This window comes from Acomys minous (assembly GCF_964271855.1).
Source record: "Acomys minous genome assembly, chromosome: 2".
Lineage (NCBI taxonomy): Eukaryota > Metazoa > Chordata > Mammalia > Rodentia > Muridae > Acomys > Acomys minous.
This window is the reverse complement of record NC_140484.1, coordinates 82,916,686-82,977,633: the sequence shown is the minus strand read 5'-3', so window position 1 is coordinate 82,977,633 and position 60,948 is coordinate 82,916,686. Positions and strand designations below refer to the sequence as shown.

Sequence of the window (60,948 nt, the reverse complement as noted above, 5' to 3'; positions counted from 1 at the left end):
AAATGAAAGACTTGGTTGAAAAAATTCAAAACTCTGAAGAAAGAGATTGAGGATGACATCAGAAGATGAAATGTTCATCCTTGCTCATGGATTGGGATAATTAACATAGTAAAAATGGCCATATTAACAAAAGCAATTTACAGATTCAATGCAATCCCTATCAAAATACCTACACAATTTTAAAAGACATTGAAAGATCAGTTCTCAACTTCACATGGAAAAACAAAAAACGCAGAAACCTAAAACAATCTTGTACAATAAAAGATCCTCCAGAGGAATCTCCATACCTGATCCCAAACTGTACTATAAAGCAATAGTAATTAAAACAGCATGGTACTGGCACAGCAAAAGGCTAGTTAATCAGCTGAATCAACTTGAAGACCCAGATATTAATCCACACACATATGGTTACTTGATTTTTGACAAAGAAGCCAAATATATTCAGTAAAAAAGGATAGCATCTTCAACAAATGGTGCTGGTCTAACTGGATGTCTACATGCAAAAAATGCAATTGGACTTATATTTGTCTCCATGTACTAAACTCAAATCCAAGTGGATCAAAGACCTCAGGATAAAACCAGAGACACTAAGTCAGTTAAAAGAAAAATAGGGAAGTACCTGGTACAGGAGACAACTTCCTGAACAGAACACCAACAACCCAGGCCTTAAGGTCAACCATTAATAAATGGGACCTCATGAGGCTGAGAAGCTTCTGTAAGGCAGGAGACACTGTCAAGAGAACAAAGCGACAGCCTACAGAATGGAAAAAGATCTTCACCAACCCTACATCTGACAAAGGTCTAATATCCAAAATATATAAAGAACTCAAGAAATTAAACACCACTAAACCAAATAACCCAATTGAGAAATGGGGCTTGGAACTAAACAGAGAATTCTCAACAGAGGAATATCGAATGGCTGAGAAACACTTAAAGAAATTCTCAACCTCCTTAGTCATCAGGGAAATGCAAATCAAAACAACTCTGAGATTCCATCTTACACCCATCAGAATGGCTAAGATGAAAAACTCAAGTGACACCACATGCTGGCAACGACATGGAGAAAGAGGAACACTCCTTCATTGCTGGTGGGAATGCAAATCAGTACAGACACTTTGGAAATCTACTGGCGGTATATCAGAAAACTGAGAATAAGGCTTCCTCAAGACCCAGTTATTCCATTCCTTGGAATATACCCAGAAGATGCTCCAGCACACAACAAGGACTTATGCTCAACCATGTTCATAGCAGCCTTATTCATAATAGCCAGATCCTGGAAACAGCCTAAGTGTCCCTCAGTAGAAAAATGGATAAAGAAACTGTGGTACATTTACACTATGGAATACTACTCAGTTATTAAAAACAAGGAATTTCTGAAGTTTGTGGGCAAATGGATTGAAGTAGAAATGATCATAATGAGTGAGTTAATCCAGAAGCAGAAAGAGTCAAATGGTGTATACTCACTTATATCTGGACACTATCCCGAGGGGCATGTCCCATGAAAGTCTTCACTTACCAGGAAAGTAGAACAGAGGGGAGGACATCCTCTTGTGTCACTAGGTGAGAGAAACATGGGAAAATGGGGAAAGAGAAAGATCCAGAGTGTCCTAAAAATCTACAAGAAGAACATTATGATGGGCAGATCTTGGCTCAGTGGTCCTGCTCAAACCATGGCACCAGCTATGGACAGTGTGTGCAGTAAACTTTGAACCCATACCCAGGTCTAGCCAATGGACAGGACATTCTCCACAGTTGAGTGGAGAGTGGTGTCTGACTTTCACATTAACTCTCGTGCCCCATATTTGACCACGTCTCATTTCTGGGGAGGCCCGGTGGCACTCAGAGCAACGATAGCAGGCTACCAAAAGAGACCTTATTACCTATGAGCATATACATGGAGAGGAGGTCTCCCTCAGTCATAGTCATAGTGGAGGGGAGTAAGGGGAAAATGGGAAGGAGGAAGGAATGGGAGGATATAAGGCATGGGAAAACAATTGAGATGTAATAAGAAGAAATTAATAAAATATATTTTTTAAAAATGTAATAAGACAACATGCTTTCAATAAAGAAATAGAAAAAAAAGAATGGAGCCCCTGCACAGGTGGTGGTGGTGCATGCCTTTGATCCACTCACTCAGGAGATATAGGCAGGGGGATCACTGTGAGTTCAAGGCCAGCCTGGTCTACAAAGTGAGTCCTGCCCAGCCAAGGCTACACAGAGAAACCCTGTCTGGAAATCGAAAAACAAAACAAAACAAAACAAAACAAAACAAAACAAACAAAGAAGAGTGGCGCCCCGATCCATTTCACCCCATCCATTTCACATCCTCACTTTAGGGGCCTCATCAACATATGAAGGCTGTATTTTTGATACAACAGTCTCTGTGGGTTCATGTAAGCATATACTGTTGTGTCTGGAAGACAGTTTCCTTGGAGTCATGCATCACTGCTTTCTCTTATTATCTTTCCACTTCTATCTCATAGTTTTTTGAGCTTTGATGAAGACATTCCATTTAGAACACAGTGTTTCAATATCTTTCACACTACTTAGAATCCCGTTTTGAATCTGTTATCTCACATCTATTGCTCATTGTCCCTGAGCCTCATTGTCCACCATTCAAGATCCTCATAGAGAGATTCTGGCATCTTTATATGCAGCATATCCTCCATAGTGTAAGGAATACATTCAAGCCTTTCCAGAGTTGATGTCAGAGTCAGTCCCTACTCTTGACATAACTGTGGAGAATGTCTTGTCCATTGGGTAGATCTGAGTAAGGGTTCAATGTTTACTACTTGAACTGACCTTGGTTAGTGCAATAGTTTGAGCAGACTCCCGGGGGCCATGGTCCACCCATCACAATATTCTTATTGTAGGTCTAGGACCCTCTGGGTACTATTTCCACATCTCCTATATTTCTCTTACCTAGAATCTCAATAGGATGGCCTCATATCTATCCCAATCTCCTGGTAAGTGAAGACTTTCTTGGGTCATGCCTTTTGGGCTAGTGCCCAATTATAAATGAATATATACCATGTGAGTCTTTCTGCTTCTGGGTTAATTCACTTATTATGATCATTCTTAGTCCCATCCACATGAACTCTGGTGCTCCATATGTGACCACTTCCCCTTGATGGGGAGGCCAGATGGTACTCAAAGAAAGAAGAAGGAGACTATCAAGATGAGACTTGATAGCCTATGATCATGTAGTTGTGGAGAAGGTCCCCCTCAATCTTAGACCTAGGGGAGGAGAGTAGGATGAAAGCGGGAGGGAGGGAGGAACAGGAGGGTACAAGTGGTGGGATAACGATTGAGTTGTAATCTGAATAAATTAATAAAATTGTTATTAAAAAATAAAAAAGATATTTATATGAAAGCAAGATGAAGTATGCTCAGTATTTTGTTGAGGAAGTTTAAAATCAATACTACCTGGAAAATGCTTAAATGATCCATAGGAACTTTTCCATCAATTCAATATTTCCAAATTGTACACATAATGAAGGCCCACCCCTACCTCCCTAGCATTTCACCCATGAAGACCAAGAACAAAATTGAAAGACAGCACAAAAGGGATCTTACCATGTGGTTCAGGTTTGCTGGAATTTTCTTCAACAGTGCTATTGGCTGTATACATTTCACTGTTCCCTTTAGATATGGCTGTGCCAATGTTGTCTTACTAAAATGGTGGGTGTATGTTTCCCTCCAAGAGCAAAGGCTTTCATAGAATTTGGTAGACTTGAATAGATTTCCAATGAAGATATAATTTTACTCTTGTTGAACTGGTCATAAGTCTAGTTATCAACAATATTTTTGAGAAGCTATAGTTTGGGATATATGAATAATGGCAAAGAATGACAGCAGCTAACATAATATCACACAGTAATATTATAAGAATTTTATGGATGTTTTCTTACACATAATAATGGAAAGTTGAAAAGTTCTTTTTAAAATTATATTGTATATCATTTACAAAATAATTATAAATCATGGAGAAATGGGTAGTAATAAAATAGAAGGATGTAACCACTTTATTATTTTAATAGAGGAATGCATATCAAATTATTGAAAATTGGTGAAAAAATAAAATCAATAACATGGAAATGAACAGTTTATATAAAAAAGGATATAAAAATTAAACATGTTCCCAATGTGGTGCCAAAATTTTTTAAAATTTCAGAGCAGTTGAAGTAAAAGAGAGCAGATGACTACATAAAAGATATATAAATGTGTAGATTTAAATGGAAGTGAGATTAACCAGCTAGATTTAACATAGCTATTTATGTGAAGCACTTTGTAATGCTTTGAATATGGGCTGTGTGTAGTTACCTCAAAGTGGATTGGTCTGCTTGACTCGCATTTGACTTTGGGTAGGAAAATACATTTCTAAGTAATTCTACTAAGTTTTATGATGTCACATTAAATGTAAGTTAATGTTTAATTAAATATAAATTATGATATCTGCTGTTTTTCAATATAAGCACGTAATCCCAAAGAATAATAAGTTAATTAAATGTGTTGAGATATTTAGAAACACCATGTTATTCATTTTCAAGTCTGTTGTGTTGAAAATTGATTATATAATAAAATTAAAACATACTTATATAACAATTACATGTTAGTATTTTTATTAGAGGAAACTAGAAAATTTTATTCAGATGAACTTTCCAAACTACAACATATACATCTATGTTACCAAGTCAGACAGAGGAAAGAATATGCATTGAATTCATAAGGAAAATAAATCAACACAAAAATGAACAGTCTCTATCAAGGAAGGGTACAAAAATGCAACATAATCCAGATGTGATGCCATCAATTCTTACACTTAGAGGAGTTGAGGCACCAGAGAGTAGATGTTGTTTTCAAGCATGAAAAAATAGCTTTTATACTACAACATTGTAATACAATTAGATGAAGAAATACAATCTAACAGAAACAAAATTCTATTATAATTGTATAAAAACATGTTTATACTAATATAGTGTAAGAATCCAAACCTTCTATGAAGCTAAATTTATCTTTTGAACTATGTTTTGTAAGATTTATTTCTTCTAGAATGTGTCTTGTCCCAGATTTGATGTATTGAGTTCTTGTCTGGTCTCAGCAAAATAATGTAACACTTAGGGGCAAATATGAAGCCAAGGAGTGCTGCACTAGAAGCCAATATGGAGAAAACTTCCATAGCCACCATGACCTTCCCCTTAGTGCTGTGGTAGACAGGAAGAAAGGTGACCCAGACACAGAAGAACACCAGCATGCTGAATGACAGAAACTTGGCTTCATTGAATGTATCAGGCAGATTCCTTGACAAGAAGGCCATGGTATAACTCCCAAATGCCAAGAAGCAGAGGTATCCCAGGACACAGTGAAAGGCAACAGATGAACCCTTGTTACACAAAATGATAATGCGTCCATGTTCAGTATGAACATCCTGGTCAATGAATGGAGGAGATGTTGCCATCCATATACCACAAAGACCAAGTTGGATCAGGGTGCACATAGGAATGATGTAGTTTGGGGCCCTTGATATGATTAGCCACCTCACCATTCTTCCTGGAAAAGTGGCCTTGAAGGCAGTGACAACAGTGATAGCTTTGGCCAACACAGTGGCAAGAGCCACAGTAAATGCAATTCCAAATGTGGTCTGCTGCAGGATGCAGGTGGCTTTGTTGGGCTGGCCAATGAAGTTCAAAGAACAGAGGAAACAGACGGTGAGTGTGATGAGCAAAATATAACTGAGAGCCCTATTATTGGCCTTGACAATTGGAGTGTTTCTGTGTTTCACAAAGACTGCAATAACAATGACTGTGAGTGCAGAGAGGCAGAGAGCTAGGCTGGTGAGAGCCATTCCCAAGGGGTCTTTGTAGGCCAGAAAGCTCACCACTTTCAGGAGGCAGTGGTTTTTCTCATTATTTGCATAGTGACTGTCTGGACACTTCACACACTGATCCACATCTGGTCAAAAGTGAAGGTTATAATGAGCCCATGCTGAGATTATCCCTTTTATTCTGAGACATTACTTAGCACACACTCAATTGAAAGTCAAATAAGTTTTCTTCCTTAATTTTCTCAGGGACAAAAGATATGTACACTATTGGCAATTATTGAAGATTTATGTAGCCCACCTACTTCTTAGATATTTCATTTCGTAGTTAGGTAGACATATAATATTTGGATCTAATTTATCTCATTCATACCTTCACACTGCTTTCTTTCCCTGTTTTTATTATCAACTTAATATGTTCTATATCTCTTCTTTTAAATTTTAATAATCATGGAGTCCATTCAGTGCTGACAGTGTTTATATGGTTGGGAAGGGCTTCAGTTACTATGTAGGTGGACATTCCAACAGAAAATCATATATCTCCCTTCAGTTAGCCAGCAAGTGCCAGTAGCTTCTCAATCACACATTTTTGTTGTGTTTTTAATTTAACTAGTTTAATGTCGTTTCTCTCTTTAATTACAAAGGTTCTCTGCCTTTTATGAAGCTGTTGTATCTCCTTTGGAAATAATCAGAACTATAAGTTCCTTGTGTAACCCTACTTTGGCCCTAATATCACCATATAATTTATATATAATTTATAAATTGGATATGGCAATTTATAAAAGTGGGAGACTTTTCAGACAATTCTTTTTCTTATATGAGTCCTAAATTTTCTTATCTTCTTAAAATTTCTTGTGTTTTCAAATTCTGTTCATTCACTGCTGGGACTTTAGTGAATAGACATTATTACATGAGTAATACAAATATACAATAAAACATTTTCATAAAATTTGTAAGAACCATTCTATTTTTATATGGACAGTAGAATATTTGGAATCTTTAGAAAACAGTCTTATAATACTCTGATCTTTGAACTTTGTCAATTTATTTTTAACATAATATGCATGTGCCTTGAATTATGTATCTTATATTATCACTATGTTAAAATACCTCTATATTACTAAAAATATGAATTCAACAACATATTTTCAATTTTATTTCATTAAAATATTGAGTTAACATCTCCTGTTTTAAATGATAGTATTAGTTTATTGTTCAACTTTCAATCTGCAATATTTTAAAATTTGAAGTGTTTAGCACTTTCAAGCTGCATAGTGTTGTAAGGTACTGTTACTAAATGGAAGCCCTGTCATATTTATTTTGGTGAGTAATCTACAGGATGCATTCACAAATGCATTTTGTGATAAATGTGACTGAATATATACATACAAACAAATAAAGATAAAAATTTACATGTGGAAGTATTTCTTGGCACTGAACATTTGAAAGTAAAATAAATTGTAATAGAAGTGTGGTGCTCATAGAAGAGAGTGTGGAAACACCTTAAGAATCATGACTCATAAGACTGTAAAGAAACAGTGATTGCCAGACACATCATGACATTTGTAGAAATAAATTCATGGTAGTGAAAGCATGTACATGATATATGCAAGTTCAGGCTTGGGCAATTATCATTATGAAATGGATGTTGACATAATGTCATACCCTTAACTGAGGATCTATTTTAATTTCTTTTCTTATAAGAGAGGACGGTTCAATGCTCTGTAAGATTGTGACCACTTGAATGACAACCATTCTACAGTTCAGGCCTCATATTCAAGAGTACTTGCATAGCAAAATTGAAGTGAAGAAGAATTTTTAAAAGGGAGTAAAAAAATAGATAAGTAGAGAGGATGAAATAGATCTGGTAGGTTTGGGGCACATACACAAGGTCTAAATATATTGTATAGGATATTAAAAGATGAAAATAATTATTATTTAAAAATTACAAATTAATGCAACTATATATTAAACTTTAATGAGGACAAAATATTGAGCTCTAAAGTTTATTTGTAGTTGTGTAACTATACACAGTCATATATATATATGTTTCTATAAAATACATAAAGATACAATACGCACACCACATGGAGGAAATTAAGCAAAAATATCCAATATTCTGCTCTGTATAAAACATGAGATAAATTTGATGTAAATAAATTACAACTATTAAGACATGCATTTATTGATTAGTTTATCCAAATTAAATTAATATAAGAAACAATAGAATAGAATAAATGTGTCAATTTAAAATATAGATACCAACTTTATGCAAGATAGTTGACAGGTTTGAAATTTAGTATTATAATATTCTAATGATAAAGCAAACATTAGGGATACTATAACGATTGAATGTAAATGTGGATGCATTTTTCATATTGTCTTTGGATATTGTGTTTGAACATTAAGTTTTCCTAATGTTTATTGTTGTCAGCCAAGTGACAGTAAGAAATTTTGAAATTTTCAAAACTGATGCTTAGTAGGAGGTATTAGGGATAGAGAATACAGAAGATATGAGCCTGATGGGGATCATGAAACCACATAAACTCACTTTGTTTTATTAAAATAACACATATTTTAAAATCTCAAACATAGGAGAAACCAGCCATGTAAATGATAGATGGGTGTTGAGTGAACAGAGCTACTTCAGTAGAGAAAGAGTCTCTTTTTTCCTTTTTAAAAAATTTTACATATATATTTATATTATTACACATATATACAGTAGAAACCATGACACAATCAGGAATTAGATAAATGTTAAATTCGTAGTGTTTAGGCTATTTGTATTTGACAGCCTTGAAGAAGCCATCTTTCCTATCTTGGTTCATCTAAGTTTCTGAATGTATATCAATCTCCATCACATATTGTGATTATCAACTTAGAACACCTATCTAGACCTAAACACATCTTAACCTCTAAACAATTAAGCTTCATTGTAAAACTAAGGTACCTGGTCTTCAACTCCCTCAGAGACTTGAGAAGGAATAAACGCGATGAACTGAGTATTCCGGGAGTGTAGGTTAGTATCTTTCCAAATGAAAAGATGACACAGACACTTTTCACTCAAAACTCTCTGTAACATTGGACCATGTTCTTCAGCCTTCTGGTCCAATATATATGACAGACATATTTGTGAAGCAGGAATTATTGAGGGCTTGCTTACCCTGTCTTGGTAGTATTTGGCTGTCGACTCTGCCTACATCCAAGCTTGCTCCCTTTACAGGCAGAATTCTGTCTGTGGTAGGAATGATGACCTCATGGCCAGTGGCTAGTTTGCCACATTTGAAGCATCTCCCTAAAGAGGTTATTTTTTCTGATGCTCATCATCCTCTGTGAGGTAGGCTGAGTGTTGCCATAAGTTAACCTGCCTCATTGTCAATAAATCTTTAAAGTAATAAAAACTTCTTAAATGTTGCATTCTGCATGTCTCTGGGGGTTTTGAAGACCTTATATTTCTGTAGATTCATATCTATCTGTTGCACCTAATATGTATATACTTGTGATAAAGGTAGACTAGCAATTGACATGACCAAGATTTGATCTACTTATATTGAATTTGTGTAATTTATTTCTATTAAACATCTTGCTATAGCACTTTCAAAGCATTTGAATTAAACCTTGTATTATAATTGAGTTATATGGGCACAATAACTCAGAGTAGAAATATATATAATCTTAATTTCTAATTCTTTACCACTGTATCTAGAATTAAACTCATTTTCTATCTATATACACAATTATATACTGGTGAGTTAAAAATATCTTGTGAGTGACAATTGAGGTCTTAAGTTGAGGAGTAGAGTCACTACTTTTTGTTCTATCTTCCCTACAAGTTTTTATATTTTCCCTTTCTTTCTCTTCAACCTTTTCTCCAAACAGGGTGTCAATGTCAAGTATGCTGCAAGGTATGTATCCTCTCATATCTAAGCCAATGTCAGTGTCTGGTTTTTTTGTTCTGAAAGCATACAATTTTTCACAAACAATATACAGTCCTAAAATTATAAGTGTATAAGGAGTGCATGATGCACAGAACAATTAAGGCTGGATTTCTGCTCTTAGTATGAGCAGGTAAAAACGATCTCTGTAAATCTTCATTAATGACATATGAAGAATGGCTTCTAGTAGTAATACATAGGGGTTCTGTAGTCAACAAGAAGCATTGTCTATGCTTAGACAGTCACATTTCAACCAGTCTCAGAGCTAGTCCCATATAATGGGATTAGCCATATATGTTACCTGCTTGTTCTGCAGTTTAGATTCTTCACATTCTGATTGTAGCCCCCCTCCCTCATTTACTCCCTCCCTCATTTATTCTCTCCCTCATCTCCTCTCCCTCCTTCCCTTAGTACTCAGAGAGGGGAGCCCTCCTCCTCTAATATATGACTTCAGCCTATCAATTCTCATCCGTATTAGCTGTAACCTCTTCCTCTGTAGCCAGGGTGAAGTGAACTATGTTCAGAGGCCAGAATGCATGTCTGAAGCAGTCCCTACTCTCCACACTTGGGATCCACAAGGAGACTGTGCTACTACATCCAAGCAGTGGGTCTACGTCCACATCATATGACATTCTTGGTTGATGGAGTCTCTTTAAAGTGGTAAAATGACATATGAAATCTTTCCTTACACCTCCCTAGAATATTACATATGTGAAATACATTGTATGATTTTGAGCTATAAGAAAAAAATCTGGTAGTCCTTTTAAAAAATCAATGAAGAAACTATTAAATGTTTTTGTAATGCACTCATGGATATCAAGGATGTTCCCAGTCCTTTTTTATATGATTACATTTATGATCTCTGAGATCTTATGTTTAGAATTCTCTCATGTAAGTATTATTATAAAAATGCATGGTAAATTCTACAAATCCTAAGAATAACTGGAAACCAAGTGGGAATAGGTTTAACATGGTGATTTTTGACATGCCTGAAAGAGCCACTTATATGAATATCTCCTAGAAAAAGAGAATACCTCCTATTCTATAGCCAACCTTAAACTGAAATAGAAATCTTTCTTTTTATCTGTTTTAGTTTGCCATTTATTTATCTATTTATTTGGGTATTTTTGAGACAACATTTTTCTGTGTATCCTTGACTGTCCTGGACCTGCTCTGTAGACCAGGCTGGCTTCAAACTCACAGAGATCTGCCTGCCTCTGTCTTCCAAGTGCTGGGATTAATGGCGTGTGCCACCACACCCAGTTCTTTTCTTCATTCTATGGACAAAGGAAATTATGCAGAATTACCTTGGTTGTATTTTACGTCTTCTCTCTCAAAGAAAATAAATGACAGATTATGTAATTAAAACAGACATCTGTAGGTGTTGTATCTATGGATGTTGAGGTTCCTAGGTCAAAACTAGCAGTTCAGCAAGTATTCACTTGTTCTCATGGCTTTCTGGCCACTTTCATTTAAAAAAATGCTATATGAAATTTTTTTTGTGCCTAATGTAGCCACATTCATAAATTTACCACTAATTTGAAGGGCTTCTGTAGAAAAAAGTGGCATTCTATCATCAAAAATATTTTGATTATAAAATTCCTTTGTTTTTTGTTCTTTTTAATATCACTTTCTTTTTTAAAATATATTTTATTAATTTATTCACATTATATCTCAATTCTTATTCCATCCCTTTGGGCTGGAGAGATGGCTCAGCCCTTAAAGGCTAGGCTCACAACCATAAACATAAGAAATCTTTCATTTACTAAACACCCAAGTCTTTAGAATTCAGCAACAATCACAACACAAAGGAAGGTGAATATTAATCCTTCAAATGTAAGAAGTATCAGTTCAAGTTGATCACTTTTTACTTATTTAAATTGAGAGCTATTAAAAGTCTCATAATGGTCACATGAGAAACTTCTTTCAAGTAGGATTACTGGGTGAGAGCTCCCATACTAATCAGTGAAACCATTGCATACAATTTATGAGTTTATACCTGTGCATTCTCATGATACATAACTCTTTACCATGTTGAAGTTTATAGTAAATTTTCATTAATTCTCATAGAATGAAGCTTATCCTATAATTAACATAAAATTTCCTTTTCTTTTTACAATGGATTAAATAGTAAGATAATAAAGTCCATTCTGATTGTTATAATTCGATTCCCATAAAATTCAGCTTATTTAAAATAGTATACATTTGGAATTTAGCTATGATAGTTTTAAATAACTGATATAACTTTTGTTTAGTTGCAATGTAACCACTGAAAGAGGCAAAGCCAGGCATATCTCTATGAGTCTGAGGCCACTCTTATCTACAAAGAGAGTCCAGGACAGCCAAGACCACACAGAAAAACCCTGTCTGAAAATGTCTTCCTGCTTGATGCCTATAACACATACCCTCTCTCTCTCTCTCTCTCTCTCTCTCTCTCTCTCTCTGTATACATATATGTGTATACATACACACAGCCATATCGTATGTATATGTACATGTGCGTCACATCTATAACTTTAATGCATGTGCTAGATATTAGATAAACCAACAATATTGAAAAGGTGGCCTAATAACAGAGAATTGGCACAGGATTTCATATACTTCATCAATTTATGCAGTAATCTTGGAAGTGCATCACAACACTCAAAGGCAAAGTTCCTGGCAATTGTGTGACTGTCATAGACATTTATTATGATCTGACCCAGAACAAAAACCTCACTCCACAGATTTTAGCACAGTATTTATTCTGAAATTCAGATTTTTGGGACAAATGGATTTCTTCTATTTAAAAATCATAATTTTAGTGCCTATATATAGCAATAGAAAATAGAAAACATCTAACTTTTAATCCCCACAATAACTGTAACAATATTAATAACTATCAATTGCCTCTTGATTAATATCAGCTCCAAAATTTTTAACTAAAAATTTTTAAATTACTATAAAATTTTCCTTGAAGTCTGTTTTAATTTCTATTTTATTGCTGAGAACAGACATCATGAACCATGGCTTATAGAAATATCAATAGGGGAAATCCATCAATGTAATCCACCATATAAACAAACTGAAAGAGAAAAACCACATGATCATCTCTTTAGATGCAGAAAAATCATTTGACAAAATCCAACACCCATTTATGTTTAAAGTTCTGGAGAGATCGGGAATACAAGGCACTTTTTTAAACATAATAAAGGCTATATACAGCAAACCAATAGCCAACATTAAATTAAATGGAGAGATACTCAAGGAAATTCCTCTAAAATTGGGGACCAGACAAGGCTGCCCACTTTCCCCATATCTCTTCAATATAGTTCTTGAAGTTCTAGCCAGAGCAATAAGACATCAAAAGGAGATCAAGGGGATCCAAATGGGAAAGGAAGAAGTCAAATTATCGCTATTTGCAGAAGATATGATAGTGTATATAAGTGACCCCCCAAAATTCCACCAAAGAACTCGTACAGCTGATAAACACCTTCAGCAAACTGTCAGGATACAAAATAAACTAAAAAAAGTCAGTAAATTTTCTATATACAAAGGACAAACAGGCAGAGGAAGAAATTAGAAAAATTACTCCCTTCACGATAGCCACAAGCAATAAAAAATATCTAGGAATAACCCTAACCAAGCAAGTGAAGGATTTATTTGAAAAAAACTTTAAACCTCTGAAGAAAGAGATTGAAAATGACATCAGAAGATGGCGGGATCTACCTTGTTCGTGGATTGGAAGAATCGACATAGTAAAAATGGCCATCTTACCAAAAGCAATTTACAGATTCAATGCAATCCCTATCAGAATACCTACAAAATATTTTGAAGATATTGAAAGAACAATTCTCAACTTCATATGGAGAAACAAAAAGCCCAGAATAGCAAAAACAATCCTATACAATAAAAGATCCTCTGGAGGAATCTCCATACCTGATCTCAAGTTGTACTATAGAGCAATAGTAATTAAAACAGCATGGTACTGGCACAGCAATAGGCTAGTGGATCAATGGAATCGAACTGAAGACCCAGAGATGAATCCACACACATTTGCTCACTTGATTTTCGACAAAGAAGCCAAATCCATTCAATGGAAAAACGTCAGCATCTTCAACAAATGGTGCTGGTCTAACTGGATGTCTACATGTAGAAAAATGCAATTAGACCCCTATTTGTCACCATGCACAAAACTCAAGTCCAAGTGGATTAAAGACCTTAACCTAAAACCACAGACATTAACCCAGTTAGAGGAAATAGTGGGGAAGAGTCTGGAACTCATAGGCACAGGAGACAACTTCCTGAACAGAACACCAACAGCCCAGGCCTTAACATCAACAAGTAATAAATGGGACCTCATGAGGCTGAGAAGCTTCTGTAAGGCAGGTGACACTGTCAAGAGAACAAAGCAACAGCCTACAGACTGGGAAAAGATCTTCACCAACCCTTCATCTGACAAAGGTCTAATATCCAAAATATATAAAGAACTCAAGAAATTAAACACCACCAAACCAAATAACCCAATAGAGAAATGGGGCTCAAAACTAAACAGAGAATTCTCAACAGAGGAATATCAAATGGCTGAGAAACACTTAAAGAAATGTTCGACCTCCTCAGTCATCAGAGACATGTAAATCAAAACGACACTGAGACTCCATCTTAAACCCATCGGAATGGCTAAGATCAATAACTCAACTGACACCTCATGCTGGCGAGGGTGTGGAGAAAGAGGAACACTCCTGCATTGCTGGTGGGAATGCAGACTAGTACAACCACTTTGGAAAGCTATCTGGTGCTTTCTCAGAAAAATGGGAATAGGGCTTCCTCAATACCCAGATACTCCACTCCTTGGAATATACCCAGAGGATGCACTACCACACAACAGGGATATATGCTCAACCATGTTCATAGCTGCCTTATTCATAGCTGCCTTATTCATAATAGCCAGAACTTGGAAACAACCTACGTGTCCCTCAATAGAAGAATGGATAAAGAAACTGTGGTACATTTACACTATGGAATACTACTCAGCTATTAAAAACAAGGAATTTCCAAAATTTGTGGACAAATGGATTGAACAAAAATTGTCATAATGAGTTATTTCACACAGAAGCAAAAAGAGCTAAATGGTATATACTCACTTATATCGAGACACTAGTCCAAGGGGTACGTCCCCATGAAAAACTGTACCTACCAGGATAGTGGGTAAGAGGGGAGGACATCCTATTGAGACTTTAGGTGTGAGAAGTCTGGGAGAAAGAGGAAATAGAAGGATCCAGCGGGTCCTGGAAAACTAAAGGCATGTCTGGGCCCTGAGGTCCTCCACAAACTATGGCAACAGCCAAGGAAAAAATAGGCAGTAAACCTTGAACCCCTACCCAGACTAGCCGATGGACAGGACCTTCTCCACTGTTGAGTGGAGAAGGAGATCTAACTTTCACACAAACTCTGGTGCCCCATATTTGAACATGTCCCTTGGATGGAGATGCCTGGTGGCACTCAGAGGAAGGATAATAGGTCACCAAAGAGAGACTTGATACCCTATGAGCATATACAGGGGGAGGAGGTCCCCCTCAGTCACAGACATAGGGGAGGGGAAGGGTGTAGGGGAGAAGTGGGAAGAAGGGAGGAATGGGAGGATACAAGGGATGGGCTAACAACTGAGATGTAATATGAATAAATTAATTTAAAAAAATAAAAATTAAAAAATATCAAAAGGGTATTTCATTATATTATAATGGGGTTAATATATTTACTTTATAACAGAAAGCTCGGAAGCAGCCAGGATGCATGTCACTGGAACAATATATAATTACCTACACCCTGACTAAATAAATGCAGGAAGCAAAGAAAAGACAGAGACTGAATGTGATTTGGACTTATCAAACCCAAGTGATATACTTCTCCTCAAAAGCACACATACCATAATCCTTTCTAAAGATTCCGTTAAGAAAATAAAAAGTTCTGTAAAATTTCTTGTCTAAGAGAGTGCAGCAAGTTAGTAAAACCTGCAGCTTTCAAATCGCTACGTGAAAACATTTTTTCTGGACATAGGTCAGTTTCAAATATAAATTCGCCTCACATGAGACAATGCAGTAGATGTTTGCAAGCTTATGACAGGCCAAGTTCAGCATAGAATGTGGAGAAGTTTGGCATGAAGATATGCACCCAGCAAAAGATCTATTGTCAATTTGTATCTATTGGGAGGAGAGTCTTTTCATTTTTAAGGGTTCAACCCATGGTTGGGTTATAACCCTCAAGTAATATCCATTCACCCAAGGATAGGTGAGAATCACAGGTTATGTAATGTAATTAGGCAAATTTGGGTAGATAGGGAAGAGGTGGATGGACATGTGTGGAGTGGGAATTTGAATATGATCACACACATTGTAAGAATGTATTTAAAAAACTACTAAAAATGTGAAAATATTTTTGAATTGAGCTATGAATAATCCAAAGAAGATGCAACAGATGTGAGTACTCTTTAAGCCTTGAAAGTTAGTTAAATGCAGTTTGAAAACCATTAATATTTGATACTTCAGTAATGTGTTTTAAACAGCACAGTGAAATAAAACACTGTTAGGTGCAAAAGAATATTTTTTTCTGAAGGAATCAATATTGCCAGTGAATCAAATATATAAATCAAGTATGATTTTCAATCTATATCAAGGGAATGTTGATGAATTATGACCTTAAGTTCCTAAACAAAATAAGAAAAATTTATTTCTGACTTCTGTTTAGATCATTCTTATTTGGCAGGATATTTTGTAGTATTTCAGAGAAATGGAAATATTTTCTGATATAGCTGAATTTACCTGTCTCGTTGGAAATCTCATTGTCTGCACAAGGAGTACAATTGTAGCAGCAGACAGCCTGGCCCTCCAGAGAGACTTTCCTGAACCCAGGTCCACAACTCTCACTGCACGCAGATCGAGGTGTCTGAGAAAAATTAAAAGAATGTCATGTCATGCTTATGTTTTTTGAAAAATCACAAAATGGAGATTTTGAATAGTATGCATTGAATTTGTGAACATTATTATAAATACAAGAAGATACTTGGAAACACTATGCTCTTCTGAAAACAAGTATGTTTAGATGTTTGTCAGGTGATTATAATAACTTTATGAGGTATGACAAGTGTAAGAGATGCAGGTTATTTGGGACATGATCTAGAAGGGCATGGACTCTCTCTAGACTGGTTATGTCTCTATATTTACTGACTACTAGCTTGAGCAATTTTATTTCAACCATGGTTGTGAATCTTGACTGTCAACAAGATTTAGCATGATTATGGAAACAAATATGTGTCTGTTTGTCTGAATGATTTATCGCTAAATCCAGCTAAGGAGAACTCTGAGGGTCACTATTTAATGGCTGCTGTCTCATACCAAATATAAAAGTCACAGATGAGGTGCTGTATTCATTGCTTTCTTTCAAAATGATATAATCAGCAGACTTATAATTTGGAAATGATGTGTTTCCAAGGATAAGACATTGCACCCTCAAAATATTTCTTAAGATACTTCAGTGATGTATTTATTTGTAGAAGCTAGGCAAGTCAGTTGTTTACTCATGGGCATACCACACAGTTCTCTTTTTCTAGAGGCCTAAAAAGCAAAGGATAACTGATAAACCAAAGAAATTCCTAAGCATAGTACAGCAATTTATTCATTGAGTATATACAGCAAGTTCGAGGATACTAATACGTAAATATACAGTATTTTGAATGAAAATATCTCACATAAGCTCAAGTATTGAGGACTTGGTACCCATGGATCACACTATTTTGTGGGTAATTGAAACATTTGTAGACCAGTACTTACTGAGGGAATTATGATATTGGCTTTAGTAATTGAAACAATATAGTCCTTGTCTCAGGTCCAATTTTCTCATTTTACTTACTTTAATTGTGTGTAGATAGAAACATTATCACTCTGGTCCCAATGACTGTCTCCAAGATCACTAATTGTTGTTATAATCATGCATGGTAGATTCATAACTTTGTAATCACAAGCCAAAATATACATTTTCTTTTAAAATCACGTTTTGTCATGACATTTGATCATAGGCAAAATGTAATTTTACACTGCTTCCTTATCATAATCACAAATGAGAGGTTTTCTTCAAAGATTTGATCCATGAATCATTTTGGAGATAGAAATTCTTTTTTTCCAAGTGTCCAAAATTTGTGACAACTTGACAAAATTATCCCTCTTTCAAATGAAAAGTGGGAGACAGATTTAACAATAAATATTTCCATTGATCTGAATCAATGAAGGAGAAAAATCCCTTATACTAATAATTTGGTAGTATTTTATGCTGGTTATAGGAGAGTGCTTGGCCTTGAGGCAGACAACAAGCATCATTATATCAGCAAACAAAACATAACCCACCTCTGAAAATCTTTCTGGCCACTGTATCATCTGCTCAGATAACAACAACTGTTGACCATGTGGAGCATTTGGAGAAAATGTTCCAATTTTCATCTTTAGTCCAAGACCCTTTGGGAAATCCCAATAGTTAAGAATATCATATTTTGCCTCTAATTTCTGTCTCCAATCTACACCCATGTTGTCTCTCACGTGAATGTCCTTCAGGAAAGAGTTAAGCTGAAAGAGATCAATTAATTCTTATTACAGAATGTTCCAGAGGCAGAACAGAACTTGTGCTATAGTTCATTGGTTTTAATTTCTGATTAAAAAGTCAACACTAATAAAGTTTCCAGTGATGCTGAGGGAACAAAAGCCTCTGTGAGTGGGATACTATTCTGCTTATATCTTTCACCTTTAACATAAACCTTTGAATGAAGCTAGTGTAATGAGTCAATGACTGATAATGTTTGCAAATCTCAAATTTTGAAAGCTAGGCACACCTAATTGCTTTCAAAATATCTTCAGAAGTCCAGTGTCTAAAATGAGTATATTTATGTCTACAGGGTCGTTAAAATGGGTCACTTATGTATAAAACCACTGCTTATTTCACTTAAATTTCAAATTTTAAATTTCTGCTGTAAGAAATGCATAGGGAAAATACTGATTTTCTTTATTGACACTATTTTTAGGAGATGAATTTATAGTTAAGTATTGATTCCATAAAATTGATGTTAACTAAATCCATCTTCTCCTGTTAGCACACATGTCATTTCTCAGCACACACACACACACACACACACACACACACACACACACACACACACACACGAAACTGCCTTGACCTCCAGTTAAGATTAATAGCACAAGCAGTCCTCTGATTTTGTATAATGTTTACTGAATTTTACAGTATCTAATATAGGACCTTTGCAAATTCTCTTATGTCATGGTACTGATATCACAATACAATGAAAAGGATATTACCTGCCAAGGGAAGAACAGCATCCCTTCCCCATTTTCATATGCTTGCATCTCTACTTGCTCAAGACTCATCTCGTGGAGACTGTGAGCCACAGTATACACAGCTTTGTATATATTGTAGCTTTCTTCACTCATGTTTATGTCAAATACATGTCTAGGTAATTCTTCCAAAGAAGCATTGGCTTGACAGTTGTCCAAAAGTTTACAATCAGTGTCAGAAAATGAGCACTTGAAGAACAAATGCCACAATTTAGGAAGATAAATGTCTTCAGGGTATTTGTAAGGATTCACTGTTCGAATAAAATTGGTAAATTCAACACTCTCCCTATAATGATGGGTAAAAATGAGGCTCCCGTGGAATGAGTCTAACAGGAAATAGTCAGCATGGTCAGTAACATCCTGTTCAAAGTTCATGATCCAGACTTTCCAGGTCAATAACTTTTGCCCTATATTTCTCATTAGACCTTGTAGTGAATCAATGTTACCATAAATGATTATCACATTTGTTGATGACTGCTGGATTTCATCCATATTTTTCCAGTCTTTGTTATAAAATAAAGTCCAGGAGGCAGGGATCATTTTCACAAAAGCTATGCAGACTCTTTTTCTTTCCATCTCATCTCTGAAATCTGATAGAATTTTATTCCCTATGTGGTCATCTGGGAGGATGAGACCAACCCAGGACCACCTAAAATGAATCAGCAAAGAGACAATGCCAAGTGAAAGAGATGTGTCCTTGGGAGCCATCTGGTAGAGAGAAGAATACTGGCTTCGGTCACTCAAGATAGGATCATAAGGTCCAAAAGAAAGCTGAAGCAAATTGGAAAGAAGAAGAAGAATATTAACATCCTGCTCTCCTGAGCAAAATATGACAGTAGGAAAGAAAGACAGGTTCATTCATATTTTAGAGGTGAATTCTACCTACAAGATTTTATAAAAAATCCTATCAAACCTGTTAATTTTAGGGAATGATCTCATTCCATTCAGTTCCTCTTCACTGCTCCTGCAAGCAGGGGCAATATGGATTAATCTCCACATGTCTGTGAACTAGCTTTTATGAGTGCATAATTCAAGTATCCCTTTTTTAGTTTTTTTAGACACCTATAATATGAACAAAAGGGACCTGATTCCAAGTTCTTACATTCCCCATTTTCTCACCTGTGGAAATTTGAATAGTTGCAGCAGTGTTCCAATGTAGGCAGATGTTGTCCATGATGTTCCTGTGAGTACAGCAGTAAAATTTTTCTTTTTACAGTTGTAGTTAGGGAAAACCTTGCCTTTCCTGTGAGCTGTGAGCCAAGCACAGGTAATCATAAGAATGTCCTTTTCAGTGAATCGGACGTTGTTGAAATCAAATCCAAGAGATATGTTTGGTAAAAGATTTGGGTTCCCATTTATCTCTTCAATGGCAAATGCCAGAGCCAGAAGAAACTGGTAGTTCTTAAAATTATATCTGTATAAATGGCATAAAAACACAGAAAAGGAAGACTACATATGCCTGCATATTTAGTGCAATAACTTGTATTATTTTTATATCATATTTTTATATAGAAAATGTATTTAACTAATCACCATGAATTCCTGAAACTAGATTATGCAAATTGTTAGGACTAAGCAAAATCTTTTACCATTACCACTCAATAATTATACTTGCTCAGAGCATGCTTTATTTTTCTTTTATAGACAGATAAAACAAAAATTCTGTCTTTTTTTTTTTTTTTTTTTTTTTAATACATTTTTATTAATTTATACATATTACATCTCAGTTGTTAGCCCATCCCATGTATCCTCCCATCCCTCCCTTCCTCCCACTTCCCCCCCCTACTCCCCTCCCCTATGTCTGTGTCTGAGGGGGATCTCCTCCCCCTGAATATGCTCATACGGTATCAAGTCTCTCCTTGGTGACCTATTATCTTTCCTCTGAGTGCCACCAGGCATCTCCATCCAAGGGACATGATCAAATATGGGGCACCAGAGTTTGTGTGAGAGTTAGATCTTCTTCTCCACTCAACAGTGGAGAATGTCCATCGGCTAGTCCGGGTAGGGGTTCAAGGTTTTTACTGCCTATTTTTTCCTTGGCTGTTGCCACAGTTTGCGGAGGACCCCAGGGCCCAGACTCACCTGTAGTTTTCCAGGACCCACTGGATCCTTCCATTTCCTCTTTCTCCCAGGCTTCTCACACCTAAAGTCTCAATAGGATGTCCTCCCCTCTTACCCATTATTCTGGTAGGTACAGTTTTTCATGGGGACGTACACCTTGGGCTAGTGTCTCGATATAAGTGAGTATATACCATTTAGCTCTTTTTGCTTCTGTGTGAACTCACTCATTATGACAATTTCTAGTTCAATCCATTTGTCCACAAATTTTGGAAATTCCTTGTTTTTAATAGCTGAGTAGTATTCCATAGTGTAAATGTACCACAGTTTCTTTATCCATTCTTCTGTTGAGGGACACGTAGGTTGTTTCCAAGTTCTGGCTATTATGAATAAGGCAGCTATGAACATGGTTGAGCATATGTCCCTGTTGTGTGGTAGTACATCCTCTGGGTATATTCCAAGGAGTGGAATAGCTGGGTCTTGAGGAAGCCCTATTCCCATTTTTCTGAGAAAGCACCAGATAGCTTTCCAAAGTGGTTGTACTAGTTTGCATTCCCACCAGCAATGCAGGAGTGTTCCTCTTTCTCCACACCCTCGCCAGCATGAGGTGTCAGTTGAGTTATTGATCTTAGCCATTCTGATGGGTGTAAGATGGAATCTCAGTGTCGTTTTGATTTGCATTTCTCTGATGACTAAGGAGGTCGAGCATTTCTTTAAGTGTTTCTCAGCCATTTGATATTCCTCTGTTGAGAATTCTCTGTTTAGCTCTGCGCCCCATTTCTCTATTGGGTTATTTGGTTTGGTGGTGTTTAATTTCTTAAGTTCTTTATATATTTTGGATATTAGACCTTTGTCAGATGAAGAGTCGGTGATGATCTTTTCCCAGTCTGTAGGCTGTCGCTTTGTTCTCTTGACAGTGTCACCAGCCTTACAGAAGCTTCTCAGCCTCATGAGGTCCCATTTATTAATTGTTGATGTTAAGGCCTGGGCTGTTGGTGTTCTGTTCAGGAAGTTGTCTCCTGTGCCTATGAGTTCCAGACTCTTCCCCACTTTTTCCTCTAACTGGGTTAATGTCTGTGGTTTTAAGTTGAGGTCTTTAATCCACTTGGACTTGAGTTTTGTGCATGGTGACAAATAGGGGTCTAATTGCATTTTTCTACATGTAGACATCCAGTTAGACCAGCACCATTTGTTGAAGATGCTGTCGTTTTTCCATTGAATGGATTTGGCTTCTTTGTCGAAAATCAGGTGAGCAAATGTGTGTGGATTCATCTCTGGGTCTTCAGTTCGATTCCATTGATCCACTAGCCTATTGCTGTGCCAGTACCATGCTGTTTTAATTACTGTTGCTCTATAGTACAGCTTGAGATCAGGTATGGAGATTCCTCCAGCGGATCTTTTATTGTAAAGGATTGTTTTTGCTATTCTGGGCTTTTTGTTTCTCCATATGAAGTTGAGAATTGTTCTTTCAATATCTACAAAATATTTAGTAGGTATTCTGATAGGGATTGCATTGAATCTGTAAATTGCTTTTGGTAAGATGGCCATTTTTACTATGTTGATTCTTCCAATCCACGAACATGGTAGATCCCGCCATCTTCTGATGTCATTTTCAATCTCTTTCTTCAGAGGTTTAAAGTTTTTTTCAAATAAATCCTTCACTTGCTTGGTTAGGGTTATTCCTAGATATTTTATATTGCTTGTGGCTATCGTGAAGGGAGTAATTTTTCTAATTTCTTCCTCTGCCTGTTTGTCATTTGTATATAGGAAAGCTACTGACTTTTTTGAGTTTATTTTGTATCCTGCCAATTTGCTGAAGGTGTTTATCAGCTGTAGGAGTTCTCTGGTGGAATTTTGGGGGTCACTTATATACACTATCATATCATCTGCAAATAGGGATAATTTTACTTCTTCCTTTCCCATTTGGATCCCCTTGATCTCCTTTTGATGTCTTATTGCTCTGGCTAGAACTTCAAGAACTATATTAAAGAGGTATGGGGAAAGTGGGCAGCCTTGTCTGGTCCCTGATTTTAGAGGGATTTCCTTGAGTATCTCTCCATTTAATTTAATGTTGGCTATTGGTTTGCTATATATAGCCTTTATTGTGTTTAGAAAAGTGCCTTGTATTCCCGATCTCTCCAGAACTTTAAACATAAATGGGTGTTGGATTTTGTCAAATGCTTTTTCTGCATCTAAAGAGATGATCATATGGTTTTTCTCTTTCAGTTTGTTTATATGGTGGATTACATTGATGGATTTCCGTATGTTAAACCATCCCTGCATTCCTGGAATGAAGCCTACCTGGTCATGGTGAATGATGTCTTTGATATGCTGTTGTATTCGCTTTGCGAGTATTTTGTTGAGTATTTTTGCATCAATGTTCATAAGAGAAATTGGTCTGAAATTCTCTTTTTTTGTTGGGTCTTTGTGGGGTTTAGGTATCAATGTGACTGTGGCCTCATAAAAGGAGTTTGGTAATATTCCATCCATTTCTATCTTTCGGAATAGCTTGAATAGTATCGGTATTAGCTCCTCTTTGAAGGACTGGTAGAATTCTGCGCTGAAACCATCTGGCCCTGGGCTTTTTTTGGTTGGAAGACTATCAATGGTTGCTTCTATTTCTATAGGCGAAATAGGGCTATTTAATTTGTTTATCTGGTCTTGGTTCAATTTTGGTAAATGGAATCGGTCGAGAAATTTGTCCATTTCCCTTAAATTTTCAAATTTTGTGGCATAAATGTCTTTGAAGTAGGTCCTTACGATTCTTTGTATTTCTTCGGTGTCTGTTGTTATGTCTCCCTTTTCATTTCTGATTTTGTTAATTTGGATAGCTTTTCTTTGTCTTTTAGTTAGATTGGCTAACGGTTTGTCTATCTTGTTAATTTTCTCAAAGAACCAGCTCTTGGTTTTGTTGATTCTTTGGATTGTTGTCTTTGTTTCTAATTTATTGATTTCAGCTCTGAGTTTGATTATTTCCAGGCGTCTACTCCTCTTGGGTGTTTCTGCTTCTTTTTTTTCTAGGGCTTCCAGATGTGTTGTTAGGTTGTTTATGTGGGATGACTCCATTTTCTTTTTAAAGGCACTTAGTGCTATGAATTTTCCTCTTAGCACTGCTTTCAATGTGTCCCACAAATTTGGGTATGTTGTTCCATCATTTTCATTGAATTTCAGGAAGTCTTTTATTTCTTCCCTTATTTCTTCCGTGACCCATGTGTCATTAAGTAGAAAGTTGTTTAGTTTCCACGTGTTGGTATGCTTTTTGTTATTTCTATTGTTGTTGAAGTCCAGCCTTAGACCATGGTGATCTGATAAGATACAAGGTATTATTTCAATCTTCTTGTATCTGTTGAGGTTTGCTTCGTGACCAATTATGTGATCAATTTTAGAGAACGTTCCATGGGGTGCTGAGAAAAAGGTATACTCCTTTGCGTTTGGGTGGAAAGTTCTGTAGATATCTGTTAGATCCATTTGATTCATGACATTGGTTAATGAAGTTATTTCCCGGCTTAGTTTTGAAATCAAAGTCCTATCCTTGAGTGAAAGTGGGGTGTTGAAGTCTCCCACTATTAATGTGTGGGTATCGATGAATGGGGCAAGCTTTGTTAATAACTCTTTTACAAATGTCGGAGCCCTTGTATTCGGAGCATAGATGTTCAAAATCGTGATGTTTTCCTGGTTGACTTTACCTTTGACAAGTATGAAGTGACCATCCTTGTCCCTTTTGACTAATTTTGGTTGAAAGTCTATTTTATTAGATATTAGAATAGCTACCCCAGCTTGTTTCTTGTGACCATTTGCTTGGAATATTTTTCCCCAACCTTTCACTCTGAGGCAATGTCTGTCCTTGTGGTTGAGATGTGTTTCTTGAATGCAGAAGAATGTTGGGTCGTGTTTATGCATCCACTCTGTTAGTCTGTGTCTTTTTATTGGAGAGTTGAGACCATTAATGTTGAGAGATATTAATGACCAGTGATTGGTAAGTCCCTTCATTTTTGGTATTTATAACAATCGAGTTTTTGTGAAGTTGTGATTTTGCAATGGTGTAGTTATTTATTTCTTATGTATTTTTGGTTGTAGTTTGACCGGTTGGGGTGGAGTTTTCCTTCTAGTAACTTCTGTAAAGCCGGATTTGTTGCTAGGTATTGTGTGAATTTGTTTTTGTCATGGAATATCTTGTCTTCACCTCCAATGGTTATTGATAATTTTGCTGGATATAGTAGTCTTGCCTGGTATCTGTGTTCTCTTAGCGTTTGCAGAACCTCTGTCCAGGCCCTTCTGGCTTTCATGGTCTCTGCTGAGAAGTCAGGAGTGATTCTGATAGGTTTGCCTTCATATGTTACTCGTCCTTTTTCTCTTGCCGCTTTTAATATTTTTTCCTTGTTCTGTATATTTTGTGTTGTTATTATTATGTGGCGGGAAGATTTTCTTTTTGGGTCTATTCTATTTGGTGTTCTGTAGGCCTCTTGTATGTTCGTATGCATCTCCTTCTTCAAATTGGGGAAATTTTCTTCTATTATTCGGTTAAAGATATTTTCTGGGCTGTGGAGTCGGTTACCTTCTCTTTCCTCTATCCCTATTATTCTCAAGTTTCGTCTTTTCATGTTGTCTTTTATTTCATGAACGCTTTGTGTCAGGAACTTTTCAGATTTAGCATTATCCTGGATGATTGTTTCCAATTGTGCGATTGTATCTTCAAGTCCTGATATTCGTTCTTCCATTTCTTGCAATCTGTTAGATAAGGCCACCTCTGAGATGTTTGCTTTCTTTTCTGATGCTTCTCGATCGCGTTTTTCTTCCGTGCGTTCTTTTATGATTTCTTCCATTTTTATCTTCAGGTCTTGAACTGTTTTAATAATTTCCTTCATCTGGTTATTTGTGTTTTTCTGAAATTCTTCAAATGCCTCTTTATATGACTCTTTTAAGTCATCAGCCCTCTTGTTTGCTTCCTCCTGCATTTGTTTACAAAATTTATTTGATTCTTCCAGTATCATCTTACTTACTAAGGATTTGAGGTGGTTTTCATTTATATCCATTGTTGTTGGGTTCTCCAGGTTGTTTTCATTAGGATTGCTGGGATCTGGAGATGCCATCCTGTTTTGGTTTTTGTTAGCATTCTTTCGTTGTCCCCTTGTCATTTTGGTGAATCTAATGTTGGGAGGTGGTTTGTAGTGACCTTCCCTGTTTGGGAGTGGATAGTTGATGTCTGCTTATAGGTAGGGTGCCCTTATCTGTGGGGAACAGGGAGTACTTCCCTGGACCAGGCTGGTGATTCAGATTCTACTCCTGTAGATTTTTCTCAACACCTTAGGCTCGAGGCTGAGTCCCGCGAAGTAGGTTTCTGTTTGGGCCTTTTCCCCTTACTGCTGTATCTCAAGTCAGCAGTATTGGGATCTAGAGTAAGGTCAGCACACAAGCTCTCTGGTTGTGTAGGTTGATCCCAGCTGTCTGTCTTTCCTGTTGCTTTGTAGCCAAGACCCCAGGTGGATCAGATCTTCTGGGTTGTAGCTGTCTTAGGAGCGTTCAGCCTTTCCCATGAATTTGGGAGTTCTTGCTGGGTCTGCAGGAGCTGACACAGCTAGGATCTGCCTGTTGGAGATTACAGGATCTGTGCCTGTAACCATACGGTTTCAGGCCACTGGCAGTATCTGAGGAGGTAGCAGTTTCCACGCCCCTGTATGCCAGGCCACTCCCAGCTTGCTATAAATTAGCGGTTATACCCTGCACATATGAGCCTCAGCTCCCTATATTGTGGGATACAGCTAGGGAGAGCCCAGTCAGAGCCAGCAGTTCGTCCCCGTGGCTGGGGACAAAAGCAGGTTAGACCGCTCCCAGACGCTTTAAGGCAGCAGTTATTCCCTGCCAGCAAGGCCCACAGCTCCGGATAAAGTGGGCGGTCCTAACGAGGGCGCGCAAGAATGACCCCTGCTAGGTCTATTGATCAGGTAGAGCCCAGTCAGAGCCAGCAGCTCGTCCCCGTGGCTGGGGACAAAAGCAGGTTAGACCGCTCCCAGACGCTTTAAGGCAGCAGTTATTCCCTGCCAGCAAGGCCCACAGCTCCGGATAAAGTGGGCGGTCCTAACGAGGGCGCGCAAGAATGACCCCTGCTAGGTCTATTGATCAGGTAGAGCCCAGTCAGAGCCAGCAGCTCGTCCCCGTGGCTGGGGACAAAAGCAGGTTAGACCGCTCCCAGACGCTTTAAGGCAGCAGTTATTCCCTGCCAGCAAGGCCCACAGCTCCGGATAAAGTGGGCGGTCCTAACGAGGGCGCGCAAGAATGACCCCTGCTAGGTCTATTGATCAGGTAGAGCCCAGTCAGAGCCAGCAGCTCGTCCCCGTGGCTGGGGACAAAAGCAGGTTAGACCGCTCCCAGACGCTTTAAGGCAGCAGTTATTCCCTGCCAGCAAGGCCCACAGCTCCGGATAAAGTGGGCGGTCCTAACGAGGGCGCGCAAGAATGACCCCTGCTAGGTCTATTGATCAGGTAGAGCCCAGTCAGAGCCAGCAGCTCGTCCCCGTGGCTGGGGACAAAAGCAGGTTAGACCGCTCCCAGACGCTTTAAGGCAGCAGTTATTCCCTGCCAGCAAGGCCCACAGCTCCGGATAAAGTGGGCGGTCCTAACGAGGGCGCGCAAGAATGACCCCTGCTAGGTCTATTGATCAGGTAGAGCCCAGTCAGAGCCAGCAGCTCGTCCCCGTGGCTGGGGACAAAAGCAGGTTAGACCGCTCCCAGACGCTTTAAGGCAGCAGTTATTCCCTGCCAGCAAGGCCCACAGCTCCGGATAAAGTGGGCGGTCCTAACGAGGGCGCGCAAGAATGACCCCTGCTAGGTCTATTGATCAGGTAGAGCCCAGTCAGAGCCAGCAGCTCGTCCCCGTGGCTGGGGACAAAAGCAGGTTAGACCGCTCCCAGACGCTTTAAGGCAGCAGTTATTCCCTGCCAGCAAGGCCCACAGCTCCGGATAAAGTGGGCGGTCCTAACGAGGGCGCGCAAGAATGACCCCTGCTAGGTCTATTGATCAGGTAGAGCCCAGTCAGAGCCAGCAGCTCGTCCCCGTGGCTGGGGACAAAAGCAGGTTAGACCGCTCCCAGACGCTTTAAGGCAGCAGTTATTCCCTGCCAGCAAGGCCCACAGCTCCGGATAAAGTGGGCGGTCCTAACGAGGGCGCGCAAGAATGACCCCTGCTAGGTCTATTGATCAGGTAGAGCCCAGTCAGAGCCAGCAGCTCGTCCCCGTGGCTGGGGACAAAAGCAGGTTAGACCGCTCCCAGACGCTTTAAGGCAGCAGTTATTCCCTGCCAGCAAGGCCCACAGCTCCGGATAAAGTGGGCGGTCCTAACGAGGGTGCGCAAGAATGACCCCTGCTAGGTCTATTGATCAGGTAGAGCCCAGTCAGAGCCAGCAGCTCCTCCCCTCGGCTGGCGACAAATCTCCTGTATTTTCCCTTTCTGCTAGAGAAAGGCAGCGTGCGTCGCCTTAGGGCAGCAGTTATTCCCTGCCAGTAAGACCCACAGCTCCCGATAACCTGGGTGGATCTGTCGCGGGCCCACAAAGATGGGCCCAGTTAGTTCAGTTGTTTGGGGATTGCCGGCAGTCGGGCCACGCAGCTGGCGCCAAAGGCAGTTCAGACCGCTGGCGTGAATCTCCTGCCGGAGTACTGCCAGTTCCCTTTAGGGCAGTAGTTAGTCCCTGCAAGCGTGACCCTCGGCTCCCTATAACGTGGGCGGACCCACTGGGCTGTGGGAGCAGACCACGCCGGTTGCTAACTGCCCCAGTTTGCAGGGTCAAACCTTTGTGTCTGGCTTCAGCTTGAGCGCAGGACGCGGACGCGGTCCCCAGATCTAGTTGGTTTTGGTGAGACTCGCCACCTGTGTTTCCACCCGGGTTAGGCAGGTGCCGTCCGCAGTTCGGCGCGGTGTGGATGTACAGGATCAATGGTAGTTTCACCCTATTCGCTGAGACTCCTCAGGCTTGGGGCTCCGGAAATTCTCCTCCCCAAATGGCGAATTTGGGTTTTTTGTGCTGGCTACAGCTTGATTGTGGATTCCTTTTCAGAGTTTGGGGAGTGCGTTTAGCCCTCGGGGCTGTCGCTTGTCCCGGGGTTGGACCCCCTGGTGGTCTGCGGAGTTTGGGGTCCCACTCACCTACAGTTCTCAAAATCCAGCAGTCTGTGGTTCCATTCAAGTCCCTGGTCTCCTCAGAGAAGATCAGCTATGGTGCCTACTGGTCGGCGCCATCTTGGAATCCAAAAATTCTGTCTTAAAACTGAAAATAATTTTCCTAAAACAGTACATCTGTTGTTATCTGGAATCCGGCCTTTTAGTCTATTCAGGTGTTAAAGGCCATTCTTTCTTTATTAAACTAATTAGTTTTCATAAACACTCTCTTTTTTAAAATTATGTAATTTATTCATGTATTTTACATCCACACCACAGTTTTTCCTCTGTCATCTCCTCCCAGGACTTCTCCCATCTCTTCCATCCATGTCACTGTCTTTTCTCCTGAGAAAAGTAGATGTTTCCCATAGATATCAATCACTCTTAGCATACCACATACATTAAGTCTAGGGGCATCTTCTCCATCTGAGGCTCTAAAAGGCAGCACAATAAGGAGGAAAGTGTTCTAAAGGCAGGCAACTGAATCAAAGGCAGAACCTGCTTCAGATGTTAGGAGGCCTACATAAAGATAAAGCTACATACATGCTTCATAGTTGTCAATTTTGTCTCTGTGGTTCCCTGTAGGACTAGATTATTTGGTTTTTAAAATTTTCTCATGGTATCTTTGGCCCTTCTCACTACTGCATGCCTTCTTGCTATTTTTCTGGATTTTTCAAAATCTTTCTAATGTTAGGCTGTGTGTATCTGCCATCTGTAGAAACAAAATGTTAATTAGATGTAACTCTAAGGTTTGTTCATTACAAATGTGGCCACTGTTGCCAATTTTGACATTATTTTTATATACAGCAGTCTTGAATTGCCAATATATCACACACTGATACTGAGATCTAGAGAAAAGCCTGTGTCTGTTGCTAAAGTGATGTGATTAAAGAGATTGCCGCTCTGTGCCTGCTATATTTTTACTTTATATGCATTTGTGATGTTTGTGTGTTTAACTTGCATGCATATATGTGCCACTGTGTATAGGTATATGAAAGTCAATAAGTATGACTGCAAGTCAGGAAAAGCTTCAGGAATAACCTTGGATATCCACCTTCTTTAAACATAGGCTCTATTTTCTTTATTTACTATATATTTAATTGGTTTAGTTTTTTATCATTTGTTTGGTTGATTGAATAAGAGTTCATCTGAATATTTAGCTATGGCTTGACTGGAATTTTCTGTATATCTTGACTAGTCTTTAACTCATACATACCCACCTGCCTTTCTCTCATGAGTACTGGTTATAACAGCTTTTATAACTACATCTTGTTGGTAGATTTCCTTAATTTTATACCACATAAGCTCAATATTCTAACATAGCAAACTTATAGAGATTCTCCTGTTTCTATCTGCTACCCTCCATATGATCATTGGATTATGAAAATGCAATCATTAACTTTTTGTGAGATATGATTAATGATCCTCACACTTGCAATTTGAGTGTTCTATTCTCTGAGGCATTTCATATGTATATATGAAAAACATATAAATAAAACACCTTTTTCTCTTAAAGACCCCTTATATCCTCACTCATTGAAGAGTATCGTTTTATTTCAGTGTCAATGTGTGCTGTCTACAGATAAGGATTTATTAGGATTCCATTGTGTGAATTTTTATTTCCTCAAATGGCGTAAAGAACATAGCTGAAAAATTAAATAACCAGAGGCTATGAACAAACCCAAAGAAGCAATCATTTCTAGAGACATCAGGAACATTATACTTGTGATATTACAATAAATGTAACAACATACCAAGATCTATGTATCCACAAGTAAAACAAAATTCCAGCATAGAGAATGGAAGTAGGAAAAGATCAACTTCATAGCTGAGGGCATTTGTATTAGTAAGGGCTTTATTGTTTTGAATAGAAACAATGGACACAGAAATTCTTATAAGAGAAAACATTGACTAGGTGCTGGTTTACAGTTCCAGAGGCTTCATATATTATCTTCATGGTGGGAAGCATGACAGCATTCAGGCAAGCATGTTCTTGAGGAAGGACCTGAGATATCTATATCCTAATCCACAGTCATCAGAAGTGAAGTCTTATATATACAGGCCAGACTTGAGCTTCTTAGACCTCAAAGCCCACAGGCACAGTTATATACTTCCTTCAACAAGGCTGCACCTATTGCAAAAAGGCCTTCTAATAGTGGGACTGATTTTAGGCCAAGGATTTACCACATCACTCTATAGAAACCATTCTTATTTCAACTACAAGATTCCACTCCTTACTCTCAAGTGTATGTTCAAATGTCTTCATTGTCTACAACAGTCTCACACTTATTTAAGAGATCAAAATTCAAAGTACCTTCTGAAATTCATACAATACCTTACCTAAAATCTCCAATAAAACAAAAATAAAAAGTATATGACACACAACATATAATGTCACAGAATATACTTTATCGTCCCAAATTGGAGGAAAGTGTGCACAGTGAGGAAATACTGGACCCAAATAAGAGTAAAAACCAGCTGGGCAAACTCCAATTCTGAAGCTGTTATCAGTCTGTTATCAATACTTTCTTTAGATATCTAACTCCTTTCCTCTTTCTCGACTGTAAGAGAGTTTTTCCCCTGGACTGACCCCATTCATGCTAAAGCTATCATCAGCGTGTATTCCATGACACTGGCATCTTCAAAAATTTGTGACCTCCAAGGCAATCTGGGCTTCTCCTTTAGGATTTCACACAATGACAACCCCTGATGCACTCCTGGTCTCCTCAGCTTTCCTTAGTCACACAGAAAGAGATTCCATAAGCCATTTCTTCTGTCCTTCACTCAAAAGCCAGAATCACATTGCTAAAGCTAACAAGATCTTCTGCCTGTGGGGCCTGAACATGGCCACTCCCTGTTTCCCTGCTTGTTCAATTACCTCTTCACCAGCTTTCCTTTCTCCTTTGTTTCCTTCACTAAGCTTGGCTGTCTTGAACTTTGATGGGCCTTAAACTCAGGGATCCACTAGCTAAAATTAAAAGTGTGTACCACCTACATTCCTGGCTCTGAGTTTTCCAAGAATTTATTTTCACAACTAGAAAGCTTATCTTGGTGCCATCTTGTCCTGGGGTCTCTACTCCCTTCATTCCATTAAATATCAGACTTTCTTTTATCTTTTGAACACAGGATTTAGCTCTACTCCATTCATTATACTCTTCTCAATCTGTACATTTTGAATTTTTACTTCCTCACCTTCTTTTTCATTATAGATCTTCATAAGGGTGAACACTAATAACCTCATAATTGGAGTCAATACTCCAGTTCTTAGTACAAACTCCTTCCTAGTTTGAATTTTCAATCTCTGAGGAGACATGATGGCCAGGACAACCTTTATACCAGAAAACACTTAATAGTGGCTTGCTTGTAGTTTTAGAGGTTTAGTGTATTCTCATCGTGGTGGAAAGTATTTTCGTCATGTGGTCCTACATGGTCTCTAAGAAGGAATTAAGAGTTTTACATAATGACCCTTAGTCAGCAAAAGTAATGTGATGCACCCTGGCCAAACTTGTCCTTCTTATACATCAAAGCCCACTACCAAAATGATATACTTCCTCCAGCAAGGCCACACCCACACCACAAATAAAACCATCTCATACTATTGTCATTCACTGTGGGCCATGCATTCAATCATCTATCGTGGATACTTCTACTCAAACACCAGAGTATAACAATTTGGTAACTGGTGAAAGATGAAGGGTCAGTTTTCTTCCATAATCTGATTCCTGCTAGCCAATCATATTTTGGGATGGCCTGACCTTCAAGAATTCTTGGACAACTGCACGTGAACTTCACTTGGGAGAAAAGTATTAAGTTTAAAGTTTGGTAAGTAGAGATAAGGACAGATGTTAGCTATAGAACATTAGTCAACTATGAGACTATAGCAGCTTCAGAGAATTTAATCAATATAATGAATTGCTTATAAGTATACATTATTAGAACTAATATTTGCATAAAAGCAATATGAAGTGAAGTAAGAGAACTGGTTCTGAAATTAAAAGTGTTGCTTTTCCTGAAAGCCCATATTTTAATATGTGTGTTTTGAAAATAATTTCATTATGTATTTGATAGTTTAATGAATTAATTTGACACCTAAGGACATTATCCAAAATTTTAAAATATTATTTTTAAGGAAATGCAGTCAGATAAAATATAAATAAAACAATATTGTCCAATGGATAAAAATTGATGAAAGGAATTTTGAATTATTCAAATTAGAATAAATATGGTATTTTTCTGAATAAAAACTATACACACACATATATCTATATCTATATATATGAACATGTCATCTTTTTTTAGTATTGCATACAAAAAACTGGATCAAGTTTCATTTAGTTAGTATACATAATGTACCTACATGTTTTTGAATGAGTATAACTATCAAGATTTTTGGCTACATGAAAATGTTAATTGGTAAATTTAATTCCAATTTAAAATATGATTCTGAAAAAGTACTTTCAATAAGTGAGAATTGATAACATTGTAAAAAGCATTATAAAGAATGCAGAAAATGCAGAAAAATAACTAGGAAATATCAGAAAAATGAGACATGCTTGTATGCATTTTTTGTCACATAATTTTGACTAAACTCATTAAAGGTCCTTATTTATTTATTTATTTATTTATTTATACTAGATAAAGTTGTAGTAGTATATGACTTCATTTTGTATGGATTCTGATTTTAGAATTGACTTCAATGAAAATCAATACACAGAGGTTTGCATTGTTACTGAATGTGAATGCTGTAGTAGCATGCAAACATTTATCTCTATAATAACAGTTTGAGATGAGTGATTAAAAAAAACCCAAGTAGTGATGACAAGCAAGGGCCATTAATACTTACTGCAGTATAAATATTTGCCAAAGATCCTTACTTCAGAAAGTTTCATGTATTTATAAAGAGCTATTTGTGTTTGTATTTCTGGCTTTGCAGAAATATACCTCTGCAGATTATATATTTTTCACAAAACACACTGATACACAGACAGCTAGCAAACTAGACCTGCATGCCAATGAAAAGCACAAATTGTAGATGGACGAAGGCCAGTGACACTAAGTGGACTGACAAAAAGAAGGACTTTTCAAGGTAGTGTAAATATAAACGCCATAAATAACTTGAGAGAACACTGATGTTCCAGTGCTATCTCTGGGCACTGAAAACTATATTTATGACAGTCAAGGAAATTCTGATATCGACTAAAGTGATAATTCAGAATCAAAATATAGTTAAGAACAGATATCTATTCACTGCTAATAATTGTAAAAAAAAAGATATATTGTAAAGAATCTAGAATGGCATTATCTACATGAGAAAAGTTATGAAAAACTGGCAATAGACTATTTCATAGTTTTTCCACTCCCAAAACAAATGTAATCCAAATTTGGTTTAGTAGATATATGTTTACACTTAAACAATTCTGCTTCTCAAAATTAAAATTAAAACTTCATAATAACAAAAACCAAAATATTGATACATTTAGGTCAAAGTGACACTTCATATACTTTGAACAATGAATATAACATGCTTAAAAATGCATCACAATGTAAAATATTTTAGAAAAACCTGTCAAAAAATATCTTTGTCTTTTAACATGAAAGTTGCCAATAATGGTATATGACTATAATAAAATGAAAATCCATTAAAATGCAATAGAAAAGAAATATGTCCTTGTGATACATAAACATTATCAATCTCTGAATAGAAGAAATGAATATCTGATTGATTTATTCCACTTAGGCACATAAATTCAAAGCCATATTTTAACTCATGCAAAAAAAAAGAATTTGCTCTATTATTCACCACAAAGATATTCTTCTTTAGATTTTGAAAGATACGAGCTAGCATCAATAAAAGATTTGGCTTAATGGTCAATAAAATGTCTGAGCCAATGCAGGATACTGTAGAAGAGTTTGAGAGCCTGAGTTTAATCTCAGCACACATATTGTGCATCAAGAAAGCTTGTTTCCACAGTTTCATATTTATCGGCAAAAGTGAGCTGCATCAAAAATATGCACACACACACACACACACACACACACACACACAATCAATGTCATAACTAATTTGAGAAGATTTTATCATGAATGTCACAACGGAGCAAGCCACTTCTCTCTAAAAATTGTTTTATAGTCATCAGGAAGCATTTATATCCTTAATAATTTATACAAAAATACTCACTTGGCACCTCTCATATAATGACTGACTAAGAGAGGTTCCATTTAGTAAATGTGACCACGCAAAAACTTATGTTGAAGATTATAATCACAGCCAACTCATTCTTTGTAAACATGAGAATTACAGAGAACATATTTAAGTACACAAATTACAGAAGAAATAAAAATTGAATGGAGAGAGGAAAAATAATCATCCTTTTGAAATGCACACTAACTTCCACATAGGTAAATAAAGGATTAAGTGAGAAGGACTGAAAAATTATTCTCAGCTTTGTGATATATTTGTCTTTCTGTGGTCCCTACTATATGAAAAAAAATGCATTTAGTGAATTCACTGTATAAGACAGTACTGTCAATTGACTATAATAAAAGTGCTGAATTTCTGTCGTGATTTAGATTTTTCACTGATAACATATTAAAAAGTTTGAGAGGAAACAATCCTCTTATTTATGATAAGCCAAAATAATGCTCATGCAACTGAAAGTACAATATTTGTAAGAATGGACTTGAATGCAAAATATAAAGAGAAGCAAATACCAACATACATTGGTGCCTGAATTTCTAAGAGTAGAGGACATAAAAAGTACGAGTTAAAAGGAGCGTTAATTCTGAGGTAGTAAAGGAGGCATGACATAACACTCATCATTACCACACTTGTGAATAATATGCTAAATTTGTGATTTTGAGAAGAAATATCATTCCCTAAATAATTGGATCTACAACCAAATATTTTATCTAAATAAATTTTGCATAATCATCTTGGCTATGTTTCAAAAACTAAATAACATCTGTCAAGGTAACAAAATGATCACTGGTCTTTAAAATTTAAACATTTTTTCCTTCCACTGTCTTTGATTTAATGACTTAGTAGTCCACAAAGTTTTTAGCAAACACATAGGATTGTTACACTGAGCATAATTTACCTTCACGTACATATTTCTTTGATCATTTTTCACTTGTTGACTCACAACACATTTCTGCATGTGTTCACATGGTTTTACAAATGCTATTGCTGCAAATTAAAGGTCTTACTGCCTGGATCCACACAGATATAAGTTCTACATGGGGTAGGAAAATCATATTGGCATAGGCACATATTATTTTATTCATTAAGAGACACTTGAATATTTCACTCTAATTCAGTAAGACTTGGCTGACACTATACATTCATCCTGCATATTTCACAGAAACTAGGAAACTGCCCAAAATTTATTCTCTCACAGTTATTATGGCTTGGTGAACACATCTAATATCACCAGAACAGATCAGAAATTCAGGAATTTGTGAGTTTTGGAATGCCTTGAAAGCAAAGTCAGCCTTAAATTAAAGCATACTACTTCTGAAATCATAATACACTGAGATCTCTAAAGTCCTTATGGTACTAAAAGCATAGCAATTAAGAAGTTGCAATTATCAATAAAATGAATAAATAAGAGTTATTATTTCATTTTCCCTTTGAAAAAAGCAAGAATGAAAATAAAACTGAAGAAGATATTTTAGAACCTGTAAAAGAGATATTGTTACAATAAAAACTAGAAGTAATGTGTAACATTCCATAGGTACAGCACCTAAGTTAAAAGAGCTCTGAATTCTAAAATGAATAATTGTACTTACTGTAGGTAATAGTCCTCATAATAATATAGTACATATGAATGTGGAATTTTGTTGATGGTGTAGTAAGTATGAACAGGGAAAAATGCACCAATTACCACATCACCTTTAAGGTGAAAATGTTCACTGATTTTGAAATAGCATTTACTGAAAGTAAAGTTGCAGACAACATTGAAAATCTGCAGGAGCAAGGGTATAAAAATCCAGCAGAACATTCTATGAGTACGTATATCTCATTGATGGTGATCACACAGTGTCTAGTATATATGTTCTCACTTCTTGTTTTTGTGAACATGTGTGTTTTGAGCACTGTTGATGAGTAAGGCTGTCCCACTAATCACACCAACATTTTTTTTCTCTTGCCTCCAAAACAGCCATTGGGAATTCTGACGCTATTTATCCCATTGGGCTCTGCATCTGAGGCCCTTTATTCCAGTAAAAGACATGCTGGAAACATGTTTGTGGACTTTCTTTACTAGGAAAAGGCTCAGTAATTTCTTCCAAGACTAGAGCTAGCCAGAGGTCATGGGTGAACCCTTCTTGAGCTGAACTTACTAAAAATATGAAGAAAATAACTTAGTTTGACCCTCACAGATTACATCAGAGGAGGACAACTATGTGAAAGAAGAATACCTCATTAAGAAACAATTTCGAGTAAAATGACTCAAAATTAATTGCCCATGATTCTCCCTAAAACCTAACTATATAAGTGTATGTATGCCCTTATGTCTTATACTCTGTGGATGTCTCAGACATCTACTTCCTTGTTTTAAATATATCAGCATATCAATAATAGGTACATAGCAAAAACATGTTTCTTCTCTCTTCAAAGGAATGAATAGCCCTCTTTTTAAAATTCTTTTTTTTATTTTATTATTTTATTTTTTTCTCCTTTATTAATTTATTCTTGTTACATCTCAATGGTTATCCCACCTCTTGTATCCTCCCATTCTTCCCTCCCTCCCATTTTCCCCTTATTCCCCTCCCCTATGACTGTTGAGGGGGATTACCTCCCCCTGTATATGCTTATAGGGTATCAAGTCTCTTCTTGGTAACCTGCTGTCCTTCCTCTGAGTGCCACCAGGTCTCCCCCTCCAGGGGACATGGTCAAAGGTGAGGCACCAGAGTATGTGAGAAAGTAATATCCCACTCTCCACTCTACTGTGGAGAGTGTTCTGTCCATTGGCTAGATCTGGGTAGGGGTTTAAGGTTTACCGCCTGTATTGTCCTTGGCTGGTGCCTTAGTTTGAGCGGGACCCCCGAGCCCAAATCTGCCTATCATAATGTTCTACTTGTAGGCTTCTAGGACCCTCTGGATCCTTCTACTTTGCCATTCTCCCATGCTTCTCTCATCTAGAGTCCCACTAGAATGTCCTCCCCTCTGTCTCAGTTTCCTGGTAAGTGAAGGCTTTCATGGGACATGCCCCTTGGGCTAATATGTGGGCATGGGCAGATATAAGTGAGTAAAATTCTTAAAAAAATTGTTGATTTATTAAGATTGCAACTCACTTGTTATCACATCACCGGTATCCTCTCATTTATGCCTCCCTTATGCTTTCACCCTATTATGCTCTCCTAGGTCAAAGACTGAGTGGGACCTTCTCCCCTACTATATGGTCATAGGCTGTGAAGTCTCATCTTGGTATGATCTTTATTCTTTCTTCTAGTGTCCCAGGGCTCCTCACCAAGGGCAGATGTTCATATATTTAGAACCAGAGTTCATGTCAGAGTCAGTCCTCACTCTCCCTATAACTGGAGAATGTCCTGTTTATTGGGTAGATCAGAGTAGGGGTTCTATGTTTATGACTTGTATTGTCCTTGGTTAGTGAAATAGTATGAGCACCCTGGGCTCTGATCCACGTATCACAATCTTCTTCTTGTGGGTTTCTAGCACCTTCTGAGTCCTTCTCTTTCCCCATCTCCTATATTTCTTTTACCTAGAGTCTTGGTAGGATGTCCTCACATCTCCTGGTAAGTTACGACTTTCATAGGACATGCCTTTTGGGCTAGTCCCCAATTATACATGAGTATATACCATGTGATTCTTTCTGCTTCTGGGGTTACTCACTAATTATGATCAGTTCTAGACCCATTCTTTTGTCCACAAATTTCTGGATTTCCTTGTGTTTAATAGTTGAGTATTATTCCATAGTGTAAATGTACCACCACTTATTTATCCATTCTTCAACTGAGGGACACATAGGCTGCTTCCATGATCTGGCTATTATGAATAAGGCTGCTATGAACATGGTTGAGCAAATTTTCTTGTTGTGTACTGGAGCATCTTCTGGGCATATTTCAAGGAGTGGAACAGCTGGGTCTTGAGGAATCCCTATTCCCAATTTTCTGAGAAAACCCCAGATACATTGCCAAAGTGGTTGCTACAAGTTTGCACTCCCACTAGCAATGAAGGAGTGTTCCTCTCTCCCCACATCCTCGCCAGCATGTGGTGTTGCTTGAATTTTTGATCTTAGCCATTCTGATGGGTGTAAGATGGAATCTCAGAGTCTTTTTGATTTGCATTTCTCTGATGACTAAAGGCATTGAGCTTTCTTTAAGTGTTTCTCAGCCATTTTATAGTTGAGAATTCTCTGTTTAGTTCTGAGCCCCATTTCTCACTTAGGTTATTTGGTTTGGTGCTGTTTAATTTCTTGAGTTCTTTATATATTTTGGATATTAGACCTTCGTCAGATGTAAGGTGGGTGAAGATCTTTTCCCAGTCTGTAGGCTGTTATTTTGTTCTTTTGACAGTGTCTCCTGCCTTACAGAAACTTCTCAGCCTCATGGGGTCCCATTTATTAATTGTTGACCTTAAGGTCTGGGCTGTTGGTGTTCTGTTCAGGAAGTTGTCTCCTGTGCCAATGTATTCCAGGTTCTTCCCCACTTTTTCATCTAACCGACTTAGTGTCTCTGGTTTTATGTTAAAGTCTTTAATCTACTTGGACTTGAGTTTTATGCACGGTGACAATTATGAGTCCAATTTCATTTTCTACATGTAGACATCCAGTTTTATCAGCATCATTTTTTGAATGTGTTATCCTTTTTCCATTGAATAGATTTTGCTTCTTTGTCAAAAATCAAGTAACCATATGTGTGAGAATTAATTTCTTGGTTTTTGATTTGATTCCATTGATCAACCAGCATATTGCTGTGCCAGTACCATGCTGTTTTAATTACTGTTTCTCTACAATACAGCTTGAGATTGGGTACGAAAATTAATCCCGAGGATCTTGTATTGTAAAGGATTATTTTCTTCGTCTGGATTTTTCCGTATAAAGTTGAGAATTGATCTTTCAATGTCTTTAAAATATTTTGTAGGTATTTTGTATTTTGGCAGTTATTGCATTGAATCTGTAAATTGCTTTCGGTAAGATGGCCATTTTTACCATGTTAAATCTCTCAATCTAAAAACAAATGATATTCCTTCATCTTCTGATGTCATGTTCAATCTCTTTGTTTAGAGACTTAAAGTTTTTTTCAAACAAGTCCTTCACTTGCTTTGTTAGAGATCCTCCTAGATACTTTATATTGCTTGTGGTTATCATGAAGGGTAGAGATATGGAGAAAGTGGGCAGCATTCTCTGGTCCCTGATTTTAGAGGAAATTCTTTGAGTATCTCTCCATGTAATTTGATGTTGGCTATTGGCTTGCTTCATATAGCCTTTATTGTGATTATATATGTGCCTTGTATTCCCATTCTCTCCAAAACTTTAAACATAAATGTGTGTTGGATTTTGTCAAATGCTTTTTCTGCATCTAAGGAGATGATCATGTGGTTTTTCTTTCAGTTTGTTTATATGGTCGATTAAATTGATGGATTTCCCTATATTAAACTATCCTTCCATGCTTAGAATGAAGCTTATTTGGTCATGGTGAATGATATCTTTGATATGTTCTTGTATCCATTTTGTGGGTATTTTATTGAATATTTTGGTGTCAATGTTCATAAGAGAAATTGGTCTGAAATTCTCCTTTTTTTGTTGAATCTTTTTGGCACTGAGGTATTAACATGTCTGTGGCCTCATAGAATGAATTTTCTAATGTTCCATCTGTTTCTATCTTTTGGAGTGGCTTGAAGAGTATTATTATTAGCTCTTCTTTGAAGGTCCGGTAGAATTCTGCACTGAAACCACCTGACCATGGGCTTTTTTGGTTGGCAGAATATCAATGATTTCTTCTATTTCTATAGGAGAAATAGGACTATTAAACATGTTTACCTGATCTTGATTCGATTTTGCTAAGTGGAAATGACCAAGAAAATCATCCATTTCCCTTAAATTTTCAAATTTTGTGGCATATATGCCTTTAAAGTAGGATCTTATGATTTTTTTGTAATTTGTCAGTGTCTGTTGTTATCTCTCCATTTTCATTTCTGATTTTGTTGACTGGATAATGTCCCTCTGCCTTTTAGTTAGTTGGGCTAATGGTTTGTCTATCTTGTTGATTTTCTCAAAGAACCAAGTCCTGATTTTATTTTATTCCTTCAGTTTTTTTCTAATTTATTGATTTCAGCCCTGAGTTTTATTATTTCCAGACACCCACTCGTCTTGGGTGTTTCTGCTTTTTTTTTCCTAGGGTTTCCAGATGTGTCGTTAAGTTGCTTAGGTTGGATGTTTCCACTTTCTTTGTAAAGACACTTAGTGCTATGAATTTTACTCTTACCACTGCTTTTAATGTGTTCTACAAATTTGAGTATGTTGCTCCTTCACTTTCACTGAATTTCAGAAAGCCCTTAATTTCCTTCTTTATTTCTTCCCTGACCCAGGTATCATTAAGTAGAGTTGTTTATGTTCCATGTGTGTGTAGTCTTTTTCGTTACTTCTGTTGTTGAAGTCTAGCCTTACAAAATTATGATCTGATAGGATACAAGGTATTATTTCAATCTTCTTGCATCTGTTGAGGCTTGCTTTGTGACCTACTATGTGATCAGTTTTGAAGAAGATTCCATGGGGTGCTGAGAAGAAGGGTTTTTTTGTGTGTGTTTCAGTGAAAAGTTCTGTAAGTATCTTTTAGATCCATTTGATTCATGGTCTTGGTTAATGATTTTATTTCTCAGCTTAGTTTCTGTCTTAGTAGCCTATCCTTCAGTGAGAGTGGGGGTGTTGAAGTCTCCCACTATTAATGTCTGGGGATGTATTTGTTGTTTAAGATTTTCAAATAGTTCTTTTACAAATGTGGGTGCCCCAAAACCAAACAACTCAATTGCAAAATGGGGCTTGGAACTTAACAGAGAATTCTCAATAGAGGAATATCAAATGGCTGAGAAACACTTAAAGAAATGCTCATGCTCATTAGTTGTCAGAGAAATGCAAATCAAAACGACACTGAGATTCCACCTTACACCCATCATAATGGTTAAGATAAAAAACTCAACTGAAACCACATGCTGGTGAGGATGTGGAGAGAGGGGAACACTCCTTCATTGCTGGTGGGAATGCAAACTAGTACAACCACTTTGGAAAGCTATCTGGCACCTTCTCAGAAAAATGGGAATAGGGCTTTCTCAAGACCCAGCTATCCCACTCTTTGGAATATAACCAGAAAATTCCCTACCACACAACAGGGATATATGTTCAATCATGTTCATAGCTGCTTTATACATAATAGCCAGAACATGGAAACAGCCTAAGTGTCCCTCTGTAGAAGAAAGGACTAAGAAACTGTGGTACATTTACACTATGGAATACTACTCAGCTATTAAAAACAAGGAAGTCCCAAAATTTGTGGACAAATGGATTGATCTAGAAATTATCATAATGAGTGGGTTCACCCAGAAGCAAAAAGAGACAAATGGTATATACTCACTTATATCAAGACACTAGTCCAAGGGATACGTCCCATGAAAAACTTTCCTTACCAGGAAAGTGAGTCAGAGGAGAGGACAGCCTAATGAGACTTTAGGTGAGAATAGCATGGAAGAACGGGGAGATAGTAGGATCCACAGGGTCCTGGAAACCTACAAGAAGAACTTTATGACAGGCGGATTTGGGTCCTGGGGTCCTCCTCAAACTAAGGCACCAGACAAGGAGAATATAGGTAGTAAACTTTGAACCCCTAGCTGATGAACAGAATATTCTCCACCAGTGAGTGGAGAGTGAGAACTGACTCTCTCACAAACTCTGATGCCCCTTTTCTGACCACATCTCCTGGATGGGGAGGCCTGGTGGCACTCAGAGGAAGGATAGCAAGTTACCAAGAAGAGACTCGATACTCTAAGAGCATATATGGGGGAGGAAGTCTCCCTCAATCACAGACATAGGGGAGGGGAGAAGGGGAGGGAGGGAGGAATAGGAGGAAACAAGGGAAGGGCTAACAATCGAGATGTAATATAAATAAATTAATAAAAATAAAATAAAAATAAACAAATGTGGGTGCCCTTGTATTGGGAGCACAGATGTTCAGAATTGTGATGTCATCTTGGTTGGTTTTACCTTTGATGAGTATGAAGTGTCCTTCCTCATCTCTTTTGATTAATTTTTGTTGAAAGACTATTTTATTTGATATTAAAATGAATACACCAGCTTGTGTCTTGTGACAATTTGCTTGGAATGTTTTTTTCAGCCTTTTACCTTGAGGTGATGTCTGTCCTTGTGGGTGAGATATGTTTCTTGAATGCAGAAGAATGTTGAATCTTGCTTATACATACATTCAGTTAGTCTGTATCTTTTTATTGAAAAGTTGAGACCATTGATGTTGAGAGATATTAATGCCAAGTGACTTTTAAGTCCCTTAATTTTTCATGTTATTTACAGTAGAAAGTTGTTGTGGTTGTGTTTTTGTGATGGTGTAGTTATCTATTTCCTGTGTACTTTTGGTTGTGGCTTGTCCCTTTGGGGTGGAGTTTTCCTTCTCATAACTTTTGTAAAGCCAGATTTGTGCATAGGTACTGTTTGAATTTGTTTTTGTCATGGAATATTTTGTTTTCTCCAACAACGGTCATTGATAGTTTCACTTGGTACAGTAGTCTGGCATGGCATCTGTGGTTTCTCAGGGTTTACAGGACCTCTGTTCAGGCCCTTTTGGCTTTTATGCTCTCTGTTGAGAAGTTGGGTTTAATTCTGATAGGTTTGCCTTTGTATGTTACTTTGCCTTTTTCTCTTGCTGCTTTTAATATTTTTCTTTTTTCTGTATATTTTGTGTTATTATTATTATGTGTTGGGAAGATTTTCTTTTCTGGTCTATTCTATTTGTTGTTCTATAGGCCTCTTGTATGTTTATATGCATCTCCTTCTTTAAATTGAGGAATTTGTTGAACTTATTTTCTGGGCCTTGGAGGCATATTTCCTCGATGCCTATTATATATATATATATAAATTTATTCTTGTTACATCTCAATGGCTCAATGGTTATCCCATCCCTTGTATCCTCTCATTCTTCCCTCCCATTTTCCCCTTATTCCCTCCCCTATGACTGTTTCTGAGGGTGATTTCCTCCCCCTGTATACGTTCATATGGTATCAAGGCTCTTCGTGGTAACCTGCTATTCTTCCTCTGAGTGCCACCAGGTCTTCCCCTCCAGGGGACATGGTCAATTATGAGGCACCAGAGTTCGTGTGAAAGTCATACCCCACTCTCCACTCAACTGTGGAGAATGTTCTGCCCAATGGCTAGATCTGGGTAGAGGTTTAAAGTTTACCGCCTGTATTGTCCTTGGCTGGTGCCATAGTTTGAGCGGAACCCCTGGGCCCAAATCTGCCTGTCATAATGTTCTACTTGTAGGTTTCTAGGACCCTCTGGATCCTTCTACTTTGCTATTCTCCCATGCTTCTTTCATCTAGAGTCCCAATAGGATGTCCTCCCCTCTGTCCCAGTTTCCTGGTAAGTGAAGGCTTTTGTGGGACATGCCCCTTGGGCTAGGATGCAGATGTAAGTGAGTATATACCATTTGAGTCTTTCTGCTTCTGGGTTAACTCACTCATTATGATCATTTCTAGCTCAATCCATTTGTCCACAAATTTCGGGAATTCCTTGTTTTTAATGGGTAAGTATTATTCCATAGTGTAAATGTACCACAGTTTCTTTATCCATTCTTCTACTGAGGGACACTTAGGCTGTTTCCATATTATGGCTATTATGAATAAGGCTGCTATGAACATGGTTGAGCAAATTTTCTTGTTGTATGCTGGAGTATCTTCTGGATATATTCCAAGGAGTGGAATAGCTGGGTCTTGAGGAAATCCTATTCCCAGTTTTCTGAGATAGCACCAGATAGATTTCCAAAGTGGCTGTACTAGCTTGCATTCCCACCAGCAATGATGGAGTGTTCCTCTTTCCCCACATCTTCGCCAGCATGTGGTGTCACTTGAATTTTTGATCTTAGCCATTCTGATGGGTGTAAGATGGAAATTCAGAGTTGTTTTGATTTGCATTTCCCTGATGACTAAGGAAGTTGAACATTTCTTTAAGTGTTTCTCAGCCAAATATTCCTCTATTGAGAATTCTCTATTTAGTTCCAAGCCCCATTTCTCAATTGGGTTATTTGGTTTGGTGGTGTTTAATTTCTTGAGTTCTTTATATATTTTGGATATTAGACCTTTGTCAAATGTAGGGTTGAGGGAAATGAAGATCTTTTCTAGTCTGTAGGCTGTCACTTTGTTCTCTTGACAGTGTCTCCTGCCTTACAGAAGCTTCTCAGCCTCATGAGGTCCAATTTATTAATTGTTGACATTAAGGCCTGGGCTGTTGGTGTTCTGTTCAGGAAGTTGTCTCCTGTGTCGATATGTTCCAGGCTCTTCCCCACTTTTTCTTCTATTTGATTTAGTGTCTCTGGTTTTATGTTGAGGTCTTTAATCCACATGGATTTGAGTTTTGTGCAAGGTGACAAATATGGGCCCAGTTACATTTTTTTTACACATAGACCTCCAGTTTCACCAGCACCATTTGTTGAAGATGCTATCCTTTTTCCATTGAATGGATTTGGCTTCTTTGTCAAAAAATCAAGTGATCATTTGTGTGTGGATTCATATCTGGGTCTTTATTCGATTTCACTGATCAACCACCCTGTTGCTGTGCCAGTACAATGCCGTTTTAATTACTATTGCTTTATAGTACAATTTGAGATCAGGTATAGAGATTCCTCCAGAGCACCTTTTATTGTACAAGATTGTTTTAACTATTCTGCAATTTTTTGTTTTTCCATATGAAGTTCGTAATTGAACTTTCAATGTCTTTAAAAAATTATGTAGGTATTTTGCTAGGGATTTCATTGAATCTGTAGATTGCTTTTGTTAGGATGGCCATTTTTACTGTGTTAATTCTCCCAATTCATGAGCAAGGAAGATCATTCCATCATCTCATGTCATCTTCAATCTCTTTCTTCAGAATTTTGAAATTTTTTCAAATAAGTTCTTCACTTGCTTAGTTAGAGTAATTCCTAAATATTTTATATTGCTTGTGGTAATGTGAAGGGTGTGGTTTTCCTAATTTCTTCCTCTGCAGGCTTGTCATTTGTGTATAGGATGTCTATATATATGCCAAGTAACTGTTAAGTCCCTTAATTTTTCATGTTGTTTAAAATAGAGAGTCTGTGTGGTTGTGTTTTTGAGATGGTGTAGTTATTTATTTCCTGTGTAGTTTTGGTTGTGGCTTGTCCCTTTGGGGTGGAGTTTTCCTTCTCATAACTTTTGTAAAGCCAGGTTTGTGCATAGGTACTGTTTGAATTTGTTTTTGTCATGGAATATTTTGTTTTCTCCAACAATGGTTATTGATAGTTTCACTTGGTACAGTAGTCTGGCATGGCATCTGTGTTCTCTTATGGTTTGCAGGACCTCTGCCTGGGCCCTTCTGGCTCTTATGTTCTCTGCTGAGAAGTTGGGTTTAATTCTGATAGATTTGCCCTTGTATGTTACTTTGCCTTTTTCTCTTGCTGCTTTTAATATTTTTCTTTGTTCTGTGTATTTTGTGTTATTATATTATGTGTTGGGAAGATTTTCTTTTCTGGTCTATTCTATTTGTTGTTCTATAGGCCTCTTGTATGTTTATATGCATCTCCTTCATTAAATTGAGGAATTTTTCTTCTAAGAATTTGTTGAAGTTATTTTCTCGGCCTTGAAGGCATGTTTCCTTGATGCCCATTATTCTTAGGTTTTATATTTTAATGGTGTTCTAGATTTCTTGGACATTTGTGTCAGGAATTTTTCAGATTTAGCATTGTCTTTGATGGTTGCTTCAAGTTCTACAATTGTATCTTCTAATCCCGAAATTTATTCATCCATTTCCTAGATTCTGTTTGAGAAGCTCACTTCTATGTTGTTAATTTATTCTTTAAGGTCTCTGTTTCCTGTTTTTCTTATGTCTGTGCTTTTATCACTGTTTCCATCTTCATCTTCAGATCTTGAATTCTTTTATTTATTTCCTTCATCCGGTTGTTTGTATTTTCCTGAAAATTTTCCAGAGCCTCTCTATATGCCTCTTCTATGTCCTCCACCTGTTTGGCTGCATCTTCCTGAATCTGAATGGATTTTATTCATTTCCTCTTTTGTCATCTTCATTACTAAGGATTCTAGGTCATTTTCTTGTATTTTGGTTGTGTTTGAGTTCTCAGGGTTACTTTTTTTTGGGATAGCTGGGATCTGGGGATGCCAAGTTGTTTTGGTTTTTGTTGTTTGCCTTCTTATGTTGTCCTTTAGTCATCTTGCTATCTACGATGTTGGGTACATGGTAGCTTCTGGTCATTGAGTGTGAGGAGTTGATGAGTGATTATAGGTCATGTCTCCTTGTCTCTGGTGACCAGGGAGTTCTTCTCTGTAATCGTCAGGAGACCTGGTTTCTGCTCCAGGAGACTTTGTTCTACACCTTTAGCTCCTGACTGGGTCAGCAGAGGCAGGCTTCTCCCTGATTCTGTTCATGCTACTGAGGGGATTCAGACTAGCTGTGTTGGGGGCCATCATTTTATATTCTGTCCTGACCCCTCCCAAGCTTGTAGGATACCCCACATGGCAATGGGGACTGTGGCTTTATCTGTTCAATGTCCGGGTCTGTACACCCTGGTCCACAGACAGGTTCAAGCCTAGATCCGTGTAGATAGTGAACCAGTCTAGATTGTGCACCCTTGGCCCACTGAACCTCAGCCACAAATCAGAAGCCTCTCCAGACACCCAGGACAGTCCAGCTTCTCCTACAAGTGTGAGGAGTTCCTGCCAGGCTGTAGGGATTGTATCTTTATCTGTCCAGCTGTCCAGACCCAGTCTGCTGTTGTCCACAGACAGCCTCCTGCCTGGATGTATCTAGAAAGTGGACCAGTCTAGATTGCACACTCTTGGTGACTCTTTCCCACTGAGCTGTGGCTGCAATTCAGACCCATTCTAGACCCTCAAGGCTGTCCAAATTCTCCAAAGATTGTGGGAGTCCCTGCCAGACTGTGGGGACTGCCCTGGCCAGGTTCTATCAGCACAATTTTGCAGGCTCAGTCTGCTGAGCCTGGCTGCATGGCTGCGGCCAGACCTGCCCAGATCCTGCATGTTATTACTATGCACTGTGGGCTTCATGGCCTCTGAGGCTCCCTTTGGACTGGGGTGGGGCAGGTGGGGGTGTCCAAGGACAGATTAACTTGTTTTCCTAAGACTTCCCCAGGCCAGGAGCTCTGGCATTCCAATGTCGCACACATTGCACCTGGGCTACAGATGCTGGCTGCAGTCTGCTGGTGGGTTCTGTTCCAAAGTCTGGAAAGTGGGTTCAGGTCCTCCATGGCTTTTGTTTGACCCTGGGCCAAGCCTGCCTGTGGTCTGCACTGTGTGGGACCCCACTCACCTAGTGTTCTCCATGGTCTCTGTGCAGTAGATTAGATACAGTGCGTGATAGGCGACACCATCTTGGAACTCTGAATAGCCCTTCTTGACACATTAATTCTTCTTTATATTTACAGCTTTGAATCTTGAACTACTTATGCCCACTTTTATTACTTACAACTCACTGAGTCACATTTTTAAAAGCAGGACTTATTCTTATATCTCAAAAATCTTAGAAAATCCTCTATTTACAAGTTTCTGATTATATTATCAAGTGTTAAAATTTCATACTTTTTCTTCCTATAACTAAACAATTGAGAGCTACCTGACTGTCTTATTACACAGTATATTTAATGAAGCTATTGTGTGCTGGGCTATATTTACTAGTTCATAGCAGGTGATTATTTTAGTGAAAACACTGTATACTGAAGTTTAACAATGAATAGCTATTCCAATAAATGAACTATACAGAATTGATTAAAAGAGTGAAAAGAAATACAAATGATTCAATGATAACAAAACTATAATACATGTGTAAATAGGTTAAATAGAAGCTTTTTGTTTGATGATATGTAATGAATCTATGTACAAGAAACAGAATATTCAGAATATTAAGTCTGTGTTCAATGAAAGGGCAAACAAGATAATATTATCTGTAGTAGACATCCTAAAGAATTTTATTTTAAGGTACAACTGTGAAATAATAAGCTGCTTTTTCTTATCTCTTAGCTCCTGGATAAGAGCAGGTTAAATCCTGCTTACTTTCATATCTTTTTACCACTAATGGCAAGTGTAAATTTATACACATCGAGGTTATTTCATTCTCAAAGGCAGTGTATTCCTTTGTGTCAATCATCTGTATCCAGATAAATTTTCTATGATGGACAACCACTGGCCAAATCAAACTGACCTTTAATTTGTATCAATATATCAAAATTTATACCATTATATTAAAATAATATTATTTAAATATAATTATAATTCTAAGTTGAAGAGTAGATATACTAACCTATTTTTGCCTTATTATTACTATAAAATATTTCTATGTTGCACTTTCTTTCTTTTTATCACCTTTCATTACCTAAGAATTAAGAAAGATAGAGAAGAGTCTAATAGTTTTATCTCTGAATAATACCGTTATCAATTTGTAGTGAACTCCTTTAAAATAACAAACATACATTACCCAAGAAAACAACCAAAATCTAGTCATCCAACTTTAATGGAAATGTGATGGCATTCTCTCAAGGGTTCTTCCTGATGAATTGGGGGGCATAGAGTACCTATTGGGGGGACCAAATAAATTTGAGAAAAATGGTTAAGCTATCAACAATATTTGTGAACAAGTCTCTAAAGGTTGAAGAATTCCAGGCTTAATAGAAGTCCTGTTTGAAATAGTCTGAAGTGCTGGACTAATAGAGATTAGTTTTCTTCAAAGATGCCCTGGGAGTAGGCTTTTATGAGGTACACAATAGAAGCAGTAAAAGATGGAACATACAGGATGTTGGAACATTTGTGGCAGTATCTCAGAATTCTGGAGGATGAATCCAGTGGTCTGATCCAGCATCAGTGTCCTGTTTTTTTGGTTCTGAAACAATATAATTCTCACAAGCTTTATATATACAGTCCTAAATTTAGAAATGTATGAGGTATGCAGGATGCACAGACCAATTAAGGGTGGTTTTCTGCTATTTGTATGAGCAGAAGAAAGACACTTGTACATCTTAATTCATGCCGTATGAAGAATACATTATAACAAGTTATGGGGGTTCTGTAGCCAATAAGAAATATTGACTATGTATAAACCTTTATGTCTCAGCCAGTGGCAGAGCTAGTCCCATGTAACATGATGAACAATATAAGTTAGCTACTTGTTCTGCAGTTTGAAATCATAAACATATAGACTGACAAAACTTAGCAATTTATGTTATTAAGACCAGGTCTGTTTTATTTTGATGTCTCTCAAAGAGAATGTATATTACGATTATCACTGAGCATACACTCATTATCATGTTGAAATCAATGCAAGGTTGTTCAGATACATATACCTTCTTCTGGTATCTTGGGAACCTGTTGTATTAGGCCAAGATACTACCTGTTTCCCATGAAAAGGACTCGTATTTGAAGTGACAAGCTGGTTTTCACGAGAAATAGAATAGGTATGGTTTTAATAAACTTTGGATAAACTCATTTTTAATTTTAGAGTTTAAGTATATCCTAGGCACCTTGTAACTAGGTTTTTACATTTGTTGTGGCTATTTTCATTTCACCCCTTTACTCCACTGGGATGGATGGTTCCTCAATTTACACACACAAATTTTCACCTTTGAGGTTCTGGGACATTACTAGGCTAGTCTGTATTTTCCAGACTGTGTCTTTTTATTGGACATGACCACCACATGTCCCCTGTTAAAATGTCTCATATTTAAACGGATAAGCCAGCTGTCAGAACATTGTAACCTTAAGCCTGTCAGCATTCAATAGGTTTTTGATGTGGGAGACATGCATCTTCCATGTTTGTCTCCTGGCCCAACTTTGTGTCTTTACATTGACCAACAGAACATATCTCTTAGGCCAAATTGCCCTTCTCACCAGTTTTCCCATAGGAACCCCATTTTAATTTCTCCTAAGATTGATGTGTATCTGTCTTTTATATCAGTAAGAAAGTATGATCCATTATTAAGAAATAAGGAACTGACATAATAACTTTAAGGAAAATTAATTGAATTTTGAATCCTAGATAGTTTTTGAGAGTTCTTTAATATCAAGGAGTTCGCATCCAAGTAAAACTTAATCATATTTTTACTGCAGCAAGGGAATAAAAAAGCAGCTTTATCTTATTAGCAGGGGTTCCACCCTAACTTTATTGTGTAAATCATGCTGGTCTGGGACTCAGAAATCTGCCACTCAATTCCACATCATTGCAACTCAAAATCTTCAACCAAAAATCAAGCAAGCAAGCAAACAAACAAGCAAATCTGCTGTGGGCCAGACATGAACATTTAAGTGTCAACAAGAGAAGCCTTGTTCATCATTTTTCTTTTTTAGAATTTAGTTGTTGTTAAAATGTATAAGTGGACTCTTTCCAGAAATAGCTGGCAAGCATCCTGTAGCTAGATAACTTTGAACTCCAGCTGCTCTTAGGTTATGTTCTCTAGCTGGAAAGTTCTGTTTGATTTTCTTGATTTCTCTCTTTCTGTGAGTGTGTGCAAGATCGTCAGGAGGTGTTCTTCTGTCATATATGATTTTTAGCAGTTTTGAGGGAGAGCATACTTTCTCTTTTCCTATATGAACTTACAAATCTACTCCAGCATAATACATTTCCTCTTCTCCATTCTGAAGTTAGGATATCCTTGAAATAGACAGGCTGATCTAATTAAACAGATTTTTTCATAATCCAATGTCTCTCAGTAGCTGTTGTTTTTTGTTCTTTTGCATTCAAGAAACTCAAAGTCAATAAAAGCATTATGTAACCTATCTCTGGGAGTCCTTGATACCTATCTTTGTTTAATAAGCATCTCTTTTAAAGAATGATTGGATTTCATTGACTGCTTGTTCTGGCCAATTATGGTGTCTACCTGTATCAAGTTTTATGTTATGATATGAAAATTTTAAACGTTATTAGAGATATATGATATAGCATTGTCAGTCTTAATTTTTATAGGTTTACTTATAATTGCCATACATTCTTTTAACATTTTTTTATTTAAGAATAACTTCTAGGAAATGCATAATTACAGATTCAGCCTTTTTCAGATCTTAAGGCGGTTGACCATTGATATCCTGAATACATGTGTATAGTTTCCAGTTTACCAAACTTGGTAAAATAAATACATCCATTTGCCAAGTTTCATTTCCTTGACTACCTTCAGGGTTACATACTGAAATCTGGTTATATAAAGTACAAGTAGGATATTTTCTCACAATTTTCTTGGCTTGTTGCCGAGTGATATAAAATTCCTTTTAAAAACCTTTGCAATTAACAAGGTGTTTTTATGAAAATCTGAATCATCTAGCACACTTCCTATCAATAGTTGATTAAATTTATCATTACCTTGTGCTAGCAGGCCTGGTAGACCCGTATGAGATCTTATATGTGTTGTACATAACAGACAATTTCTGTTCCTGATCATTTGCTGTAATTGAATAACTAGTGAAGTTAATTCAGAATCATCCTGAAATAAATAAGTAGTTTCTGTATGCAAATCAACTGTTTCAGCATACTGAGAACCAGCTAATATATTAAGAGTTTTTTGAAAATCTGATAACGTAATAATTGCATAACATTCTGATTTTTGAGCAAAATAATAAGGACTCTCAACCACCTTATTTACATTTTCTGACATGTTACCTGCCCTTTTTGATTTATTGACATCATATTAGGAGAGCCAGAAATTACAATCATCTTTGCTATATGATGAAGAATCCATTCAGTTCTTTTTATGAAAGTCACCTGCCTTTTGGGTATCTGTTGTTAATTCTCCCCCCAAATCACTGCAACACTGTGCCATTGTTCATTATCTGCCCATAAGCAGGCACTCTCAGTATTCATAAAATCTACCACATTATCATCAGGATCTACTCCAGTTAATTGGTGAAGTCTAAATTTACCCTTTATGATCAGTTCACAAAGCTTTTCTGTGTAAGTTTTTAATTTTTTTAACTCTCTGTGGTAAAAATATTAATTTTAAGATACAATCTTCCCTCTATATACAAATTTCTGTGGGAGAATGAGTAGAAAGCAAGATAAGCAAAATACAGGCCATCTTTTTGTATCAATGGAGTCTATATATGAATTATGTTATTTCCTTTATATCAGTGCCAATTAATTTCCAGCTTCAGCTGGTAACTTCCTTGGGTTATTTAAGTCTTTTTTTACCTTGTAAGATGTGAAATAAATTGCTTAGCTCTTGAGTAGTCAAGCCAATTGTAGGCCACATCAAGTTAATATATCCCAGCAATTTTGGAAAATCATTAAGAGTTCTACATTGTTTTCTCCTGATTTATAATTTTTTAGTCTAATGTTCTACAGGTCTATTTTGTATCCATGATAATTAGTAGAATATACTTTTAAAGTTTTTTCAGGCACAATCTGTAGTCCCCACAAGGCAAAACTCTATTTATCTCATCAGAAATATTTTCTAATATACTCATATCTGAATCAGCCAATAAGAAATCATCTATATAATGGTAAATGTTGTGTTTAGGAACTTTCTTTCAAACTATCTCCAATATATGTTGGATAAAATGTTGGCACAGGTATGACTGGCTAACATTCCTAGTGGTAAAACTTTCCAATGATATCTTTTCATAGGGCAGCATCTTTTAAATGTAGGCACCGAAAAACAAACCCCTCCCTGTTATGCTCATGTAAAGGAATTGGGGTTGCATGGAGTGAATAAACTTCTATCTCAAGCACTAGAGGAGGTAACAAGAAAGGAAAGGAAATTCCAGACTGTAACGTTACCATTGGCAGAGTAATTTTATTAATTTCTCTGTGTTCTGTTAACATCCTACATTTTCCAGATTTCTTTTTGATGATACATAATTCTAAGAGCTGGTGGACTCCTCCATATGTTGAGCCTTTGGCTCTTCTTGGACTAGCTGTTCCAGTGCCTATAATTTTTCTTTAGTCATAGACCTTTATTCAATACAAAGAGCTTGGTTAGCAAACCTCTGTAGTGGCAAGGCTGTAGGTGTTTTATCTGCAGTTCTTCTTCCCTAACATAAAGTACATGATGCAACCTCTACTGTGTCTTGTTTATGGACAGTTTGGACAGTCTATAACTACCTTTGATAATCATTTTTTAATAATCTCAATTTAATCATTAAGAATATCACCTATTTTCTCACTTGTGTCTGAAGTTGGAGAGACAATAATCTGGGTTTTCCATTCTTGTAACAGATATGGCAGTAATTTTCCTATTTGATTTTCTCGCTCTGTAATTTAAGCCCTCAGACACTTTGTTTATTTGGAGACAATGTTCAAATCCCTAGGATCTGTGTAGATTTCTTTTGAATGACCAAGCTGGATTCCAGGAATCTTGAAAAACTATTGTTACATCTGCCTCAGTATCCAGTATCTGCACTCAATCTCAGTGACATCTAACTATAATTTTATCTTTGGTCCCTTATCGTTTATAGTAGGTTTTTGGTATCTTCAGCACCACTTACTGTATTTTTTGGATCACAAGACACACCTTTCCCTTTGAAAAGTGGAGGAAAATTAGGGTGTGAATTATGGTCTGATTACTTTCAACCAGGTATCAACAAAGATGTCCCTTATTGATGTCTTCAGTATGCCAGCCGAGGAACATACACAGGGTTCAACAGGTAGAGATTTGGGAGGTAATGCCAAAATCTCTTCTCACACAGAGTTTGATTTTTATCCCCACACCCATCTTGCTGATCTGAGCTAAATGCCTATCTTAGCCTGCTAGGTAAGAAGATGCATGCTAGCTTGCTTTAGGGGAGTGCAGTTACATGTGTAGCAATAAGGAATCTCTAGCTAACATTTGTCTCTTTTTGAGTACAGTGGAGTAACATTGCTATGGAGAAATTGTTACTTGGCATAGGGGAGAAGAAAGAATTTTTCATTCTGTATATGTGAGTGGACAGATGGATTAAAAAAGTGTGGTCCCAAGTATCCTGGAGAGCTTCTGAAACAAATCTGCTTTATGAGTGCTTGACCAGTTCAGAGCATATATTAGTGAAAAAAGCAAGCAAACAAACAAACAAAAAACAGATTTAAAGAGCTAAAGACTCATCTAGTTGTAATTCCTGGGTGTCTTACCAGCTAGTTTTAATCTCTTGATGTTGAAATCAACAAACCATTTAAAGACTTTCTGCCATAAGAGTAGAAGAAATGGATGGCTGCTGGGATTCATGTTCTGATTCTCACAGGATGAAACAAGAAAACTTCAGTCACTAAAGTTTGTAAATCGGTTAAAACATCATGGCCATAAGTAAAGGAGGAAATCGTTTTATGATCATTCAAAAGTGTGGCATTAGCAATGCTGCAGATGGAACTGAAGATAATATCATATGTGAATAAAGTGATACAAATGATTGTCAGTAACTAAGTTTTCCTAAATTCTGACACTAGTGATGATGAGTTTTTGGGGTTTCCAGAAAACTAGAAAAGTGCTTGAGTCTTTAAGTCTTTCCTCCAATTGAGTTAACACTGTTTAATATTACCACATTTTCTTATTTTTTAATTAATATTTTATTATGCTAGTAATAATATGGTTCAGATTTTTTTTACTGCTCTAAAAACTGGGTGTGTCTTATGGTCAGGTGTGTCTCATGGTCCAAAAAATATGTTATTTTATCCTTAGGAGCACCTTTATCTCCATTAGTTCTTTGAAGTTTTCAGTAACCCTGGTTGTCTTATCAGACCTTGAATTTCCTTGTTTTTCAGAATAATTATTATTTTTTTTGGTGGGCAGGGAATGAATGGCTCATGTTTTCTTGTCAGGGCTTGATCATAGCCATTTAGTCAGTTTTCCAAAATTAAGGCATTGTCCTGAATATCTTTGAATGATCTACATTCATTGACCATATGGTAATTTCTTTCACATCTTTTACATTCTATAGGAAATCTTTTTCCTGAATAATTTCCATTATAGAAGACTTTATCTATTGGAATAGTTTGATCACAATCCTTTATTGAATGATTAAATTTTTTACAGCCAAAGCCATGGGCATTTTGTGTTTTGATGTCTCTTAGTTCTTTTGTCCAACTATAACTGAATCATGAGCGTTTTTTACTGTGTTAGTAGTAGCTTTAATCCATTCATGAAGATGAGCAAATCTTGCCCCAAAGGTCTAGTAGCCTTTTAAAATTTTCATTCTGCATTAACATTCATAAAAGCTAGAGATGAAAGTAGAATTTATCTGGCATTTGGGACCTGCTATCATTCTATTCAGACCTTTAGTTATTCTCTGTAAAAACACAGCAAAAGATTCATTTGAAAGTTGGGTTAGTTTTGTAAATGATTCAGTTTGCTCCTGTTGTTCAGCCTTTTCCTAAGCATTTATGGCTTTTGTTTGGGATCGTTCCCAGACAGCATCATCAAGTGTAATATGTACCCTTAATTCAGAATATGTGCCTTCACCAATAACTGATCCTTGAAAATAACAATATCTCTAGTCCTGTTTTGTTTGACTGCCTCCATAATGGGACCCTCATCTTTCTACCGTGTCAGCCATTGTAACTGGGGACCTGGCTCTCAAAAGGCTGTCATCACACTTCCTGAACATGTAGGAATTATGTGATTCTGTGCGGCTCAGTTATTCAGTGTTTGACATATGATGAGTGTAAGCCATAACTGCTTATTGTCTTCTTAAACGTTTTAAAATCTTATGCATCTATAGATAGCCAATCAAATACTTGTGGGATTTTCTCATCTCCTGGCAGTTCTATTCTCAAGGCTGGAAGAATTATTGTTATTATTATTATTATTTTTTTTAAACAGATATAGTTCACCAGGTCATGTTCTTACAAAGTGGTGTTGCATGTTTTGGCCCTTTTTCTTCTGTTTCTACCTTACTATCATTGTTCTTGATTATAAGCCTTTCTAATTTCTCTTGTAAAGTTTATTTCCTAATTTCATATTTTTCATTTCACTTTTATTCTGATACCATAACATTTTCTCAGTCTTACCATTAAATTTTTGCAATTTTATCTCTGAAACCCTTTTCTTTGAAGAAGCATAAAAAGCAGAAATGATTATTAAAGTAAAAATAGTAGTCACAATCAGTAACATGATCTCTTTCTTGTATCTTGTATCTTGGAAGCATTTTAGAGCATTTTTTAAAAAAACATTTAATAAACTTCAAACTTCAGAAACTCTGTTATTGCATCTTTCATCTCTATATGCTTACTGTATTTCAAACCTATCAACGTTAAAAGGAGTTGTATCTGTCTATGAAAATTTAAATCCAATTCTCTCCCTTTATAACAGAAAAAACAGAAAGCTTACCCTTTGCAGGTTTTGTTGTCAATGCAGTTCTGTGAGAGCTGAGCCTTGTGAGCTGCTGGGAGCTGAAATGAAAGATTTGCAGTTTTTGTAAACCTGTTGTGTTATGTTAATATGCTTTTGTTTTAATACCAAATATGGGATTTCAGTTTGAGCTTTTGTTTGTCCACAGCTGTTAATAGTCTGAGGTAGGGTGTAGCATTTTCCAGAGCTAAGGCATTTTTCCTGTGGCACAGAGACGGATACAGTCTAGGGATCTGAGGTTATAAATCAGAACCAAGAGAGAGCATAGCATTGTGTCTGGTGTTGGTGTCTGGCATGTGGCAGTTTGAGTAGATCAGAGGCAGAGACAAATAGTATGGCAGTTTGGAGCAGACAGAAGGTGAGGAACGCTTCCCAGTGCATTGGCTTGGAGGAGACTGCTGATTGTGTCTGCCTTTTATGGAGATTGGTATATATCCAAAGACCCTTCCACCTTAAACAGCTGGGGGAAGTAAAAGGTATCCATTTACTACTAACATTCTATCTCTCCTACATATGGTTAGGAGGGTATAAAGGAGGTTGAGTCCTAAACACATCAAATAAAATAGAGTATTTTTTATTAAAGAGCTCAACAGGGAATAGCACCTGTGAAATGTCATGGCCAGTGGAGGCATGTGTACCAAGCTAGCACCATTACTTTTGAACAACACAAAGTTTGGGGGAAAACCCACCATTACTAAGGACCCATCCTTCCACTCTCCACACCTTTTAGTATGCAATATATGAAGAGAATTGTGTTTTCTTGCTGAGTGTTTTGTTGGACAGCTGGAGGTCTTGGAGGCTACATTCTAGTCCAGGAGCTCTTGTGGATGGGGGAAAAACAGTAGTCCTTTAGACCATGGGTGTTTCTTCCCCTCACCAAATTATGATAAAATGTAACTCTTATGGATTTGGGTAACTTGAAGTACATTGGGCACCATTTGTTGAATGAGGAGTTATTCTTTAGATATTAAACAATCTAATAAATTGGGCTTTCTTTAACCAGTTTTTTTTTTACAGTAACAGACACGGAGAGATGATGGTTCATTTTCAAGCTATAACCACTATGCTGGTCATTGTCTTCTTCATAAACATAGATTTATGTCACTTTATTGTGTTTTCAACTGTGCTAGGATATCCAGTAGTGCTTGCAGTAGTATAAGTGGCTTCTGCTGGTACCATATTGCCTTGGATTTTGCTGCTTTTGTTCTTACAGTGGCCTTCAAGTAACTGGTTGTCTCTGGAATTGTCTGATTGTTCCAGGTGCGAGTGCCGAAGAACCCTGGCAAGAGATGGGATGTTTCTGGAGCAGCATTCCTTGGTTTGGTGTGTATGGTTGTAGACTGCCCAGGCCCACATGGCCTTCAAGCAGAACTGTGAAAGGGGTATGGGAGTGAAAAAAGGACAGGAAGCATGAAGAAATGAGGGCAAGTCTGGATTCTGCTCAAGCCTCATTTATTGAAAATTCTTACAGGGGTTATATAGGCAATCTCAAGGGCAAGGGCAGGGTCTCTATGGGAACCTGGTGGCAGATATCCCACTATCTCATCTTGGCAGGAAGAACTCCAAGATAAGGGAGTGAGCTCTGAGTGAACGCAGCTATGAAAGCAAGATATGCAAGTGGCCTCCCAAAACTGTGAGGAACCAGTTACATGTCAGGCAGCAGTTCCCAGGGTCTAGATGAAGTGGCCTGGGCTGACCCCATCCTGCTGTATGCCAGGCAGAGGTATAGAAAATGGAGTCTATGGACAAGGTGGAAATGCCCAATGTTTTAAACCTAGAGCCACTAAGGACAGCTCCCAACAATGGACTTACTCCCGGATCTCAGGTAACAGTTGGCCATTTTCTTCATGTGACTTTATCCCAGTTAGATCCAAAGGCAGGGAAATGGAGTAAGGGTTTGTAGCTTGTATGATCCTGAGGATCTTTACAAGAGTCCTTTTCTCAGTGGGGGAACTAATGCAGACAGCATCTGCACCTCTGTTCACTTGCTCTTTGGTATCTGAGTTTATGATTCCTTGACACTTTGCACATTGAGTTCTGCCATCTTGGAAAGATCCTGTATGCTCCTTAGGTCTGGCTGGTTTCCTTAAGGAAACAGGTAGACCTGTGGACAGAATGCAGGGACAGTTTTTCTGGATCCTGGGAGTTAGGTGCCCAGAGGCTGGAAGTGCCCATTCCTGGTACCATGGGCTTTCTTCTCACACAATCAACATAGGTGCTGGTGTTTTGGTGTATTCAACAGAGCTTCTTCCTCACACTGTAATCATTGCTCTCCTCAAGGTTGTAGCACCTTTAAGAGGAAGAGCCATAACAGAAGAAGATAGCATCAATTTCTGAAGATAGTTTCCTTTTTTGAGCAAGCAGTTCCAGAAAACAGGTGGTATAAATTTGTTAAGACTGTCAGCAGCTGCATCCACTTCCTCAAACCCAAATCCAAATACTTATAAGAGGCTTGACAAGCACCTTCCTCTTACACACTATAAAAAACTCTGAGGATATCTTATGAACCTTGTGGATTGTCATAATAAATGTAGTATTTTCTGTGTAGTTCAGACTTCGGTTTTTGTTGTCTTTTGTTACTTTTTTCAGTTATCTGAAAAAATCTAATACTCTAGTCTTGGAATAAAGCAAAACAAATACATATGAAATATCAAAGCTAAAATATGATACTCATTGCTTTTGTTTAGTTTACAAATACTGATATTTGGAATTGCTTAAGTTTTGGCAAAACCTGGTATAAAATTACTGCCCTAAAAATTTTAAACTTTTCCCAAGCACATCTACTAGAAAACTGTTAGTTATGTATCTTTTGATTTTTGTCTCTAATTGATTCTTTTTTTCTCCTTTATTAATTTATTCTTGTTACATCTCAATGGTTATCCCATCCCTTGTATCCTCCCCTTCTTCCCTCCCTCCCATTTTCCCCTTATTCCCCTCCCCTATGACTGTTCCTGAGGGGGATTACCTCTCCCTGTATATGTAGAAGGATCCAGAGGGTCCTAGAAACCTACAAGTAGAACATTATGATAGGCAGATTTGGGCTCAGGGGTCCCGCTCAAACTAAGGAACCAGCCAAGGACAATACAGGCGGTAAACCTTAAA

The 60,948-nt window shown here is 37.4% G+C and overlaps 1 protein-coding gene across 1 annotated transcript; it reads right to left on the bottom strand.

Annotated features, from left to right (window-relative positions):
* Positions 1-5,023: 5,023 nt before the first annotated feature.
* On the bottom strand, positions 5,024-37,334 carry LOC311609819 (vomeronasal type-2 receptor 116-like; the record flags this gene model as incomplete). Its single annotated transcript, XM_084803191.1, has 6 exons — positions 5,024-5,952; positions 16,554-16,677; positions 18,132-18,347; positions 19,092-19,898; positions 20,247-20,541; positions 37,123-37,334. 6 exons carry the CDS (start codon positions 37,332-37,334, stop codon positions 5,024-5,026), a joined length of 2,583 nt encoding a protein of 860 aa, XP_084659317.1.
* Between the last annotated feature and the right edge of the window lie 23,614 nt (positions 37,335-60,948).